Source organism: Lolium perenne, chromosome 3, assembly GCF_019359855.2.
Source record: "Lolium perenne isolate Kyuss_39 chromosome 3, Kyuss_2.0, whole genome shotgun sequence".
In the NCBI taxonomy this organism is placed as follows: domain Eukaryota; kingdom Viridiplantae; phylum Streptophyta; class Magnoliopsida; order Poales; family Poaceae; genus Lolium; species Lolium perenne.
In genome coordinates this window covers 115,627,742-115,699,830 of record NC_067246.2, presented here as the reverse complement: position 1 = coordinate 115,699,830, position 72,089 = coordinate 115,627,742, and the positions used below count along the sequence as shown (strand labels likewise).

General features: G+C 45.3%; 2 protein-coding genes and 1 long non-coding RNA gene across 3 annotated transcripts; 1 reads left to right on the top strand and 2 right to left on the bottom strand.

Moving 5' to 3' along the window:
* Positions 1-36,674: 36,674 nt before the first annotated feature.
* LOC127342217 (uncharacterized) lies at positions 36,675-41,977 on the bottom strand. The gene is made up of 2 exons (XR_007876351.2): positions 41,462-41,977; positions 36,675-37,068 (listed from the first exon to the last, which is right to left on the bottom strand). It is a non-coding gene; the product is annotated as an uncharacterized lncRNA (long non-coding RNA).
* A 23-nt stretch (positions 41,978-42,000) lies between these two features.
* On the top strand, positions 42,001-47,558 carry LOC127342214 (isocitrate dehydrogenase [NADP]). The gene is made up of 16 exons (XM_051368174.2): positions 42,001-42,234; positions 43,072-43,115; positions 43,285-43,394; positions 44,271-44,308; positions 44,421-44,498; positions 44,645-44,698; positions 44,778-44,879; positions 45,294-45,379; positions 45,464-45,567; positions 45,683-45,751; positions 45,836-45,951; positions 46,054-46,088; positions 46,252-46,394; positions 46,705-46,827; positions 46,938-47,033; positions 47,141-47,558. The coding sequence occupies exons 1-15, from the start codon at positions 42,186-42,188 to the stop codon at positions 47,029-47,031; spliced, it is 1,245 nt and encodes a 414-aa protein (XP_051224134.1). The 5' UTR covers positions 42,001-42,185; the 3' UTR covers positions 47,032-47,033; positions 47,141-47,558.
* On the bottom strand, positions 47,168-48,667 carry LOC127342216 (pathogen-related protein). The gene is made up of 4 exons (XM_051368175.2): positions 48,478-48,667; positions 48,234-48,366; positions 47,851-48,152; positions 47,168-47,718 (listed from the first exon to the last, which is right to left on the bottom strand). The coding sequence occupies exons 1-4, from the start codon at positions 48,613-48,615 to the stop codon at positions 47,587-47,589; spliced, it is 705 nt and encodes a 234-aa protein (XP_051224135.1). The 5' UTR covers positions 48,616-48,667; the 3' UTR covers positions 47,168-47,586.
* Positions 48,668-72,089: the final 23,422 nt, after the last annotated feature.

The window sequence follows — 72,089 nt, the reverse complement described above, 5'->3', positions numbered from 1 at the left end:
TGGTTTTGTGGTTTGAGGTGACCTTGACAGCAAGTCATTGCTGTTAGGTAGCTCCCACCCTTGTTGGCTTGCTGTGGCTTAGTGAATGCATCACTGGGCAATTCCTTGTTGGATTTCCAGTGATCTTTGCTATTGACAAACAATAATAGGCAGAAGTTGCCTATCTATCTGATGGTGTAACTAGCTGTAGGTGCTAGGTGAGTTTGGCTAGGCTAGTTGATACGTCCAATTTGCATCACTATTTTATATCATAATTTGCTGTTATTCATTGATATATTTCATATTGGGACACAATACTTATGTTATTTCATCTATTTTGCATGTTTCATCATTATTGGAGGATCAAGCACCGGAGCCAGGATTCTGCTGGAAAAAGCACCGTCAGAACGCAATATTTCGGAAGATCAACTGTGGGAGGAAATTATACCAAAAATCCTATTTTTCAAGATGACGAAGGAAGCCAGAAGGAGGGGCCAGGAGGACCCAGGGTGGGCCCACACCCTAGGGCGGCGCGGCCCATGCCCTGGCCGCGCCGCCATGTGGTTTGGGGGGCCCACGACCCCTTTCGCCTCCTTTTCTTCGCGAAATCCTTCGTCCCGAAAACCTAAGCCACAGAGGGTACCTCGCGAAGAGTTACAGCCGCCTCTGCAGGGCGGAGAACACCGAGAGAGAAAGAGCTCTCCGGCGGGCAGGAATCCGCCGGGGAAATTCCCTCCGGGAGGGGGAAATCGACGCCATCGTCACCGTCATCGAGCTGGACATCATCGCCATCACCATCATCATCATCATCTCCACCATCATCACCGCCATCATCACCGCTGGACACCGTCACCGCCGTAGCAATTTGGGTTTGATCTTGATTGTTTGATAGGGGAAACTCTCCCGGTATCGATCTCTACTTGTTGTTGATGCTATTGAGTGAAACCATTGAACCAAGTTTATGTTCAGATTGTTATTCATCATCATATCACCTCTGATCATGTTCCATATGATGTCTCGTGAGTAGTTCGTTTAGTTCTTGAGGACATGGGTGAAGTCTAAATGTTAGTAGTGAACTATGGTTGAGTAATATTCAATGGTGTGATATTTAAGTTGTGGTGTTATTCTTCTAGTGGTGTCATGTGAACGTCGACTACATGACACTTCACCATTTATGGGCCTAGGGGAATGCATCTTGTATTCGTTTGCTAATTGCGGGGTTGCCGGAGTGACAGAAACCTAAACCCCCGTTGGTATATCGATGCAGGAGGGATCGCAGGATCTCAGAGTTTAAGGCTGTGGTTAGATTTATTCTTAATTATTTTCTTGTAGTTGCGGATGCTTGCAAGGGGTATAATCACAAGTATGTATTAGTCCTAGGAAGGGCGGTACATTAGCATAGGTTCACCCACACAACACTTATCATAACAATGAAGATTATTTAGCCGTATGTAGCGAAAGCACTAGACTAAAATCCCGTGTGTCCTCGAGAACGTTTGGTCATTATAAGTAAACAAACCGGCTTGTCCTTTGTGCTAAAAAGGATTGGGCCACTCGCTGCAATTATTACTCTCGCACTTTACTTACTCGTACTTTATTCAACTGTTACATCAAAACCCCCTGAATACTTGTCTGTGAGCATTTACAGTGAATCCTTCATCGAAACTGCTTGTCAACACCTTCTGCTCCTCGTTGGGATCGACATTCTTACTTATCGAAGATACTACGATACACCCCCTATACTTGTGGGTCATCAAGACTATTTTAAGGCGCCGTTGCCGGGGTGAAGCGCTATTGGTAAGTGGAATTGGTAAGGAAAACCTTTACTTTGTTGTGCTGATTTTATTTCTTTGCTGCTATAAGTCATTATGGAGAGATCTTCTCTTCAATTTTTATTTGGGAAATCTACTACTACTGCAACGGTAGTGGATGAGGCGCCAGGTGAGGAAGTAATACCATATAAAATACCTATGAAAATTATTGAACGTGTTATGGATAACCGCTATGAAGGGGATGGAACTGTCCACCCCGGTGATCATTTACTATTTTTGCATGAATTATGCGGGTTATTCAAATGTGCAGGTATTGCTATGGATGAAGTGAGGAAGAAACTATTCTCTTTATCGCTGGCCGGTAAGGCGGCGCATTGGTATAAATTACTGGATAATGGGGATTCTCTTGAATGGAATGATATTGTGCCCCGGTTTTATTCTAAGTTCTATCCTCCAAGTGAAATTCATAAGGATCGGAATCGCATATATAATTTTTGGCCTCATGATGGAGAGAGTATTGCCCAAGCTTGGGGGAGATTGAAGTCTTTAATGCTCAAATGCCCCATTCATGAGCTTCCTGGTAATGTTATTATTGATAATTTCTATGCAAGACTTTCTTTTCAAGACAAGACCTTGCTGGATACTTCTTGTTCTGGATCATTTACATGCAACAAAGAAGAGTTTAAAAGGGACCTTCTTGATCGGATCCAAGAAAATACTGAAGGTTGGGAGAATGACAAGGATAGAGAATCAGGTATAATTTATGATTATAAATGCATTGAAGCTTTTATGGATACTGATAAATTTCGTAATATGAGTGCTACATATGGTCTTGATTCTCAAGTTGCTGTAAATCTTTATAAAGCTTTTGCCTCTCATTATGAATTGCCTAAGAAGAATTTTGATAAGTATCATGAACCGTATAAAGATAAAATTGATTCATCTATTAATAAATGCGTTGTAGTTGAAACTGCTGATCATGTTATTCCTGAAGTTTACATTGAAAAAACTCCTTTCCCTGCTAAAATGAAGGAGTACTCTGTTATAAATAGTGCGGTTCATAAAAGTGAAAAGAAACCTGTAGAACCTGAAGAACAAATAAAAGTTGAACCTCTTTGTTGCAATAATTAAAGATCTTGTGACTGAAAATGTGGAGGATGGTCATATTATTTTCTGTGAAGATGCTTCTAATATTGTTTCACATCCTAATAAACCCAAACAAGCTAGTGTTCCTATGCTATCTGTTAGAATTGGTGATCATTGCTATTATGGATTATGTGATATTGGTGCAAGTGTTAGTGCTATTCCGTATGAGCTTTACACGGAGATTATGCACGAAATTGATTCTTGTGAACTTGAAGATATTGATGTGGTTATTCAGCTGGCTAATAGAGAAACTATTTCTCCAATTGGTATTGTTCGAGATGTGGAAGTTTTATGCGGTAAGATTAAATATCCTGCTGACTTTTTGGTACTTGGTTCTGCTGCTAGTGATTATTGTCCTATTATTTTTGGTAGACCTTTTCTAAATACTTGTGGAGCTATTATAGATTGCAAGAAAGAGAAAATTTTAACTAAATTTGCTGGTGAATCTTATGAGTTTAACTTCTCTAAATTTACTAAAACTCCTTATAAAGCTGATTTGCCTAGTAATGATTTTAAAATGGAGCAATGTGCATCTATCGTTCTTGTTCCTAACAATCCTTTGCAGCAACATTTGGAGGATAGCGAGAGTGAAATTTTTAGGAAAGAAAGAGATGAGCTTGAGGAAATTTTTCTTCGCCAACCTATTCTCAAGCATGATTTACCGGTGGAAGATTTGGGTACAACACCGCCACCAAAGGAAGATCCTATTTTTGATTTAAAGCCTTTGCCTGATAATCTTAAATATGCTCATATTGATGATAAGAAAATATATCCTGTTATTATTAGTTCTAAGCTTTCAGGGATTGAGGAAGAAAGGTTATTGGAAATATTGAAGAAGCACCGAGGAGCCATTGGCTATACTCTTGATGATTTGAAAGGGATTTCTCCTTCTATTTGCCAACATGCTATTAATATGGAAGATGATGCAAAGCCTGTTGTTGAACATCAGCGTCGTCTAATTCCGAAGATGAAGGAAGTGGTAAGGAATGAGGTATTACGACTTCTTGAAGCTGGTATTATATATCCTATTGCTGATAGTAGATGGGTTAGTCCTGTGCATTGCGTTCCCAAGAAAGGAGGAATGACTGTTGTGCCTAATGATAATGATGAGCTCATCCCTCAAAGAGTAGTTGTAGGGTATAGAATGTGCATTGATTTTCGAAAAGTTAACAAAGTTACTAAGAAAGATCATTACCCTTTACCATTTATTGATCAAATGCTAGAAAGATTGTCTAAAAATACTCATTTTTGTTTTCTTGATGGTTATTTTGGGTTTTCACAAATTGCTGTTAAAGCTAGAGATCAAGAGAAAACCACTTTTACTTGTCCCTATGGAACTTATGCTTATAGACGCATGCCTTTTGGTTTATGTAATGCTCCTGCTACTTTTCAAAGATGCATGTCTGCTATTTTTCATGGTTTTTGTGAAAGTATTGTAGAGGTATTCATGGATGATTTTTCCGTCTATGGGAATTCTTTTGATAGTTGCTTGCGAAACCTTGATAAAGTTTTGCAGAGATGTGAAGAAACTAACCTTGTTCTTAATTGGGAGAAATGCCACTTTATGGTTAATGAAGGAATTGTATTGGGACATAAAATTTCTGAGAGAGGTATTGAAGTTGATAGAGCTAAAGTTGAAGCAATTGAGAAGATGCCCTATCCAAGGGACGTTAAAGGTATTCGTAGTGTTCTTGGTCATGCTGGGTTTTATAGGAGATTTATTAAAGATTTCTCCAAGATTTCAAAGCCTCTTACTAATCTTCTTCAAAAAGATGTACCATTTGTTTTTGATGATGATTGTAAGGAAGCTTTTGAAACTCTTAAGAAAGCCTTAACAACTGCTCCTATAGTTGAACCTCCTGATTGGAACTTACCATTTGAGATTATGTGTGATGCTAGTGATTTTCTTTGTAGGCTTGTTCTTGGACAGCGAGTAGATAAAAAACTGAATGTTATTCATTATGCTAGTAAAACTCTTGATGCTGCTCAAAGAAATTATGCTACAACTGAAAAAGAATTATTAGCTGTAGTCTTTGCTTGTGATAAATTTAGATCTTATATTGTTGATTCAAAAGTTACTATTCATACTGATCATGCTGCAATTAGATACCTAATGACAAAGAAAGATGCTAAGCCGAGGCTTATTAGATGGGTACTTCTTTTGCAAGAATTTGATTTACATATTGTAGATAGGAAAGGTGCTGATAATCCTGTTCTTTGATAATTTGTCTAGATTGGAAAATATTGCTTATGATCCTGTTCCTGTTAATGATAGTTTTCCAAATGAACAATTGGCTGTAATAAAGGTGAACTCGCGAGACAGTCCTTGGTATGCTGATTATGCTAACTTTATTGTTTCCAAGTACTTGCCTCCAACCTTTTCAGCTCAGCAAAGGAGGAAATTCTTTTATGATTTGAGGCATTATTTCTGGGATGACCCACACTTATATAAAGAAGGAGTGGATGGTATTATGCGGAGATGTGTTCCCGAATATGAACAACAGGAGATATTGAGTAAATGTCATGGTAGTGCGTATGGAGGACATCACGCCGGAGAAAGAACCGCGCAAAAGGTTCTACAATCAGGTTTTTATTGGCCAACTCTCTTCAAGGATGCGAGAAAGTTTATTTTATCTTGTGATGAATGCCAAAGGGTTGGTAATATCTCCAGACGTAATGAAATGCCAATGAATTATACTCTTGTTATTGAACCGTTTGATTGTTGGGGATTTGACTTCATGGGACCTTTTCCGTCTTGAAGGTAACACTCACATACTTGTTGCTGTTGATTATGTTACTAAATGGGTGGAAGCTATACCTACAAAAAAGTGCTGATGGTGAGACCTCTTTAAGAATGCTTTTAGATATTATTTTTCCTAGATTTGGAGTACCTAGATATATTATGGTGATGGAGGTTCTCATTTTATTCATGGAGGTTTTAGAAAAACTCTTGCTAAGTATGGTATTAATCATAGAATTGCTTCCGCTTATCATCCTCAAACTAGTGGTCAAGTAGAACTATCAAATAGAGAGATTAAATCTATTTTGGGAAAGACTGTTAATAAAACTAGAAAGAATTGGGCTAGTAAATTGAAGGATGCACTTTGGGCTTATAGAACTGCTTATAAAAATCCCATGGGAATGTCACCTTATAAAATGGTTTATGGGAAAGCTTGTCATTTACCTTTAGAACTAGAGCACAAAGCTTATTGGGCTGTTAGAGAATTAAATAAAGATCCTAAACTTGCCGGTGATAAGAGGTTGTTGCAATTGAGTTCTCTAGATGAATGGAGAAGTGAAGCTTATGAAAATGCTAAACTCTTTAAAGAGAAAGTTAAAAAATGGCATGATAGGAGGATTATCAAAAGAGAATTTAATATTGGGGATAAAGTCCTATTGTATCGGTCTCGTCTCAGATTCTTTGCAGGGAAATTACTCTCAAAATGGGAAGGACCATATGTTATCGAGGAGGTGTATCGTTCAGGAGCAATTAAAATTATCTCTCTCCAAGGCAATGCTACGCAAGTGGTGAATGGACAAAGACTCAAGCATTATATCTCAGGTGATTCCTATAATGTTGATGTTGATATTATTCAAGTGGAAACACCGGAAGCTTTCATCAAAGGGCAAATTGACAGTCCGCCAGAACTCGACTTTGAATAGGTAATATGATCTGTAACGAAAAGTACGCAATTTACTTTCCGAACAATATTTTCGCTGTTTTTGGAAAATATGAAAAATTACGAGTTCGAAACGGAGTGGAAAGGACGCACGAGGGCGTGGCACCATAGGCCGGCGCGGCCTGACCAGGGCCCGCGCTGCCCTATGGTTTGGCCGCCCCGTCGCCCCTTTCCGACTCTGGTTCGATCTGGTGCTTTCCTTTTGTCGAGAAAATTTTTGCTATATAATCCCCCGGACCTCTGGAGGTCCGTATATCGTGTTCTCGACGTGTTTTGTTTCGAGCTGTTTCTGCGAGGATCTGTTTTCAGTTTAGAAGCACCATGGTCTCCAAGAACAAGGGCAAGGAGTTTCCGGATGAAGAAGATCGAGATCTTGGGTGGAAAGAGGAAGACAAGGACGTCAAGGAAGAGGATGAAGAAGAGGTGGAAGAAGATTCGCGCACACACCCGCGTGCTACTATCGCAAGCATCAAGGTGGTGGACAACCCTTTTAGTGCAAACAAGAGCGCAAGAATTCGCACTGGAGGAGGGGTTCCACGTCATTATCTAGCTCCGAAAACATCTCCATCAGGCACTCATCACCCCTTCCATAATCTAATTTTCAATAATCAAATTGAAGGGACTCCCAAGGCAGCATTGCCTAGCCAGTGGGATATAGATCGCTCTAACACTGCAGGAGAGAAGGAGCCTGAGGCTGAAGAGTGGGGAAATAACTCCAAGAGCTGGGACTCGCCGTCGGACAGACTCCTTAACCGCGTCGAGCACAATTCAGAGATGATTCGCAATCTCATATACATGATTGACGAGCTTCAGGAGCTTATTGAGAAGCTTGTCAGGAATTCATCACCACCATCACCAAAGGAGTAATTCATCATCGGTATTGGCATCCCCTTGGTTTGTTCCAAGCTTGGGGGAGTGCCGCGGTATCACATTATCACTACCTTTTACTTTTATTGTCAAGTAGTGTCATATCATGAGTAGGGAAGTTATCATATAAGATGGGTTGCAGTTGGAAGTATCTCTCTTTAGTTGGTTATCAATGTATCCCTTGGTGTGAGTTATCGTTATGGAATATTAATGAGAAGTCTTATCATTTACATATTGCACATCTTATTCTAGTTTGCAATCTCTATTATATGATTCACCTTGTTGTTAGTATTGGTATCACTTTGGGAGCATTGAATAAATCTATTTGGTTTTGGCAAACTTAGCATTGGTCAATAGCAACAACACTTTGAGGTTTAAATAGAAAAGAGAAATACATGTAGTTGTTTCATTGTCTTTCTTGTTAGCTCATAGCTTATTATTCTGAAGTTAAAATTGTTTGTGCTTACAAGGAAGATGCATGATTGTTTCTATCATATGTATATTTGTTTGTTTCCCTCGACTCTTATGCTTGCTAATTAACCTTGCTAGCCAAAGACCTGTACTGAGAGGGAATACTTCTCGTGCATCCAAACCTTAACCCAAACCTATGCCATTTGTGTCCACCATACCTACCTACTACATGGTATTTTCTGCCATTCCAAGTAAATACTTCATGTGCTACCTTTAAACAATTCAAAACTTAGTATCTCTTATTTGTGTCAATGTTTCATAGCTCATGAGGAAGTATGTGGTGTTTTATCTTTCAATCTTGTTGGGCAACTTCCACCAATGGACTAGTGGCTTCATCCGCTTATCCAATAATTTTGCAAAAAGAGCTGGCAATGGGATTCCCAGTCCCAAATTAATTAAACTAAATAGACACTCCTCCATGGTATGTGATTGATGGACGGCACCCGAAGGATTCGGTTAGCCATGGCTTGTGTAAGCAAAGGTTGGGGGGAGTGTCATCATCATAATAAAACTAAAATAAAAAGGCACTCCTTCATGGTATGAGATTGTTGGCAGGCACCGAGGATTCGGTTAGCCATGGTTTGTGAAAGAAAGGTTGGAAGGAGTGCCACACAAAATGAAAATAATATGGGAGCCGCTCTTAGGAGGTTGTCTGGCAAGGGGGTTAGAGTACCCGCTACCAGTCGTTGACAACAACAAACACCTCTCAAAATGTTACTTTTATTATCTCTATATGATTTCAAAATTGAAAAAGCTCTAGCACATGATTTAATCCCTGCTTCCCTCTGCGAAGGGCCTGTCTTTTACTTTATGTTGAGTCAGTAAACCTATTTCCCTCCATCTTAAGCAAGCATTTGAGTAGTTGTGATCAAACCATTATACTGTGATTTGTTTCATCATGTCTTTTATTCTTCCTTGTTTAGTACAAGTTTTATCTGAATGAATATAGCTTTGCAAGTTATCAATGATCATGAGAAGACCATTATGATTGAGTATGCAAGTTGTGCCTTATAAACTTTAACATGAGAGCGCTGCTCAATGAGATAAATATAATCTGTTAATTGTTCTCGACCAAGAGCAGAAGTTTGCCATCACCAATTATGATTTCTTATGCACCTTTACTTGTGATTACCTTATACTTGTTTCAAGATGAGTTATAAGAGGTTGTTTACTATAATATCTTGTGTGAATGAATATGATGCTTCTTGTCCATATTTTATTTATCGACTCTTCACTCCATAAACATGTGGTCCTGTCTATCGAGCTCAGTTTCGCTTGGGGACAAGCGAAGTCTAAGCAGGGGAGTTGATACGTCAATTTGCATCACTATTTTATATCATAATTTGTTGTTATTCATTGATATATTTCATATTGGGACACAATACTTATGTTATTTCATCTATTTTGCATGTTTCATCATTATTGGAGGATCAAGCACCGGAGCCAGGATTCTGCTGGAAAAAGCACCGTCAGAACGCAATATTTCAGAAGATCAACTGTGGGAGGAAATTATACCAAAAATCCTATTTTTCAAGATGACGAAGGAAGCCAGAAGGAGGGGCCAGGAGGACCCAGGGTGGGCCCACACCCTAGGGTGGCGCGGCCCATGCCCTGGCCGCGCCGCCATGTGGTTTGGGGGGCCCACGACCCCTTTCGCCTCCTTTTCTTCGCGAAATCCTTCGTCCCGAAAACCTAAGCCACAGAGGGTACCTCGCGAAGAGTTACAGCCGCCTCTGCGGGGCGGAGAACACCAGAGAGAAAAGAGCTCTCCGGCGGGCAGGAATCCGCCGGGGAAATTCCCTCCGGGAGGGGGAAATCGACGCCATCGTCACCGTCATCGAGCTGGACATCATCGCCATCACCATCATCATCATCTCCACCATCATCACCGCCGTCATCACCGCTGGACACCGTCACCGCCGTAGCAATTTGGGTTTGATCTTGATTGTTTGATAGGGGAAACTCTCCCGGTATCGATCTCTACTTGTTGTTGATGCTATTGAGTGAAACCATTGAACCAAGTTTATGTTCAGATTGTTATTCATCATCATATCACCTCTGATCATGTTCCATATGATGTCTCGTGAGTAGTTCGTTTAGTTCTTGAGGACATGGGTGAAGTCTAAATGTTAGTAGTGAACTATGGTTGAGTAATATTCAATGGTGTGATATTTAAGTTGTGGTGTTATTCTTCTAGTGGTGTCATGTGAACGTCGACTACATGACACTTCACCATTTATGGGCCTAGGGGAATGCATCTTGTATTCGTTTGCTAATTGCGGGGTTGCCGGAGTGACAGAAACCTAAACCCCCGTTGGTATATCGATGCAGGAGGGATCGCAGGATCTCAGAGTTTAAGGCTGTGGTTAGATTTATTCTTAATTATTTTCTTGTAGTTGCGGATGCTTGCAAGGGGTATAATCACAAGTATGTATTAGTCCTAGGAAGGGCGGTACATTAGCATAGGTTCACCCACACAACACTTATCATAACAATGAAGATTATTTAGCCGTATGTAGCGAAAGCACTAGACTAAAATTCCTTGTGTCCTCGAGAACATTTGGTCATTATAAGTAAACAAACCGGCTTGTCCTTTGTGCTAAAAAGGATTGGGCCACTCGCTGCAATTATTACTCTCGCACTTTACTTACTCGTACTTTATTCAACTGTTACATCAAAACCCCCTGAATACTTGTCTATGAGCATTTACAGTGAATCCTTCATCGAAACTGCTTGTCAACACCTTCTGCTCCTCGTTGGGATCGACATTCTTACTTATCGAAGATACTACGATACACCCCCTATACTTGTGGGTCATCAGCTAGCTGTGTATCAATCCCTTGCTGGATTTCCTTAGTTGTGCCACTAATTTGACATAACTAGTGTTCCCTTGGATGATCTCCTATTGGCCTTTCCCATATTTGCTTACACCAAATGGCTAGTAGCCAAGTGATGATACAAATAGGGTATTCTACCCCTTTTTGCTTCTGTGACATATGCACATGCTTATTTATGAGCAAAACGATGGCTTGCTCATGTTATTCTGTGTATACCTCACTCCAGCTCCTAGAAAATGGTGTTGGTGTAGAGGTTTTGCTTCTGTGATGTGCTTGTGCTTGTCCTGCTCCTCCTTGCAAGCTTGTGCTACTTGGTTTATCTCTGTGGCTATTGGGATAGGTTGAACAACAGTGGCTGTTCTTCCTGTTCTTGTGTTCTTGTGTTCTTACCCAGAAGCTCCTTGTCGATCAAATGACTAGGGTTTGCAGTGAAAAGCTTTTATGTGCCCTGCCCTTGCTTCCCTGGTCGACAACAATGCCTGGCACTTATTGGTGACTCTCCCTGGCTTGTGTGTGCTGTGTGACATGCACATAGGCTTGTGAGCTGCCTATGTGTGTGCTGGTTGGTACTTGGTCCAGTGGATTGATCAGCTCGGCCGATCATGGTCATATCCCCTCCATTTACACTTTCTTTTGCTAACCTGCCAAGTGGCTTTGCCACTTGGCATAACCTTTGTTTTGTTCTTTGTTTGTGTGCAGGGAACATTGAGATGATCAAGATGAAGTGCAAGATTATCTTGATCAAGGATTTCATGAAGATCAACATGTAGTTTAGGACATTTCATTAACTTGTAATTTTCCTTTTTCTTTTTTATTTTATTCAATTCCTGTAATGTGTTGTAACATTTCATATTTCAATTCTGAATATTGTAATGACAATGTATCATGTGTGATTATCAATAAAGCTCCAATTTTCTCTAATGAGCTTTGTATAATAGTTGTACTATTTATATTCTTGATTATTTATAATTTGTTTAATGAATTACCTCAAATTTGAAATATGAGATATTCATATGATGTTTTAAATTTGAAATTCAAACACAACTTGTGTTTGAATTCAATCATGCAACTTAAGTTGTAATGCACTAACTCTCCTCTCTTCTCAGAACCCTAAATTAGCTAAGTGAGATGCAAGTTTATCGCACTCTCAAAACCCTAACCCTGTAAGGTGTCGAGAGAGAAACTTGTCCCCCTTCGATGCAGTTTTCTTTTAAAAGCGTGAAATTTCCCCAGAATTTACGATGCAATGCACATCCCTTTCTAAAATCTACCCCTCGATCGTCTCTAAACCTGGGACATTAGAGCCTTTCCCCCTTAAAGAAAACTTCATCCCGAAGTTGTGGTTGTAATACCTGAACAGTTCTGGGTACAATTTTCTCAGGTCTTCTTCCTTTTCCCAGGTGGCTTCCCTCTCGGGGTGATGTTTCCATTGAATCTTGCAGTACTTAATGGCTCTATTCCTGAGTTGTTTCCAATTCTACTCGAGAATCTTAGCTGGCTTCTCAATATAGGTCAAGTCTGGTTGTAACTCGAGCTCATCATGTGATACTGGCTCGTCTGGGGTCTTTAAACACTTCCCTGAGTTGAGACACATGGAATACATTGTGAACTTGAGCTAACCTTCCCGGTAGATCCAATTCAAAGGCTAACCCTCGGTTCTGACTCAGTATCTTGAAAGGTCCGATGTATCTAGGGCTCAACTTTCCCTTTACTCCGAATCTCTGAAGACCTTTCATCGGACTTACCTTAAGGTATACCATGTGTCCAACTTGTGGCTCCCATGTCCTTCTCTTTTGATCTGCAGAGCTCTTCTGTCGACTTTGAGCTATCTTCAGTCTATCTCTTATGATGTCAATGATCTGTTGCTTTTCTTTGACATAATCAGGATTGAACTCCTTGCTTGATCCTACCTCATACCAACATATAGTTGATCTACACTTCCTTCCATACATAGCTTCAAATGGTGCCATCTTGATGCTGCTTTGATAGCTATTGTTGTATGAAAACTCTGCTAGTGGTAAGTGCTCCTCCCATGATCCTCCGAAGTCTAGGGCACAAGCCCTAAGCATATCTTCCAATATCTGGTTTGTTCTCTCTGTTTGTCCACCTGTCTGAGGATGATAGGCGGTGCTATAGTCTAACTTGGATCCTAAAGCTTCATGTAGTTGTTTCCAAAATGCTGATATGAACACGGATCCTCGATCTGACACAATCTTCTTGGGTACTCCATGTTTACTCCCAATCTCTTTGATGTAAAGATCGATGAGTTTTTCTCCTTTGTCCTGCTGGTTTACTGCTAAGAAGTGTGCACTTTTCGTCAACCGGTCCACGATTACCCATATCATGTCCTTCTTTTTATTAGTCATGGGTAGTCCGGTGATGAAATCCATTCCTATCTCCTCCCATTTCCATTCTGGGATTGGTAAAGGTTGCAATTTTCCTGCCAAACTTTGATGTTCAGCCTTCACTCTTTGGCAGGTATGGCATTCCGCCACATATTGTGCTATTTCTCTCTTCATGTTATTCCACCAGAACAATTCCTTGAGATCCATGTACATCTTTGTACTTCTCGGATGTATAGAGTATGGTGTTTGATGTGCTTCCCAGAGTATAACTTCCTTGATCTCATCAATATCCGGAGCGCAAATCCTTTTCTGGAACCATAATGATCCAGACTCTCCTCGGTGAAATTCTGATGGTCTTCCCTCATCAATCCTTCTCATCTCCTCCACGATGAATGGATCGTCCAATTACCCATGATTATTTCATTCTTCAGATTAACATTTAGTTCATCGGCTACTTGTAAAGCCGATAGTCCTTCATTAGCTTCTTTCTCCCAAAGTTGTATCTGGGCTTGGCTTATTTCCTTCCTCAACTCCGGTGATATTTCTTGTTCCACTCCTCCAGTGCTCTTTCTACTCAAGGCATCTGCTACTACATTAGCCTTTCCTGGAGTATAATTGATGGTCAAATCATAGTCCTTGATCAATTCAAGCCATCTTTTCTGTCTCATATTGAGTTCCTTCTGAGTGAAGAAGTACTTGAGACTCTTATGATCCGTATAGAGCTCACACTTGGCTCCATAGAGAAAATGTCTCCAAGTTTTAAGTGCAAATACTACTACTGCTAACTCTAAATCATGTGTTGGATAGTTCACTTCATGAGGTCTGAGTTACCTCGATCCATAGGATATTACTTTCCGATCTTGCATGAGTACGCAACCCAATCCATGTTTGGATGCGTCACAGTACACGGTGTAATCCTTACCAACTTCCGGGACTGCTAACACCGGTGCTGTGGTGAGTTTCTCCTTCAGAGTTTGAAAACTTTTCTCACACTCATCAGACCACACAAATGGTGTGTTCTTCCTTAATAGCTTAGTCATTGGTCCTGCTATCTTAGAGAATCCTTCGATGAATCTCCGATAGTATCCTGCCATTCCTATGAATCCTCGGATTTCTTTGACAGTCTTTGGTTGTTCCCAGTCTAAAACTGCTGCTACCTTGCTTGGGTTAACAGCTATCACATCCTTGCTAATAACATGACCAAGATATTCTACTTGATCTAGCCAAAACTCACACTTGCTGAATTTGGCATAGAGTTGATGTTCTCTTAGTGTTTGCAAAACTATCCTCAGATGTTTAGCATGTTTAGTTTTATCTTTGGAATATATCAAGATATCATCGATGAATACGATGACAAACTTGTCTAGACATGGCATGAAGATCTTATTCATAAGATTCATGAAGATTGCTGGGGCATTGGTTAATCCAAAAGGTACTACTAGGTATTCATGATGTCCGTACCTTGAGACAAAGGCTGTTTTCGGAACGTCTTCCTTCTTGATCTTTATCTGATGATAACCGGATCTTAGATCAATCTTGGAAAAGACTCCAACGCCTCTAACTTGATCAAATAGATCTTGTATTATAGGAAGTGGGTACTTGTTCTTGATAGTAACATTATTCAGATTCCCGTAGTCTCCGCACATCATTCGGCGTCCATCTCTTTTGTCCACGAATATCACAGGTGATCCCCATGGTGATATACTCTCCTGAATAAATCCTTTCTGTTCCAAGTCATCCAATTGCTCCTTGAGTTCTTTCAATTCCTTAGGCCCCATCTTGTATGGTGCTTTAGCAATCGGAGCTGTTCCTGGAATTAGGTCGATAGTAAACTCTATCTCCCTATCTGGTGGCATTCCAGGTAATTCCTTAGGAAAAACATTCTGGAATTCATTTACTACCGGTATATCCTCCAGCTTTACTTCCTTCATGCTATTCAACTGTAGCTCTACTTCAATCTGTGTATGCTTATCTCCTTGGTAGATCATTCTACTTCCATCGGGGCTTTTCAAAGACACTGTCTTGTTCACACAGTCTAGCAAGGCTCCATTTGCCTCTAACCAATTCATACCCAGAATGACATCAATGTCCTTCATCGGTAAAATGAAAAGGTCTGCGTCAAACGCGCATTTATTGATCATAATGACTTGTCCTTGTTTGGTATGGGTTACTACTATCGTCCCCCCCGGGAAAGTATGGTTATAGGTGTATCTAACTTAGTGCAACTAATCCCATGTTTGATGATGAATTGCTCAGAAATGAATGACGTAGTTGCACCAGTATCAAAAAGTACTTTGCCAGGATGAGTAAGTATCTGAAGCGTACCTATCACTGCCTGATCGGAGTTCACCACCTCCTCCAAGCTGGTGCAGTTCAACTTGCCGAAGGGTTTCTTGTTCTTCCAATTCCCTCCGTTGTTCCCGCCTCGGTTTCCTCCTCCTCCTGACTGACCTCCTCCATTATTTTTATTAGGGCAATCCTTCATCATGTGCCCTTCCTGACGACACCCCAAAAAATGATTCTGGGTTTACGACAATCCTTCGAGGCATGTCCTTTAAATCCGCAGATGCGGCAAATGACCTGGTTTGTGGCTTGGAATCCTTGATTCCTCCTGTTGTTGTTGTTGTTGTACCTTGGCTTGAAACTCAAGCCAGTGTTAGGCTTGTTGCTAACAAATCTCTTGGGCTCAAATTTGGCATTCTTTCTCTTCTCCTCCTGCAGCTGCTTGAAATCATCTTCAAGAGTGATGGCTGCATCCACCAACTCCTGGAATTCAGTAGCCCTCATCATTCTAAGCTGTACTTTGAACTGGGGACTTAATCCCCGCAAGAACCTCTTCTTCTTGTCCTCGGTGTTGACCTCCTCAACTGCATACCGGGATAGTTTTGAAAACTCCCTGACATACGTCAGGATGGCCTTATCTTTCTGCTCGAGACTTTCAAATTCTCGACGCTTCAGTTCCACTATGCTTTCAGGGACATTGGATTCCCTGAACTTCCTCTTGAACTCTTCCCATGTAAACACCTTTTCAGCCGGATAAACGGCTACTATGTTATCCCACCATGATGCGGCGGGTCCACACAACAAGTGTGTTGCGTATCAGACCTTCTCCAGGTCGTTGCATCCTACAGTATTGAGCTTTCACTCAGTGTCCATCAACCAATCCTCCGCGTCCATTGGTTCGGGCGCGTATGCGAAGGATATTGGCTTAGTATTCTGGAAGTCTGACAGAGTGAGTCCCTGATTGTCTGGCCTCTCCACCCTGTTCTGCTGAAGCAACTCCTGGAAGAACTTGTTTTGCTGCTCCATAGTCATACGTTGTCTTTCCTCCAACATTTGCATGTATTGGAGGAAATTCTGCTGCGTCATAGGTGGTGGTGGTGGTGGAAACTGGTTTCTGGCTGCTTCATCAGCCTCTTCCTTCTGCTTGGCCTCGCGCTCGATGCGCTGTACTTCACTCTCCTCACCCGTCGCTCCCGACATATCCCCTAGTTCTGCGACACAAAGTGGTACTCATAGTTACTCCATGCGCAAGTTTTCTGAGCTCAACATTGTGCACAGAACTAGTCACGCAATGGAAATCAAGAAGCAAATCCAAATCATACAAAACATATACCATGTATATACATACTTAAGTGGTTTTATTACAATACTCAGTGACGATGTGAGTATGCAAACTCATTTATTGAAGTATATGTACAAATTTCTACAAATATTACATACTACAATACATGTGGTACAACTGTATTGTAGTCTCGCCTCCCATGGTGGTCTCTAGTCGTGCTTTACTCCTGGTACATCCCAGGCTTCCATCCGGTCAAACGTGTAGTCCTCCTGACAGAATCTGGAACATAGGGTCTTCCCGTCGGCTTGTAGTCGGAATCAGAGGATGATCCCAGGGAGAAATCTGTGTTCATGAACTGATTATTCAAAACATCATAATCCACCCATCGGGTGTACTCCCCTGTGACTCCGCCATAGGTATTTCCACCATCAGTATCAGACTCAATCAGTATAGGATACTCCTCATAGTCTCCCCTATTATACTGATTGTTCTGGAACTGGGTTGTGGCGTCTTCCTCCATCTCAGAATTACCTCTGACTGGATCGCCATAGGTTCCTGTCTCTGATCCCCAACGCCAACCTGTTGAGTTCTCTATTGGAGTCTCGGAACGCTGATGGTTTCCGGATTCCTCTCCACCCTCATATCCTCCGTGGGAACTACTAGGAAAGTACCTAGGTGTAATGGGTGTGGTTTGTTGTTCGGGATGGTCAATAATAATAAAATCACCAGCTGAATAAACTGGTGTGTGAACCTCACCCTCCATTGGTTCTTTTCCCTTCGCCTCCTCCTTGGGCTCAGTGAACTCTTCTAACATTGTATCAATTGCCCCCGACAGATGTCGGTTCAACTGAAAGAACAATGACAGTAAGTTGCGGCTGTTATCCATGTACTTAGCGGCTTCTGCTGGTTTGCGTTTTGCAAGCCTGAAGTGGTTAAGCATAGGATCATCTTCCTCCTGCATATGAGGAATGTGTGCGAATTCGGAACCCATAAGCTCTTTCGTCTTATGTTCCCAAATATCAGTGATGGCTCTCATTATGGATATGTGGTAGGCTGTTCGGATAGTTCTAGCCTCACCTGCTGGCATCACTATACTCATTCCTAGGGATTCTGGAAGTCTTAGTCCTACCCTACACTTTGCCAATACTGTACCGTCATAGTACATGTATTTCATTACTTGGATCTGGGGATCGCACCCAAATTCAAGTAACATGGCTCGAAGAATATCCGCGAGTCCTCCGTCATAGTCACTCAATGTTGACTCCATCACTTTCACGTTACGTCCCGAACGTGAACTTGCCATAGTTGGATGTAGAATAGAAAGAATATAATATTAGTAATGATGCATCATAATAGAGATAATAAAGAATTATCGCACTAAAAGATATGATTGTTTTATTCTCAAGTGAATATACACCATATTTTAAGAGAATTCTTTACTAATCCTATTTGACTCCTAACGTTCTGTCCCATTTACTAGGTTCCAACCTAAGGTCAAAGCTTTTGCTCTGATACCAACTGTGGTGACCCTGCATACCACTGCATGTTGCAGTATGCCAGTCGTTGATATAACATTCACGAAGTACCAATCCGCAAATATTACATCCATCAAATTAGTACAACAGAACATAGCAGGTCCATAACTCATTCATTTATTATTACAAGCAACATTTACATATCATCTCAGAGCTCCTCTTGGGTCCTAAGAGGGATACTCCTGGGTTCGAGGCGAACCCGACTTAACTTACAATATAAGAGTCTTACTAAGTTGTACATTTTATTCTCCTCGAGTAGTTAAGTACTAAGAGTTCGTACTGCTCGGTTACTACTGCTACTCGGTCGGTCTAAGCTTGCTCTCCTCCGGAACCCTCCTCGGTTCCGTAGACTATGAGGTAGTCTACACCTTCAACACCTCCAGAGAGGTCTGGTTCTTCATAGCCGATGACTTCGGCTCCTTCAGGGTCATCGTTGTCCTCCTCCAGTCTTTTCAGACAATCTAAGTAGGGGATTTAAGAGTGGTATGAGTACGAGCGTACTCAACAAGTTCATTATAGAAAAGAGGTGTTTAATGCACTAGATACGATATCAGACTAGAAAGTCTAATACCAATGCAGGTTTTGATAAACATTTCTTCAAGAGGTTGTTTTTATTCCAAAGAACTATATCCGTCAGCCTTCACCGGTTTACTGGAACTTCATTGAGCTCCTTTCCGGCAGCGTTCGCAGTTCCAAATCCCGGAACTGGGAGTGACAGGTCACGATTCTTTACACTCTGCAGAGGTGTGTTGCTTTACCCATAAGAGATCTTATCCTTGGTGCCAACCGGGCAGCTTCCCGTCCACACTTCCTTCGGTGTGAGGCCCGGTATAAGGTCATAGCCAATCATATTCCTCCGCTACCTCGCACACCCACCCTTTGTTGCAAACCCCGACCCTGGGTCCTCGCCGGTCCTCTTACACCAATTAAGGATGGACCCCGACCACGACGACAGTCTGGGATCAAACCAAACTCCTTCGCTGGTAGCTGCAACCCATCATAGACCACATTACCGTGGGGACTTAGAGTGGGATCCCCACCCTCAAGTTGTTCCGCTAGCCGCAACTGCTACGGTATGCACAACATAACCGTGGGGAATTAGAGTGGGATCCCCACCCTCAAGTTGCTCCGCGAGATACAACCGCTACGGTAAGCGCATCCGTTGATGTACAAGAGGTGGAAATAAGATTGACTAGTCCGTCCCATTTCAGATCTTATGGTTAACACGAGTTTTACAGCACAAGAATCACTGGACGACATTTGTTGTTTAATCCTAGGTGGATATAAACCCTTGCAATGGAACCTCCACCATATCAACACAATCCATGGTTCCATTGCCCACCACTTAGTCATATTCATAGTTATGAAAATAGTGGTTTTGCTTTTTATGCAATAGTGATAAACATAGTACTTTGCAAGTAATTTGGTAAAAATACTCAAATGACATGAGCAAGTGATGAACTTGCCTGAACACTGCAAAGTGTTGCAGTTGGATGGTGTGGACTGACCCTTGTCCTCTGTTGCTGAAAAATAGCATCATTGTCCGATAAGGGCAATGGTTAAAGAAGCATTTATGCATGATTCCATTTTTAGGGTTTGTTCCCCCCTTCCGATGTCTTATCATTTCATGTGAGAGGTTAATACTAAGAATGATTTAGAGATACTCTGTTTAGGGTAAAATACAACCTTGAAATGTTGTCAAGGTGTTTTTAAAGTCCAAAAGCATTTATGGACTTATTTTCATTTTAGAAAATATAAGGTGTGATTTAAATGATTATTTTAATCATCAAATTTGGACTTAATCTTGTTTGACTTCAAAAATTCCATTTCATATTTTATTATGATAGAGAATTTTATCCTGAGTAGTTTTCATATTTTTAATTATTTTTTTAGAGCTATTTATCATTTTCTATCTATTTTCAAAGTTTCAGGATTAAATGGGATTGTGAAATGTCTAATATGCCCCTGGGCCCATTTGTCAGGGTGGCCCAGCGGGTTAACCTTAACCCGAGCCGCATGTCCATCTCGGTCTGACGCACCCGTCCCCTTCCCCTTCTCTCTCGCGAACCCTAGCCCTCCTCGCTCTCGCGACGCCGTGGTCGCCTGCGCCGTCGCCGAATTTCTCCGGCCGCCACCGGCCATCCCCACCGGCGAGATCGGTCGCAATCGAATGGCCGCATGACGGTGCACCGATCGGTCCGCGCCGATCTGTGTTTCCTCGCCGCCACCGCTCGCCCCCATCGCCTCTGCGACGCGGCCTTGGTGATTCGCGGCGATCTCGTCGCCGCCGACGTTCCTGGTGCCGTGTCGCGGCCGTGTGCCACGCCGTGGTTGCGCTGGAGCTCCGGCGCTTCGGCGACCGCCTGGCTTGGCCGTGGCTTGGCGCTGCCGTGGCCAGGCTGTGCCGCCGTGCCGCCACGGTGACGCCGTGGTGCTGCTCCAGGTTAGTTCGCCTCCGTCTTCTCCTTTCTCTCCTCCTCCTCTTCGTCTAGCTCGGGCTACTGGCCTGCTTCTCCTCATGGAGATGCGGCCATGCTATGATGCTGCTGCGACGCCTATGTGTGCTTTCCGCTATGCTTGCTCTGGTGCTGTGCTAGCTGCTGCTACCTACATGTGCCATGACCTCTAGCTGTTGTGCTTGCTCTACTGTGATGCATATGCTGCTGCCATGGTTCCTAGCTACTGTGCTGTGCTGTTCTTCCCTATAACTTGCTGTTGCAACTCATGAGCTCTTGCTCATGAGCATACTGTGATGCTTTGCTTAATGTATTGGCTCCTGCTGTTGCCGTGTATACCATGCCTCTCCTGTGTATGCAACTACTTGCCCCTGGCTTGATCATGATGCATGATCCTTGCCTTTGGCAAGTGCCAGTGCTCCTGATGTGCTATTATTTGTGCTCTAATTCATGGACATGCACAATTGACCCTGGCTGTTGAATTAACAGCTACATCCCTTGATGGAGTGCTTCTGGATACAATTATAATGCTTTATTCACTTACCTGTGATGCAATTGTTCAGTTATATGGTTGATTCAATTATCTGGTCCATGTATTGATGCTAGAATTAATTCTAGCAGGCTTTAGCATGCTTCAGCAAGCTCTGGTGATCAAGTGATCATCAGCTGCTTGTTTATTGCTTGCTTAACTTACTGCATGTGACTGTATGGTGTTTGTCCTGGTGATTGTGTATCACCATGCCTTGTGCTGGTGCAGGCTTTGCCTGATCAAGTGTCTGATGTTGCTTGCAGTGATCCTCTGGGTCATTGGCAAGTGTCTATACCACTGGTTGCTTGTGTATTTCAATTATCTATCTAGTTTGGCTTGATCACATGGATAATTGATGTGAACTGCCCTGCAGTAATGATCATTTTACTTGAATTTGGCAGGGCTAGATGGATGCCAACACTTGGTTGTGTACCCTAGCCCTCCTTTTGAACCCATATGGGTAATGATAACTGTGCATGGTTTATTTGTTTGGCTGGTTTTGTGGTTTGAGGTGACCTTGACAGCAAGTCATTGCTGTTAGGTAGCTCCCACCCTTGTTGGCTTGTTGTGGCTTAGTGAATGCATCACTGGGCAATTCCTTGTTGGATTTCCAGTGATCTTTGCTATTGACAAACAATAATAGGCACAAGTTGCCTATCTGTCTAATGGTGTAACTAGCTGTAGGTGCTAGGTGAGTTGGGCTAGGCTAGCTGTGAATCATTCCCTTGCTGGATTTCCTTAGTTGTGCCACTAATTTGACATAACTAGTGTTCCCTTGGATGATCTCCTATTGGCCTTTCCCATATTTGCTTACACCAAATGGCTAGTAGCCAAGTGATGATACAAATAGGGTATTCTACCCCTTTTTGCTTCTGTGACATATACACATGCTTATTTATGAGCAAAACCATGACTTGCTCATGTTCATCTGTGTATACCTCACTCCAGCTCCTAGAAAATGGTGTTGGTGTAGAGGTTTTGCTTCTGTGATGTGCTTGTGCTTGCCCTGCTCCTCCTTGCAAGCTTGTGCTACTTGGTTTATCTCTGTGGCTGTTGGCATAGGTTGAACAACAGTGGCTGTTCTTTCTGTTCTTGTGTTCTTGTGTTCTTGTGTTCTTACCCAGAAGCTCCTTGTCGATGCAAATGACTAGGGTTTGCTGTGAAAAGCTTTTATGTGCCCTGCCCTTGCTTCCCTGGTCGACAGCAATGTCTGGCACTTGTTGGTGACTCTCCCTGGCTTGTGTGTGCTGTGTGACATGCACACAGGCTTGTGAGCTGCCTATGTGTGTGCTGGTTGGTACTTGGTCCAATGGATGGATCAGCTCGGCTGATCATGGTCATATCCCCTCCATTTACACTTTCTTTTGCTAACCTGCCTTGGCATAACCTTTGTTTTGTTCTTTGTTTGTGTGCAGGGAACATTGAGATGATCAAGATGAAGTGCAAGATCATCTTGATCAAGGATTTCATGAAGATCAACATGTAGTTTAGGACATTTCATTAACTTGTAATTTTCCTTTTCCTTTTTCCTTTTATTCAATTCCTGTAATGTGTTGTAACATTTCATATTTCAATTCTGAATATTGTATTGACAATGTATCATGTGTGATTATCAATAAAGCTCCAATTTTCTCTAATGAGCTTTGTATAATAGTTGTACTATTTATATTCTTGATTATTTATAATTTGTTTAATGAATTACCTCAAATTTGAATTATGAGATATTCATATGATGTTTTAAATTTGAAATTCAAACACATCTTGTGTTTGAATTCAATCATGCAACTTAAGTTGTAATGCACTAACTCTCCTCTCTTCTCAAAACCCTAAATTAGCTAAGTGAGATGCAAGTTTGTCGCACTCTCGAAACCCTAACCCTGTAAGGTGTCGAGAGAGAAACTTGTCCCCCTCCGATGCAGTTTTCTTTTAAAAGCACGAAATTTCCCCAGAATTTACGATGCAATGAACATCCCTTTCTAAAATCTACCCCTCGATCGTCTCTAAACCTGGGACATTACAGCGCCTCCACCGCCGCAACAGCTACAGCACTGGCCGCCTCCACCTTTGCCACATCCACAGCCCTGGTCGGCTCCACCTCCAGCACCACCGGCGCGCCCGGCGTACGTTCCGCCGGTTTCCAACTGGCCGTGGGCGGTACCGGAGCTCATCGTGCTCGACAGCGACGAGGAGAAGCAGTAGGCGCAGGCGTTTAGGGTTTATTTTCATGTGTTAAACTATGTAAATTATGTTTTCATGTTATAAAAAAAATGATTCTCGCAAAAAATGCGTCGTGCCGCTGGAGCCACCCATGACACAAACGAACGCGTCGTCGATTTCGACCATTTCGGCCAAAGCAACGAACGCGCGCGGACATTTTCGGACGCTGAAATGCGTCGCCCCGCTGGAGATGCCCTGATATCACGGATGAGATAGACGCAGAAATCCAGAGAACGGCCACCGCCGATTTTTCTCCCACGTGAGAGATCAGCTGCGCGGCAGGTGCGGTAGACCGGTAGTGTGGACCGACGGGATGGTGCCGATATTTTCTCGGGGCGAGCTAGAGCTATGCGACGGGTTTGAGATGGCATTTCTATGTAATTATTTCAAGTGTGATACCAGGCATACGCAGGTTTTAGTTTAATAGTAAAGATAGATCGGTAGGACTAGGCGGCAGCGCCGCACGCGAAGTCGCTCCGTGCAGCGGCTTGCCAGCTTGGCATTTTCGCGCATGTGAACGCACCGTACACGTTCTGCTGGGTCCGGGTACGCCAGCAGCGGGACATACTGTACACGCGCATGCACCTTTTCACTATTCGTGTCAGCTTTCAATTCGACATGTCCCGTTGGCCCGAGTGAGCATGCATGTGAGAAAAAGTAACCACCCGTGCATGTAGCAGAAAAAGTGTTATATTATTAACACATTGTTGATTTTACCTAATTGACCAGTCCACGGTAAGCAAGTTAAATACATTTAGCCACCCCAAATTAGTGCTTAACTGCCTGGTTAATTTCACTTAGTTGCCAGATTTGCAGTGCAACCACACTACTATCACTACAACGTTAAAAAACCCATTTCCTAAAATTTTAAGTGCAACCAGATTATTTTACTCCCTCAGATTCATATTAATTGACTTCAATATGGATGTATCTAGAACTAAAATGTGTCTAGATACATCCATATTAGAGTCAATTAATATGAACCGGAGGAATACAACAGTTAACAGTTTATTTGAAAATAGCTACAAGTTTTTCCTAAAAACAAATGTTAGGTCCTAAAAAATACAGCCACCAGATTAATTTGTAATAGCTATCAGGTTATTTAGCAACAACAACCTAGTTATTTTACCTAGTTATTTAGCAACATCTATTACCCCGAAATTGTGAGTGCCTAGCTGCCAAGTTCTTGCACCTAAACTGCGCAAATTCCAATTGCATGCTAAAATGCCAGCTACTAGTTTTTAGGAGACTTGATAGCAAAATTATAGCACCTAGCTTCCAAAATACGAATGCATAGCTGCCATATTCCTAATGCGTAGCTGCCAAAAAAACTATTATGGTTGTTAAATTCGTTGACAAATTCTAGCACACATACTCTAGTTTCCAAATTCACAGCGCGTAGCTGCCAGAATCCTCATTCATAAGGGCATCTCCAGCGGCGCGACGCAAACGGACGCTGAGCGATCGTTTGTGTCCGCCGTGACCGGAAATGCGTCTGGCATCATCTCCAGCGGGGCGACGCAAAGTGACCGGGTCGTCCGCGGAGACGCAAACCTGGCCCAATGCGCCAGGTTTGCGTCTCGGCGGACGCTGCGCGGACACGCAAAGTGTCCGCTCGGTCCGGGCCCGCCTGGCAGTGGTACAACTGGTTCGTTTTCCGCGGTATTACTTCTAGGCGGCGCGCTGCAGCCTTTGCAGGGGCCACGTTAATGGCGTGCCTCGACTTCCGCGAGCGTGCGCAGCTAGTAGGCGTTGCACTGGCAGGCCATTAAAGGCGAGATGGTGTCAGAGCCTCTTAAAGGGACGCTGCCGGCGCCCAACCAAAACCATTGCCAAAATCTCACAGTAGCCACCACACCGACGCCATGGGGAAGAAATTCTAGCCGTTCCGGAAGACGAAGAACGACCAGGAGGCTAGCGGCTCGCGTTCCGGCAAAAAGGCACGGGTCGGCCGGTACGTCCGCGTTAACCTCGCGCGGCAGCTATGGGAGGAAAACTGGCCGGTACCATGGCCGGACGTGAACTTGCCGGGAGGGGGCTGGTACCTGAACTCGCGGCGCGTGCCGGTCCCCCGTGCCGCGCGAGGGCCGAGAGCGGCGGGACGAGGTGCGCCGCCGCCGCGTGGTCTTGCCGCCGGATGTGCGGGAAGATCCGGCGTACGCGCTAAACTCCTACAACTGGATTTCCTTCGGGACATGGGAGTTCGACGCGCGGCGCCGCGCTGCCTACCTCGCCGACGTAGACTACTTCGAGCGCGAGATCGCCCCCGAAGAAGAAGAGAACGACCACGAGGACGCGGACGAGGACGGCGACGTGACCATGCCGCAGTACGACCACGACGACGGCGGACCGGCGTGGGATCCGGAGACCCAGTCGCCGGACATTTCAGAGGAGGGGGCCATTGCCATGGCACTGGCCAACAGCGAGCAGGACGAGCTCAACGAGCTCGCTTTGTGGGACGGGCTCGCAATCCAGCTCCGCGAGTCAGCGCTCGCGCAGGGGAGGCCGGTGACTCCTCCGGCCACGCCGACGCATTCCAACGTCCGCGCTCCGCCTGCTGCTCTAGCGTGGGATCCCTGGCCACAGCCTCCTGCCCGTGCGGCGGTACCTCCTCCCCCGCCGGCGTACGAGCTTCCATGGCCGACGCCGCAACTGATTGACCTCGTCAGCGACGACGACCCAGTAGACAACGCGTATTTTAGCACGCTTATATCCTTTTTATCTCATGTAAAATTATGGCGTATGAATGAAAAAAAATTATGTGTCGTGCCGCTGGAGCCATCCCCCGACGCAAACGGACACCCGGACGGTTTCGACCATTTGGCTTGACGAAAACGGACACGACGCGTCCGTTTCGACGTCCGAAATACGTCGCGCCGCTGGAGATGCCCTGGCTGTCATATTCATAATGCAAAAAATAGGAGGACGAGCCCTGTTGCCTTGCAGCTTTCAACTCGCTTGACAGAGGCATCCTCGTGAAGCACTTGCTGCTATGCGCCTCCTCCTCCCTTCTCCGCGGCGGCCTGGTGGAGCTCTTGCTGGGCCGCATGTCCTCCTCCTCTCCCCTCGCCGTTCGCGGCCTGGTTGATCCCTCGTTAGGCCACGCCTCTTTCTCACTTGACGGCGGCGGCGGAGCTGTCCGTCCGCCGCGCCTCCTCCTCCTCCTTGGTCGTCGGTGATGACTTGAGGATGGCGACCCAACGAGCTGTCCGTCCGCCGCGCCTCCTCCTCCTCCTTGGTTGTCGGTGACGGCTTGAGACGGTGACCCGACGAGCTGTCCGTCCGCCGCGCATCCTCCTCCTCCTCCTCCCTCTCTATCGGCGGCGACTTGAGGATATCGACCTAGCGAGGCCGTCCGTGTGCCGCCTCCTCCTCCTCCTTGCTAGTCGATGGCGGCTCGAGGACGGCGACTAGGTGGAGCCATCCGTCCGCCGTGCTTCCTCCTCCTACCTCGCCGTCGGCGGCCTCCCCGCGGCGGGGCACAACGGAGGCCTCCCGGCGGCGTTCCTCCACCTCACCAGGCGAGGCGCCACACCAGGCGGTTCTCGCGGTAGCCATCCACGGGGATGCTCGGCGGCGGCCTCCCCGCGGCCTCCCGGCGCTGGCCCTCCCCATGCCGGTCATGAGATAAGGTAGGGGTGGTGTGTTCAGGGAAGCTTTGAGGTGGGGAAAGAGGAGTATGGTGCGGTGTGGACCTGTTTCCGTTTCTATAGAGACGCATGCGCTTTTTTTGTTTTAGGGAAACGTTGCACGGGAGCACGTTGTATGAGCATCTCCACTCGTCCCCCCGAACAGGCCCCCGGCGAGCCATTTTTACATCCGGACGCCGCGTAAATCGGCCCAGTCGTGCCCCCGGTTCCTCGTTTTCGTCCGGATTTGGCCCTTCATCCATCCGGCGAGCCCACGCCATCCCCGGTCCCCCGGGGCGTGCTCGGGGACTCCGGACGAAAGATTTTGGCGCGAAACGTCGTGTCGACCCGCGTAGTCGGCGACAGGAAAACTAAATCCTGTCGATTTTCCCTCCAATTTGCTTGCATATCCCCATTCCCTCCAATTTGCTTGCATATCCCCATTCCCTCCAATTTGCTTGCATATCCCCATTCTCTCCCGCCGAATTTGTCCATTCTCCTCGTCTTCTAGTTCCAGTTCCCGGCGGCGTCTTCTCGTCCACCACCACTCTCCTCCTCGTCTTCTCGTCCACCACAATGCCGCCAAAGGCGCCGACGAGGAAGCCGCGGGCGAAGAAGGAGCGGCCGCCGGGCATGACTGATACGCGTACAGCACGCGTCCGTTGGGAACCCCAAGAGGAAGGTGTGATGCGTACATCGGCAAGTTTTCCCTCAGTATGAAACCAAGGTTTATCAAACCAGTAGGAGCCAAGAAGCACGTTGAAGGTTGATGGCGGCGAGATGTAGTGCGGCGCAACACCAGGGATTTCGGCGCCAACGTGGAACCTGCACAACACAAACCAAGTACTTTGCCCCAACGAAACAGCGAGGTTGTCAATCTCACCGGCTTGCTGTAACAAAGGATTAGATGTATAGTGTGGATGATGATTGTTTGCAGTAAAACAGTAGAACAGTATTACGATGATTGTATTTCAAGATAGAGAATTGGACCGGGGTCCACAGTTCACTAGAGGTGTCTCTCCCATAAGATAAACAGCATGTTGGGTGAACAAATTACAGTTGGGCAATTGACAAATAAAGAGGGCATGACCATGCACATACATATTATGATGAGTATTGTGAGATTTAATTGGGCATTACGACAAAGTACATAGACCGCTATCCAGCATGCATCTATGCCTAAAAAGTCCACCTTCAGGTTATCATCCGAACCCCCTCCAGTATTAAGTTGCTAACAACAGACAATTGCATTAAGTATTGCGCGTAATGTAATCAGTAACTACATCCTCGAACATAGCACCAATGTTTTATCCCTAGTGGCAACAGCACATCCATAATCTTAGAGGTTTCTGTCACTCCCCCAGATTCACGGAGATATGAACCCACTATCGAGCATAAATACTCCCTCTTGGAGTTACTAGCATCAACTTGGCCAGAGCATCTACTAATAACGGAGAGCATGCAAGATCATAAACAACACATAGACATGAATTGATAATCAACATAACATGGTATTCTCTATTCATCGGATCCCAACAAACACAACATATAGAATTACAGATAGATGATCTTGATCATGTTCGGCAGCTCACAAGACCCGACAATTAAGCACAATGAGGAGAAGACAACCATCTAGCTACTGCTATGGACCCATAGTCCAGGGGTAGACTACTCACACATCACTCCGGAGGCGACCATGGCAGCGTAGAGTCCTCCGGGAGATGATTCCCCTCTCCGGCAGGGTGCCGGAGGCGATCTCCTGAATCCCCCGAGATGGGATTGGCGGCAGCGGCGTCTCTGGAAGGTTTTCCGTATCGTGGCTCTCGGTACTGGGGGTTTCGCGACGAAGGCTATTTGTAGGCGGAAGGGCAGGTCAAGGGGCGTCACGAGGGGCCCACACTACAGGTCGGCGCGGCCAGGGCTTGGGCCGCGCCGCCCTATAGTCTGGCCACCTCGTGGCCCCACTCCGTCTCCTCTTCGGTCTTCTGGAAGCTTCGTGGCAAAATAGGACCCTGGGCGTTGATTTCGTCCAATTCCGAGAATATTTCCTTACTAGGATTTCTGAAACCAAAAACAGCAGAAAAACAAGAATCGGCACTTCGGCATCTTGTTAATAGGTTAGTTCCAGAAAATGCACGAATATGACATAAAGTGTGCATAAAACATGTAGATATCATCAATAATGTGGCATGGAACATAAGAAATTATCGATACGTCAGAGACGTATCAGCATCCCCAAGCTTAGTTTCTGCTCGTCCCGAGCAGGTAAACGATAAACAAAGATAATTTCTGGAGTGACATGCCATCATAACCTTGATCATACTATTTGTAAAGCATATGTAGTGAATGCAGCGATCAAAACAATGTAAATGACATGAGTAAACAAGTGAATCATATAGCAAAGACTTTTCATGAATAGTACTTCAAGACAGGCATCAATAAGTCTTGCATAAGAGTTAACTCATAAAGCAATAATTCATAGTAGAAGCATTGAAGCAACACAAAGGAAGATGAAGTTTCAGCGGTTGCTTTCAACTTGTAACATGTATATCTCATGGATATTGTCAACATAGAGTAATATAATAAGTGCAATATGCAAATATGTAGGAATCAATGCAAAGTTCACACAAGTGTTTGCTTCTTGAGATGGAGAGAGATAGGTGAACTGACTCAACATAAAAGTAAAAGAATGGTTCTTCAAAGAGGAAAGCATCGATTGCTATATTTGTGCTAGAGCTTTGATTTTGAAAACAAGAAACAATTTTGTCAACGGTAGTAATAAAGAATATGTATCATGTAAATTATATCTTACAAGTTGCAAGCCTCATGCATAGTATACTAATAGTGCCCGCACCTTGTCCTAATTAGCTTGGACTACCGGGATCATCGCAATGCACATGTTTTAACCAAGTGTCACAAAGGGGTACCTCTATGCCGCCTGTACAAAGGTCTAAGGAGAAAGCTCGCATCGGATTTCTCGCTATTGATTATTCTCAACTTAGACATCCATACCGGGACAACATAGACAACAGATAATGGACTCCTCTTTTATGCATAAGCATGTAGCAACAATTAATTTTCACATATGAGATTGAGGATATATGTCCAAAACTGAAACTTCCACCATGGATCATGGCTTTAGTTAGCGGCCCAATGTTCTTCTCTAACAATATGCATGCTCTAACCATAAGGTGGTAGACCGCTCTTACTTCAGACAAGACGAACATGCATAGCAACTCACATGAAATTCAACAAAGAGTAGTTGATAGCGTCCCCAGTGAACATGGTTATCGCACAACGAGCAACTTAATAAGAGATAAAGTGCATAAGTACATATTCAATACCATAATAGTTTTTAAGCTATTTGTCCCATGAGCTATATATTGTAAAGGTAGAGAATGGAAATTTAAAGGTAGCACTCAAGAAATTTACTTTGGAATGGCGGAGAAATACCATGTAGTAGGTAGGTATGGTGGACACAAATGGCATAGTGGTTGGCTCAAGTATTTGGGATGCATGAGAAATATTCCTTCTCGATACAAGGTTTAGGCTAGCAAGGCTATTTGAAACAAACACAAGGATGAACCGGTGCAGCAAAACTCACATAAAAGACATATTGAAAACATTATAAGACTCTACACCGTCTTCCTTGTTGTTCAAACTCAATACTAGAAATTATCTAGACTTTAGAGAGACTAAATATGCAAACCAAATTTTAGCATGCTCTATGTATTTCTTCATTAATGGGTGCAAAGTATATGATGCAAGAGCTTAAACATGAGCACAACAATTGCCAAGTATCACATTATCCAAGACATTTTAGCAATTACTACATGTATCATTTTCCAATTCCAACCATATAACAATTTAACGAAGAAAAAACTTCGCCATGAATATTATGAGTAAAGCCTAAGGACATATTTGTCCATATGCAACAGCGGAGCGTGTCTCTCTCCCACACAATGAATGCTAGGATCCATTTTATTCAAACAAAACAAAAACAAAAACAAACCGACGCTCCAAGAAAAGCACATAAGATGTGATGGAATAAAAATATAGTTTCAGGGGAGGAACCTGATAATGTTGTCGATGAAGAAGGGGATGCCTTGGGCATCCCCAAGCTTAGACGCTTGAGTCTTCTTGATATATGCAGGGGTGAACCACTGGGGCATCCCCAAGCTTAGAGCTTTCACTCTCCTTGATCATGTTGTATCATCTCCCTCTCTTGATCCTTGAAAACTTCCTCCACACCAAACTTAGAACAACTCATTAGAGGGTTAGTGCACAATCAAAATATACATGTTCAGAGGTGACATAATCATTCTTAACACTTCTGGACATTGCACAAAGCTACTGAAAGTCAATGGAATCGAAATATCCATCGAACATAATAAAACAGGCAATGCGAAATAAAAGGCAGAATCTGTCAAAAACAGAACAGTTCGTATTGACGAATTTTATCGAGGCACCAGACTTGCTCAAATGAAAATGCTCAAATTGAATGAAAGTTGCGTACATATCTGAGGATCACTCACGTAAATTGGCATAATTTTCTGAGTTACCTGCAGAGAAAACAGCCCAGATTCGTGACAGCAAAGAAATCTGTTTCTGCGCAGTAATCCAAATCTAGTATGAACTTTACTATCAATGACTTTACTTGGCACAACGAAACACTAAACTAAGATAAGGAGAGGTTGCTACAGTAGTAAACAACTTCCAAGACATAAAATAAAAACAAAGTACTGTAGTAAAAACATGGGTTATCTCCCATAAGCGCTTTTCTTTAACACCTTTCAGCTAGGCGCAGAAAGTGTGTATCAAGTATTATCAAGAGATGGTGCATCGTTATCACAAACTCCCCCATCTGTGGTGATACTAAGGGCTTTGTCAATTTTAGGCCTATAATAATATTTCTTTGGTTTAGGCACTTTAGAGACATACATAAACTTTTGCTCCTTACCCACATAAGCTTTCTCCTTATATTTAAGAGAAGAAAACGTTGAACCCAAGGTTCCCATAGCTTTTTCAAGTTCGTCAATCCTATTGATTTGATCATCATGGACAACACAAGCTCCTAGGACACTAATTCTTTCATCAATTCCTCCTAAGGATTTATCGAGTTCATCAGTTTTATCAAGTAACATTTCCAATTTAGTTTCAACACTTGGAAATTTTTTCTCTATGGTTTCCAATTTTTTCATAACATCTTCGAGAGAGATTTCAGTTTTAACTTCATCAACAGGGGGTATTCCAAATAGACTCTCAATACTGCAGCTAGCTTCTAATGCAGGAGTACTTAGGAAGTTACCTTTCGCGAGACTATCAAGAACATACCTATTCCAGCTAGAGACACCAACATAAAAATTCCTGAGTAGGATAGTGGTGGAGTGTTTCTTAGTGCACCTATTATGGGCATCACTAATTCTATACCAAGCATCTCTTAAACATTCTCCCCCTCGTTGCTTAAACGTACGAACTTCAACTTCAGGATTACTCATTTTAGCAGTAGTAAATAAAACAAACTAGATAAAGTAAATGCAAGTAACTAATTTTTTTTGTGTTTTTGATATAGCAAACAAGATAGCAAATAAAGTAAAACTAGCAACTAATTTTTTTTGTATTTTGATTTAGTGCAGCAAACAAAGTAGTAAATAAAACTAAGCAAGACAAAAACAAAGTAAAAGAGATTGGGATGTGGAGACTCCCCTTGCAGCGTGTCTTGATCTCCCCGGCAACGGCGCCAGAAAAAGTGCTTGATACGCGTATAGCACGCGTCCGTTGGGAACCCCAAGAGGAAGGTGTGATTCGTACAGCGGCAAGTTTTCCCTCAGTATGAAACCAAGGTTTATCGAACCAGTAGGAGCCAAGAAGCACGTTGAAGGTTGATGGCGGCGAGATGTAGTGCGGCGCAACACCAGGGATTCCGGCGCCAACGTGGAACCTGCACAACACAAACCAAGTACTTTGCCCCAACGAAACAGCGAGGTTGTCAATCTCACCGGCTTGCTGTAACAAAGGATTAGATCTATAGTGTGGATGATGATTGTTTGCAGTAAAACAGTAGAACAATATTGCAGTAGATTGTATTTCAGTATAGAGAATTGGACCGGGGTCCATAGTTCACTAGAGGTGTCTCTCCCATAAGATAAACAGCATGTTGGGTGAACAAATTACAGTTGGGCAATTGACAAATAAAGAGGGCATGACCATGCACATACATATTATGATGAGTATTGTGAGATTTAATTGGGCATTACGACAAAGTACATAGACCGCTATCCAGCATGCATCTATGCCTAAAAAGTCCACCTTCAGGTTATCATCCGAACCCCCTCCAGTATTAAGTTGCTAACAACAGACAATTGCATTAAGTATTGCGCGTAATGTAATCAGTAACTACATCCTCGAACATAGCACCAATGTTTTATCCCTAGTGGCAACAGCACATCCATAATCTTAGAGGTTTCTGTCACTCCCCCAGATTCACGGAGACATGAACCCACTATCGAGCATAAATACTCCCTCTTGGAGTTACTAGCATCAACTTGGCCAGAGCATCTACTAATAACGGAGAGCATGCAAGATCATAAACAACACATAGCCATGAATTGATAATCAACATAACATGGTATTCTCTATTCATCGGATCCCAACAAACACAACATATAGAATTACAGATAGATGATCTTGATCATGTTCGGCAGCTCACAAGACCCGACAATTAAGCACAATGAGGAGAAGACAACCATCTAGCTACTGCTATGGACCCATAGTCCAGGGGTAGACTACTCACACATCACTCCGGAGGCGACCATGGCGGCGTAGAGTCCTCCGGGAGATGATTCCCCTCTCCGGCAGGGTGCCGGAGGCGATCTCCTGAATCCCCCGAGATGGGATTGGCGGCGGCGGCGTCTCTGGAAGGTTTTCCGTATCGTGGCTCTCGGTACTGGGGGTTTCGCGACGAAGGCTATTTGTAGGCAGAAGGGCAGGTCAAGGGGCGTCACGAGGGGCCCACACTACAGGTCGGCGCGGCCAGGGCTTGGGCCACGCCGCCCTATAGTCTGGCCACCTCGTGGCCCCACTTCGTCTCCTCTTCGGTCTTCTGGAAGCTTCGTGGCAAAATAGGACCCTGGGCGTTGATTTCGTCCAATTTTGAGAATATTTCCTTACTAGGATTTCTGAAACCAAAAACAGCAGAAAACAACAACTGGCACTTTGGCATCTTGTTAATAGGTTAGTTCCAGAAAATGCACGAATATGACATAAAGTGTGCATAAAACATGTAGATATCATCAATAATGTGGCATGGAACATAAGAAATTATCGATACGTCGGAGACGTATCAATGACGAACGCCGAGTGGGCGGTGGACGAGAAACGGCGCGAGGTGGAAACAAGCGGCAGGGCGGAGAGGGTGAAAAGAGCCGCCGCCAAGAGGGCGGCGGCGACCCAGGACGAACAAGCGAGGAAGATCAGCATGGCCATGAGTGGCGGCGGCATGTTTCCCGTCCAATGGCCGACGCAAGGTACATCCAGTTCCCCATCGTCCTTCTCCCCTTCGATGTACTCGCTGTCGCCGCCTGCCGTGTTCCAAGAGGGCGCCTACGTCCAACCGTCCAGGTCCACGCCGTCGCCGCCCGAGCTTGACGTCGGCAGCGGCGGCCAGTTCGAGGGCACCTCGCCGGCCCTGCGACGAGGGCCGCTCCCGTTCGGTGCGATGGCGGCGCCGAACGAAGAGGAGATCCACGAGATGATCACCTCCGGCTCCATGGCCGCCGCTGCGAGCCCGGGGTTCTTCATGGCCGCCGCCGCTGCGAGCCCGGGGTTCTTCACGCAAGAGGAGGTGAGGGTGACGGCAGCTGTGGCGGCGCGCAACGAGCATCGGGAGGATGTTGCCGACGGAAGCCAAGCCGTCGAAGAAGAAGACGAGGAAGAAGAAGAGCCAACTCAAGCCGCCACCAACCTGTCGAAGGGGAAGAAGAAGAGGAAGAAGGACTCGCCGCCTGCCGAACCACGTATCAAATGGACGCCGAAGGAAGAGGAGTGCCTCGCCGAAGCTTGGATGACCGTGTCCACGAACGGCATAATCGGGGCCAATCAGTCGTTCGACACATATTGGCTTCGAGTGAGGCAGGCGTACGAGGAACGCAAACTCGTCGATCCCTACTTCAACAAGACGAACATGAACGTGTACCGGGGAGACAAGGCAATGGCCACCCATTGGGGGATCATGCAGACGACGTGCAACAAATGGCACGGCATACAGGAGGAGGTCGAAAAAAGGCCGATCAGCGGCCACGACTTGGAGCAAAAGGTATGCTCCGTCGACCCTGCATCACCGAGGTACATCGTCGTGAGCTGACCCGTATCGCCGTGCTCTTTTTTCCCCAGCTGCGCCGTGCTTTGGACATGTACACGGACGACACCGGCCTGCAGTTCAAGTTCCTGAACGTCTACGCCCGCCTCGAGAACTGCGAGAAGTGGAAGGAAACCCGCACGACCCTCTCGAAGAGCAAGACCGAGCAGTACAACCCCGACGCTCCGGCGGTTTGCGCGGCGGAAGGGCGCCCTGAACTCGGCCAGAAGAAGCTCAAAGAGCTCAAAAGGACGAACAATCCCACCGACAGGATGCAGGCGTCGATCGACAAGTGCTGGGCCGACTTGAGGTCGCACGCCGACGGGAGGAACGACAAGTTCGACGGTAGGTGGCGGGAGATGCTCGCCAACCAAGGCGTCCGGATCGCCCTGCTGAAGACGACGGCGGCGGCGAAGAAGAGGAACACAGACTTGGCGTTCCTGATGGGCGGCGGCAACATGGAACTGATGGACGAGGAGACGAGGAATTGGTACCAGGGCCACCGCAGCGACATCCTCCGAGCCACTTCGGCCAGTCCTTCGTCGTCTCCGCTGGCTCCTACCTCGGCTTCCTCACCATCTACCTCGTCGACTACGGCTGCTTCGACGTCCATTGCCGCTGCTTCCTCGTCGGCTGCCGCAGCCGCTTCGGCCACGGCGTGTGAGGAAACTGGTCCGTCGGACACCGCCGTGCCGGCCGGGACTGCCGATGAGCCCGTTTCCGTGTAATTTCCCTCCGATCGCCGATCTGTGGCTGATCCTTTTGCTCCTTTTGCCGATCAACTGGCCGTACTTGTAGCGCGGGACGGCGCTTTGTTTTAATTTGAACTATGTCCGCCGAACTCCGGGTGGACGACTAGAAATACGGTACTCCCCACGACTTAATTTCGTCCAATCCAGCGGTTGTTTCGTCTGGATTTGGGCGTGGAGAGCGCCAACGAGTGGGGATGCTCTATGCGGCGCTTGCTGTTAGCTTTTTCCAAGATAGATATAGATATAGATTTAGGACAGGTCTAGGGAGCAAACGGTGGCTCGTTTGTCTAACCTGGCCCTCATCCGAAAAAGGAAAGTTCTGGTTGTGACTTAGCTATTTACGGAAAGTATCTATTTTCTACACACCATGACCATGCACCAGTCCCCAATCACTCGCACCAAACAATAACGGGTCCCCTCCTGGCCTCTTCGTTGCCAGGGCTTCCAGAAATTTCACGCAATACCGCACTTTTTTCACACGTGTGTTCACGTGGTCTATATTGTGCATTTCCGGCAAAAAACAAGCAGCTCACAAGAAGGACAAGAATGGTACATATTGCTCAAAATTGGCTAAAATACACGGCATCAGTTCGTATCTTGCGATGTATCCATGTTGAAATATCAACTAACACAGGAAATCTCCGATATCTTAACACTCGACATAGCTATAGAAACCTAGACATTTTATATTACTTTGTTGACATAACAACGATAGTTGGAAAAAGGCCAAGAATGAAGAAAACAAAGCTCGACTAGTTAACATCTTCCAAAAACTGGTTGTTGGTTGATTCAAGCAGATCAAGCACCCACCTTGCTCCTATCCAGATTCTTGCCAAACCAAAAAGCAACGAGTAAGAGTTATGTTGCATTGTCATCTAGGGAGCTAATGTACTTCTGTTATTCTCCATTTTTCGTTGAAATGATCCAGGAATCTAGCCAGGAAAAAACAGAGAACCATTAATGTATACCAAGACAATTAAAAGTTGATGATGTTGTCCAAGCAAAAATGTAGCTAGGAGGCAACTTATCACTGCAAGTTATAAGATTGTTGGACAACTTTCATACCTTCACGTGCACTATTTCTAGACACACACGAAACACCCTCTACGATCACAACGAATCAACATGTACATCTAGTTGCATAACAAACATGTAATAAAGCAACTTTTGCACAAGCGTGAACCAACAATGTATGCTCTTGGGTGCATCAATATTTAAACAACTTATCACAAGTCTGAACAAACAAAATACTCTATGCTACAACTTAGACGAAAGAGAACATTTAGATGAAGCGATAATAAAGCAACTTAGCACAAGCGTGAACCAACAAAGTACATCATTCCGCAACCTAGAAGAAAGAGAACACATGGATGAACCGATAATAAAGCAACTTAGCACACGTGTGAACCAACAAAGTATTGAATGCCCCAACTTAGAAGAAAAGAACAAATGGATGAACCAATAATAAAGCAACTTATCATATGTGTGAATCAACAAGCTATTGTATGCCACAACTTAGAAGGAAAAGAACACTCGGATGAACTGATAATAAAGCAACTTAGTACATGTGCGAACCAACAAACTATTCTATGCCACAACTTAGATGGAAGAGAACACTCGGATGAACCGATAATAAAAAAACTTAGTAACTTAATAAGGGAATAAGAAATTCCTATTCACGGAGGAATAAACACAAAACCCTAGACACCCATCCAACCCGACGATTGCATGGTCAGATACTTAACAGCTAAAAAACCTTGGATCCCCTATATGTACAAAAAATTAACGGAGACAGTGAATAACTTGATGGGCTAAGCAACTTAATCGAAGGATGACTGCCTAGTTAGACAACAAAAACCAATTCTATGCATATGCAAAAAAACAACATAATAGATGGACAATAAGCAACTTAATTAATGGTCTAAGCAACTTATCATTTTGATCATCGTCTAGTCAGACAAACAAAACCTATTCATCCAATGAAACACTAATTAACATAATAAGGAACACTAATTAACTTAATTAAGAAGGTTAAAAAACTCATCCAATGAAAAGAATGGATACCGTGCTTCCGCATATGAATATCAACTTGGGGGGGCCTAAAAAACCTAGCTATACAACTTAATGATGAGTAAGTAAATTAATTAAATTTGATAAGCAACTTAAAAGCCCTAAATTAATGAAATGTGCCTGAGCAGAGGACAAAACCATGTACTTCTATTTGTAGGATCACGCTAGGTGATGGGATGACTGCAACTTTGTGAAACCAGCAAACAATAAAGTGGAACCAAGATTGCAACTTAAGTACCCCGGAAAGCAACTAAGCCACGTTTGGTTCTGCGCCAGGGCCAGCCTTACCAAAATATTGTCACAGCCATGAGGCTTTGGTGCTGCTTGATTGGGTGCAAAATAATTGGTGAGCCTAGGCCCATCCCATGCCTGCCAATGGATTATTACACAATACCGTGCGCGAGCGGAGGGCAAAAAATTGGCTGCCAAAATTTGGCAGGGCATGCCGGGGCTCAGTCCAAACAGTCCCTACAACTTAGTTATACCAGAAAAAACACAGTGAAAACGAGACTGCAACTAACCTACACCCGAAAAGCAATTAGGTAATGGGTTAAATATAGTGGAACCAAGGCTGCAACTTACCTACACCCGAAAACAACTAGGTGATGGGATAACTACAACTTAGTTATACAAGAAACAACACAGTCGAACCAAGAATGCAACTTACCTACACCCGAGAAGCAACTATGTAATCTGATAACCACAACTTAGTTACACCCACAAACTCAAGAACCTTCAAACTCTTGGATGACTCAACAAAAAAGCAGGGTGATCTTAAAACCTGCACCGGTTTTCAGCAATAACACAATCTGTTGTGTAATCAACTTAATTAAATGTTGTATGTTACTTTACCATGTAGGAAATTCAACTTAATATCATGGTGAAGGCAACTTAACTTTATTGACATTGGATCATTTCTATCCAACTTATGCTAATCTAGCTATCAAACTTAGTACTATGCTAGAAACAACTTATCTATGTTGCAAAAGCAACTTCAAACTATCGTACAATAAACTGAATTAACTTCCGAAACAATAAAGTTAAAAGCATGGGAGAGCAACTTAATCATGATGTCAGAAACAACTTATCTATTTTCCAAAAGCAACTTCAGTCTTAATCAACTAGTGCAAAACAAAGTTAATAGCGAAGGGAAGAAACTTAACTATCTTCCCAGAAACAACTTATCTATTTTGCAAAAGCAACTTCAATCTACAAAAAATAAACTTAATTAACTACCGCAAAACTAAAGTTAATAGCATGGGAAATCAACTTAACTATGTTGCTAGAAACAACTAATCAATATTTTGGAAGCAACTTAAATCTATGAGGGAGTAAATCACCTAAAACTAGCTCCCCATCCACCCCTACAAAAAATGATCTAAACCATGTAACCAGCTAAGTTAGTGTGGTTGTTGCAATTTACCTATGCTGGTAAAGACAACTTAGTCTATACAGGGGAGCAATTACGTTTAGCTAGACAAAACACAGCTGGTCAATGATCCAAACAGCAATCTAATTAACTGGACACATCAACTTACCAATGATGATCACCTTAGTTAAGACCACAGTCCTTATATATTGTGCGCCGAGCTATCTCATGTTCTCTAGCGATGTACTAGCAAGACAAATCAACCTGCATACCATATAGCCATATGTTGTACTAGTTAATTATCCAAGTGCCTTTTTCCGCTTGCCCGATTGGTTATTGGTTATTGGGATGATAATATCAGCAAAAGCTTTAATTCCCCGATAATAAATTGAAAGCTCAAAAATTCCTGGAAGATCATCCTGTTGCTATACTAGACTGTGTGGTCCAACGAGAAGTGACCAAACTCATAGGCTGGAACCTCACAGTTTTGTGGTCCAAGAGCATCTCTAGCAGATCCCCCATATTGGCCCGCATATCCCTATTGGCAGCCAAGATGGACATAACGAAGAGCAGCGACTTCAGTATGTTGAAAAGCAACTTAGCACATGTTTATAACAACAAAGACAATGTCTAGAAAGCAACTTAGCACAACATATTTTGTTCGAATAGACATTATCCGTAAGCTACTTAACACACATGTGACGCAACAAAGCACTATATTCAGAAGCAACTTAGAAGGCATGTCTCCAGGGCACCTCATTACTGACACACATCCACAAACTCCGTTGATGCTAATAAATTACCAAATCCCTGCTATGAACCGATCAATTGGTCAAGTGGCCAATTTCTAATCCAGCACAAAACACATGAGAATTTGGTGTGTAAATCAAAATAGCACCGAATAGTCACTTACATAACCCAAAAAGTCCACCATTTCATGCTTTGTGAATTAACATTGCGCGGACTATTCACATTCCAGCTGCAAAAAATGGCTCGAGTTTTTGGGAATATACCTTCAATTTTGGGGTGAAAAAATGTCTTTGGAATTCCAAGGCATCCCCCATCATTCCCATGCTTCTCCAGATTCTCGGTCTCGCACTCGTGGACTTTATATCATCACAACCGATCAATTGGTTTTCACTCTTATTAAGAAAGTAGAATTTTAGGCAATTTGGCAAGAATCGGTAGTCAACTTAATTTGAGCGGTGCAGTTAACACCATCTAGCTACTTTGGATTGTTGTAAGAAAACTCAATTTTAGCTAGTAGGCAACTTAATATTAATAGTTACACAACACTTAGAATTAGTTTCAGGTTGAGTACACCTATTTCGACAAGCAACCCATATGATCTCTCACCAGGTCAATACACTCGGTAGAATAACAACTAGTCTACCTATAAATGCAGAGTTGAAGCAAGCATTGATCCTAAGCTAGCAAGAGAAATAATTCATGTACCAAACACAACCTTCAACTTCAGAGTTGGTGACCAAAGGGCTTAGCAACGGGGGCAATAATCCTTCATGATGTACTACTACTACTAGCTGGTACACTAGTCTATCGAGTATGATCGATCTGGCACTCCATCCTATGCATGATTTACTACTAGCTGTATGTACGAGCAAACGACGACCGCGCACGACAGGCACATATTTCTCCATATCGATCAGCTCAGCTATACTGCAGTAGTAGAGTAGTATTAGGATGCAATATCGCTACAGTAGCACGACTAGCTCGTTCTCTATCTCTTCCTATTGCTATACCAAATTACCAACACATGAAGCGAACCAACAGCTAACTACGGAGCTTTGAACAATCAATATTAATACCAAAATCATGGCTCTAGCTAGCCTGACAGCTGCAGCGAGCATACCCGGATGAACTGATACCTGGAGGTGGTGGTGCCTGGGCAGCACGCTGTAGTGGTCATACTGGCTGGGGTCGCCGATGCAAGGAGGGTAGGAGGCATGAGCTGGTGGAGGTAAGGAAGGGCTGGCGGAGGAGAGGAGGGGCCATCGGATAGGAGTGGGGCCGGTGGAGGAGGGGGGGGGGGCTGCCTCCGGCATAACGGCTGGCCGGCGAGGCAGCGTGACGGAGGAGATTGAGGGGAAGAGAAAGTGAATCGGTTGCGGGTGGCTGGGAGGCGTCAGGGAGAGGGGCACACAAGTGTGGGGGTGTAGCGGGGGAGGAGGGCCTGAAGTGGAGGAGGGGCGCGCCGGAGTTGGGGGAGACTGGCCGGCGGCGGCGGAGGGGTTTGAGTTGGGAGAGAGGCCGCGAGAGAAGAAGGGGAAAGCGGTTGCGACCATAGCTGTATTGTATTTGTCGTGATCGGAATGATCGTCGCGCGCGGCTCCATCGGACGGACCAGAATCGAAGGCTCTGAAGAGCAAACGAGCCCTCGTGCACTTATTAGCATTTGGGTAGATTTAAGTCATTTAAAAAGGAATCGGAGGGAGTAAAAAAAAGTCCACGGCGCACGGCGAGCTCCGCCGTGTCGCCTAGTCAAACCACTTCGCTCTCTCCGCGCTCCGGTCTCCAGAAGAGCTCGAATCGCCTCTGGCCTCGCCTCGTCCCGGAGCAGGCCAGCTGCCCAGCGAGCCGAGCGCGGCGCCCATGGAGTTCCAGAAGATCGTGGTCGCCAATCCCATCGTCGAGATGGACGGTGAGAAACCCCGATCCCCGCTTCCAATCCGATGTTTGTACCACGCCGCGCTTGATTTGTCTAGTGTCTCTCTGCGATCCACGAGAGAATGTACAGATCAATGGCTGGGCTTTGCTCAGCTTGGGAATTGTTTCGCCGTACTGTGGTCGATCGGTGAATTAGGCTGCTTTACTTTGGTTTGGATCATGTGCATCTGAACTGGGACTCAATATTTTCCCTTACATTTTCATGTTCTTGGCCCCCTTGGCCTAATTTACTTGTGCTGGGCAATGTGATTTTTGGGTGAAGTTGTTCGGTGCTCGAATGTAGAGATCGTTTCATGCTAGTATGGCGATTAATGTTCGTCAATTTAATTAGTTTACTTGATGATTTGATATCTATGCACCGGTGAGTCTTAGAGGCGTATTGAAGAGCAGAGGTAGGAAGCACGCTGAATTAGCTAGATGTCTCTCTGTTGAGTGACATGAAAGATCGAGTAAGCACACGTGTATACAGCGATAAAAGGACAATAACATTGCAAATCCTGTTCCATGGCACGCAGTATACAATATATCCAGACACCAAGTTCAGAACTTATCTGCAAAAATATCTCAAAATAGAACTTAAATAGGCCCTTTTTGATTGGGCCTTGTTGTATACCAAATGTCAGGACAATATCTTCTTCAATCAAAAACTTCAGTAGTTAGTATTTGCTGAAAAAGTTCCATGGATAAACTTTATGTTAGCATATACAAAAAAAAAAGTATGTTTTCCCGGTGTGTGTCATTCTTTTTCACATTGGGAGAGAGTGCTTCTGCAGACTAACTGACCCGTAAAGTTTATATTCATTTTGTGCAGGTGACGAGATGACTAGAATTATATGGAAATGGATCAAAGATAAGGTTAGTTATTGTCATTTCTGTTTGTTCTTGATTTTGATAGAATACTTAACCAAGGGCCGTGTTCAGAATCTCTGATTATCTTATATCATTTTGTTCAATTTTTGGTGCTTTAGTGTTTCTTATTGTCCGCGTCTTCATTTGATAGACATTTTGAAATATTTTATTGCAGCTTATATTCCCTTTCCTGGATTTGGACATAAAATACTATGACTTAGGTCTACCTAACCGTGACGCTACTGGGGACAAAGTAACAATAGAAAGTGCAGAAGCTACCCTAAAGTAAGCCTCACTTTTTCTGCTTCATGGTTCTGGGTCATTCTATGTTTTCTTGTCTCTCTTTTGAGTTATGCCTTTCTTTCATGACAACAGTATTTTCTACTGGAATGGCTATTATTAGTGCTTTTTGCTGAACCTCTTGGTCCTAGTCCCAACTAGCAATTATTGTTAAATGAAGGAATTTGCATGTGTGCCAGTGGTTTCTTTTTCGAGAATACACCCTGGGAGGTGTATTGATCACATAGAAGAAAAGCCAGAAGGCTCACACCACAACGTTCGTGCTGTCAACAGGGGTGACAGCTCCCCGAGCAAAGCCTAATCTCCGTCCCTCCACGAGAAAGGAAAGGGGTCAGGAAAGCCGAAAGACTCGGAGCGGAACAACCTAGCTAGACGCCAACTGAGGGACTCCTCCTTGATCCTACCCCTAATCGCTCGAGCCTCCGGTGCCGCACCGTTGAACACCACCTCATTCCGGTGCCTCCAGATGCACCAGAAGACAAGGATAACCGCCGTCCAAAGGTCCCGTCTCAGCCCCGAGGGGCAGATCAAGGAGGACCACCACTGAACAAGGTCTGTGTCCACGGAGGGGAGCCACTCCATCATCCCCCACCGAGCTAAGACCCAAGCCCAGATCTCGCGCGTGACCACACAACCTAGCAGAAGGTGCTGAATGGACTCCGGCTCTTGGTCGCACAGAGGGCAAGCAGCAGGGTGTGGAAGGCCGCGCCGCTGCAGCCTATCCGCCGTCCAGCACCTGTTCCGGGAGGCAAGCCAGGCGAAGAACTTACATAACGCTGATACATAATGGATGTATATTGTTTGTGCCTTTGTGGTCCCTATATTTGTAGCCTATTGAGTTATGCTGTAATTTTGTTCCAGGTATAATGTGGCCATCAAGTGCGCAACTGTCACCCCAGGTGATGCTCAGAAGAATTTGATTTCATTAACCTATGAGCATTATGTATCGACAGAAGCTTTGGACACATATGTTAATTTTGATTTGGTGGCACGCTACTTTTGAGCTTACAGACGAAGGACGTGTAAAAGAGTTTAATTTAAAAGCTATGTGGAGGAGTCCAAATGGGACAATAAGGAACATCTTGAATGGTAAACCACTCACTAGTGATCAGTTTATTTCACATATGTTCATTGAGCTTCGTGAGTCCTGTATTTATTCTATGCTTAACTTTCATTGATGCACCTGTTGTGGTTTCTTTTTTACTTACATCATAGGAACTCATTGACTTCTGCAGGAACTGTTTTCCGGGAACCAATCATCTGCAAGAATGTTCCTCGGCTTGTACCTGGTACGGTGGTTTTATTGCACTTTCACACACCAATGCTTGGAGCTCGTTGATATTTATGCTACATATTTTACTCTGCCAGGATGGACAAAACCCATATGTATTGGAAGGCATGCTTTTGGTGATCAATACCGAGCAACAGATGTAATCATTAGAGGGCCAGGGAAGCTCAAATTGGTATTTGGTATGTAACTCAAGAAAACTAGTTATTCAGCTACTCTTGTGATTGGTCTTACAAGACAGAATTTGTAGAACTTAGCACTCATTATTTTGTAGCTTGATCTCTTTATGATAAAAAAATGTTAATGCTTCTCAAAATAGAGACATGGTTGTTGGCATCGACATTACATGTGACCATCTTGGCACATAAGCTTGGCTACCACTATAATCAGGAGCACTACTTCAGGACCTATTAATGATTTATATGCGTATACACTGAGTAGAATCAGTTTCTCTTACTAAGTACTCCGTACTTTGTATTTGTGAGCGCACCTTACTAATATAGTTAAGTACCAATGATATTTTTCTGCAGTGACTTATGAGTTATTCGTTGTGCTAATTTCATGCTTACACTCTTATCTTCTGAAAACTGCCACAGATGGCGTAGAGGAGCAAATAGAGTTGGATGTGTTCAACTTTAATGGTGCTGGTGGGGTAGCATTGTCTATGTATAATACCGATGAGGTTTGTTTAGCTAGCTTGGATGCTCTGTATCTTCAAAATTGGTCTTTAAACCTGACATACTTTATCTTATTGCATTGGAAATAGTCTATTCGGGCATTTGCTGAATCTTCAATGAACGTGGCTTACCAGAAAAGATGGCCACTTTATCTTAGTACCAAGAACACGATCCTCAAAAAATATGATGGAAGGTCAATATTCAATTATCATACATTATCTAGTTTTTTTTGGAGATAGTCTTGAATCCATGTATGGCTTACACTGAAATATCACTCTCCTTACTTGCCGGTTTATCTCATATATCAGGTTTAAAGACATTTTCCAAGAAAACTATGAAAAAAATTGGAGAGGCAAGTTTGAGAAGGCAGGAATATGGTATGTCTATTTGCTCTATTGAACAGATAAGTATATAACATGCTTTGTTTTCCTTCTGTTCCAGACTAATTGTTGCTGTGGCAGGTACGAACATCGGCTGATCGATGATATGGTGGCCTATGCCCTTAAGAGTGAAGGTGGTTATGTTTGGGCTTGCAAGAATTATGATGGAGATGTGCAGAGTGATCTGATTGCTCAAGGTTTGTGCTCATCGTATATGGATGTTATTCCTTGCAACCTTTTATCTTGAGAAGGATTTCAGTTCATTTGCTAAGAGAAGTATGGTTTTACTTCTGCTGCAGGTTTTGGATCCCTAGGTCTCATGACATCAGTTCTGGTAAGTGTATGCCCTGATGGATGCTTCGTGCTACTCTCTGTATTTCAAAGTTATTATCACCATTTGTTTTATTATTGAGAATACATCTAGATTGCACTGTCCTGCACCTGATATGTGCTTCTCTGTGCTCATCTTAACAGTTATAATTTTTTTATTGCTTTAGGTGTGCCCTGATGGTAGAACAGTTGAAGCTGAAGCTGCACATGGTACAGTCACAAGACATTACAGAGTCCACCAAAAAGGAGGCGAAACAAGCACAAATAGCATCGCGTCAATCTTTGCATGGTCGACTGGACTAGCACATAGGTACCAAGGGTGAATTAAATTATAGAAATAGATGATATTGATTTTACTCATGTTAAACCTGGATTCTCTTTTTGTGCTCTGTTGACCCTAAACTTCTTATACACAATCTTCATTTTCGTTAAACCAGAGATTTGAGAAAATTATGTTCTGAACTTCAGTTGGAATTTTCACTTTAGGGAGGTTGTTCTAGCTTTATACATTCTTATTTGCTACTTCTGTAAACACCAAGTAGGCCACAGTAATTTTATTTGCTACTTTTGTAAAGATCTATAGCTGAAGCATTACGCGTTAACCTTGAACACTTGTACAGGGCAAAGCTGGATGACAACAAAAGACTGTTAGATTTCACACAAAAACTGGAAGCTGCTTGTGTGGGAACAGTGGAATCTGGAAAGATGACAAAGGATCTAGCTCTTCTCATACATGGGCCAACGTAATTCTTGCATCTCGTTTTGTATTCTGTAGCGACAATACAAAACTTAGTTCTAATCACCATTCTATCTATTAATTTTAATTTATACTGATTATCTTGACATCCTACAGTGTTAGCCGAGATAAGTATCTGAACACAGTGGAGTTTATCGATGCGGTTGCTGATGAGTTGAAAACAAGTTTGTCAGTAAAATCGAAGTTATGAAGGTACTTCAACTAAGATCCTTTCCCTGTATTTCAGCTTAAGTGGCTTGTAATGCTTCTGTGAGGCTCATGTTTTCTTATCTAAGCATAATCTGCTATTCTCAACACAGGAGCGAACAGGGCAAGAGACTTGTTAAGATCTCCCATAATATACGATTTTATACCTTTGTACTATGAATAAGAAGGTGGGCAACGTTCCTTACAATACTCACAATCTCACATAAAGCCTCTGGTGACAATCTGAATGCACCTTGGAACAATGAAGAAAGTCTATGAATTTAGCTCGAAACTAAGACAACTAGGCCTATAGTTCACTAAATTCTGATTCATGAACAAGTCATTGTCTAGTAGCTCTTCCGAAAGTTCTGTCCAAACCAAGTGTGGTTTTGTCACCCCCTACATACATACAAGTGGTGTTTGCAACAAATAAGCTTTTATTTTATTTTATTAAAAACACTGTCATGTCCCAGACATGGAATCAAAGGCAACTCAAAATATGGAGGTGATCGTCCTTTTACATTGATGCAAGTTACATGTTTCAATAATCCTTACAGCTTCAGTTTGCTTTCATCATTGGGCAACCTGAAGCCGATGCTGCAGAAGCAGCAGGCGGGCTCAAGAAGCTGGCGAGGAAGTTGCCCCGCTCGTAGTAATACTCTGCCTTCTCCACCTTCATCTCCTCATCAACCTGTATCACATTATTGCAGCGGACCATATATCAGTGTTTCCTCTGTTAGTGTAGATTCCCAGGTCTGAACAAAAGTTAACTGCATGGACAGCACGGAGATCTTATATATACCAAGGTGCCAAACAAACTTACATGGAAGATGCAGACGCCAAAGAACTCCACACGCTGGCCATGAGGCGGGTGCCCCTTGAACGGCCCCTCCATGTACCCCCAATGTCGGAACTTGAAGGCGACCTTCGGTGGGTCGCTGTTGTAGACGTCAAGCACCTCAATGGCAAAACCCCGTGGAAATGCTGTGAGGAATGTTGACATGCCGGAGTCGACAGTTTCTTTGTCCGGGTCATAGATGCGGTGCTCTGGCGGCAAAGTGGTCGCCAGGAACGCGTTGTAGCCTCCCATGGCCGACCATTCCTTCCGTGTCAGAGCCTTCATCCCTGCAAGCTTTTCATGTCGTTACACGGCGCGCTAATCTGGCAAGGTGTGGAAGTGTGTTGTGTGCAGCCATGAAGCCTCACCGTTGGTGCTCGCCGTGAATCCCTGGGAGTGAACGCACTTCTGATCCTCGGGGCGCACCTTGTGGAACATCTCCATCTCCCAGGTCTTGAGCAAGCGCTGCACCTTCTCTTCCACAGACCCCTCCGGCCATTCCTGTTGCAGTATGGATCATATGAACATAGTTTTGAATAACAACAATCTGTGTAGACACAAGGATTTTGCTCCGTAGAGAGTGAAGCGATTCACAGAGAGGCTAATATGTACATTGGTCCTCTCTTCCTCGAAGAGCTTGTTGACCACGTCGAAGTTGGGAGGGGCTCCGAGCCTCCACACCGTGTTCTTTTCGCCCTCGCCGTGGATGAACGACCGGTACTTGTCGCCTCCTGTTTCTGCAGACGCCATAGCTAATTGCTTTCCTCTCAAAATGGACAGGTTGATTGTGGTATTTGGAAGCGGCGAGTCAACTAAATAGAGAGGAACTGCATCATTGCAAACGTCACTGCGTTGGAAATTAAGAATAGTATACGCTATCCACCAACCCAATTCTCAAGCCGTCCCTGTCTCACTGAGTTCCTCCAATCCTTTTGGCTGTAACTCGTCGTGTCCACTGGAAAATGTTTAGACTTCTTTTTTTGACCATAGGAAAAAGGATTTTGCTTGTGATGACAGCTTGTCTCTTTCTTCTGCATGTTTTAATTATTTCCCCCCCTTGTCTAAGAAAACATAAAACCTCATGCGCGCCTGTTTATAGCCAACGTTAATTGGCCGTTTGTATTACTGCTCTTGAGGATCTAGCTTACCGGAGAGTTGTTGTTCTCAGTACAATTAGCACAAGCACACGTCTTCAACAACATCATACCTTGTCTTTGGCGCTTTTTGCTAACATAAAAAATGAGGTGGAACTGTGGATGTTCATGGGAGCGAATCGTTTGAAAGATACAATGTCGAGATAGTAGCATCATATCTAATTTTCGCTTTTATTTTTGTCAAATCTTTTGCTTAATTAATAGATTGGGCCAAATCAATTGCCCCCAGGGTATCAGCCTCAGCCCTTGGTCAAAATCAAATGCAAAAATCATGAAATAAGTGGACCCAAAGGTGGCGTTTGTACCAGAACAATAAAAACCTTTTTTTAAGGAACCGTGAGCTTATTAATTAGGCAATAATATCCTTACAATTATTTGAGACGACCTCCAACACATGTTGGGACTGATCCACTAAGTAAACCATTTGCGCTATTGTTGCCTGATTGCGCTAACACGATCCACCTTGGTAATGCTACTATCTTGGCAAACCTTGTTGAATAATCTAGTAGCTTGGGTACTGTTTAGGGGTAGAAAGTTTGGATAATTGCACATTTGATCCCATGTGCATATGCTCCTGCCATTGTAAAAAATATTTTAAAGTGTCAAGAAAATTCCAAACAAAAATTCGGATACTGTTTCAGTTAATTTTCAATTAACACTTTTCCGATGTAAAAGTAGTTAGAGCTCCACGTGTTTTGTGTGTTCAGGAGCAGGTCAATAGGATCGAGCATATCGATCACTTACATAAGGCCTAAGCCCAGCTTTAAATTAATAAAGCTACAAAGGTAGAGTACAAAGATGCTGAGAACAGCTTACGACGCAACACAATTACAAGCAAACACCAGAAATCATGAAGAACAGCTTGCAACAACATGGTCCTTTTTAGCTATTTGCAACCCGGTGCCGAAGAAATCAAGAGGGAGCCGGCCTGTGTGGCTTGACAAGGGAGAAACACCAGGTAGTTGCACAACAGCCACATCCAGTCCATCGTTGAAGAAGGCTCCCTGCCTCCTCGCCCTAGCTTGAAGGGCGCCGCACCATCGACCGATGGAAACGCTCCCCTGAACCTGAATGCGGACTGCTGGCGAGGATCGAAGTAGACCAAACCAAGCAAGCAACGCCAGGCCAAGCACATCGAGAAGCACCTCAGCGGACCGAAGATCGAACACGTCAGAGACAAAGCTACTGGGAACGCTGGAGAAGACACCGGCACACCTCCAACCACACACCAAATGCCCACACCCACCCTCAAGCACCCCAAGGCCGCGCCTTCAGCAAGGGGAGCAACGCCAAGCGCCACCGCAACCCAATCCAACATTAGGTTTTCACCTGGGGTCATAGGAGTAGGGGGAAGGATAGTACCCCGACGACGCCCCCAACAAGGAAGGCGACGCCCATGGATGTCGTCGCCGTCGTGACCGGCACCACCTGTTAGGGAATTCTCCCGGTCGGAGAGTCCCGCCAACCTCTAAGACGTTTCAAAACCAGCCAGACCGGGCGCATCCGAGGAGAGGAGGGGCTGGTGGCTTCCTATCTGACGCCGGCGACCATCGAAGGAGCCCCCAGGCCACGACCAGCACCCTCCGGTTCCACGCCGTCCACACGGCCGCAGAGGCCAGCAAGCATCGGCAGACACCGCTCGCCGCCAAGCCAGTGCTGCCCCACCACCAGAACAGGGCCGCCACCCTGGGATCCGAGCTCCCACCGAGGCCGCCCTTACCTGAGGCCGAGCCAAGGGCCAAGCCATCGGAGCAGGGGCACCACAGAGCAGCCGCATCGGCCATGGCGAGCCTGGCGTGGCGTTTCTCCTTCTACCCACCACGCGGAGAGCCAAGAGCCTAGATCCCCGCCGCCCCCTTCACCGGGGTGTCGGGCTTAGCCCGGCGGCGCCTCCGGGAGCGACGAGGAGGAGAAGAACGGAGGAGGGGGGCATCAGTGGCCTAGGGTTTCGCCCCCTCGGTCGCTAGGAGGGGCGACGTGAGGGGAGCGGAGCCATCGATCACTTCTCAGCCGTGGGATGGCATGATCTGGTAGGAGAGGTGGCGATAGTTGCGGCATGTTTTATTTTTCTGAATAAGAAGCAAAACCCGAAAAGAAGCAATCGATGTACGATTGGACGCTGCACAAAACTAGTGAGTTCATCGTCTCTCTCCCTATCTCTCTCGATTTCGATCTAAAAGGAAACAAGAGGTATCAGGGCCACATCGAGGGAGATGTCGAAGACTCCAACAGCGTAAGAGAAGAACAACGGAGTGCATGTGGAGGCCGGCGCGTTAGGCAGGTCCAAGCCGCCGACGCCTTGGCGCATATCTGTGTCCCCAACTCGACGCCGTGGTTGTAGTATGTTGAGGTGCGACGAAGGAGAGATGGTGATCCGCGAGCGTGTCGTGCGGGAGAGCACCGGCTCGGTGAACTACCCCACCCTCACGCGATTCAACTACGTGGAGTGGGGGCCCAACATGATGAGGACATCCCTACCTCACTACTACCTCCGTCATTGCAAGTTGAAGATGATCCTGCTGTGAAGCTCAAGTCCAATGAAGTTAGGATTGGACCAATGACACGAGCTCGTGCGAAGCTACTTAAACAACAGGTGAACTTGTTCCTAAACTATACTGTGATTGATGAGAACTTTTGTTGCGGTCAGAAACCCACCGGCGAGCAGCGACGGGCAACACAGGAGAGTCGGGAGCAACTTAGGGCTGCGGCTGGCCCTGGTCCCTCCGAGCGACGGCCCGCAAAGACTCCGGCACGCACGTCCGATGCTGGTGCAAGGGCGTGCCACCTGACCTATACCTGGTCAGGAAGGTGATGAAGATGCCTCGCTTAGTTTCCTGCATGGCATACACATAAACATTAAATACGAGCCTCGATCGGCTCTCAGGTTATCCTGTGAATTGGCTCAAAGAGCCGATCCACCCATGATTCACACGAGGTGTACGAATATATGGTGGTCCTGCTTGATCAAGATAATTAAAGCTAAAACGATCTACGACGATTTAGGGTTTTCACCGCATAATCGGAACGTCCTACTCACGATTGGGCCTCGCGGCCGTGCACGGTGATCGTAAGCCGATCCTAGACAGGGCCTAAAAACCAACACGAGGTTGATCCCCGGAACATCTTGTCTAGGGCTAGCAAACTACACCCTACGCGCCGCTGGATCCTCCAACCCTTTGTAAGGCCTAACTATACAGATATTTAAACTAATCCTTGAAGAACAAGGAGCAACCATAACGGATCGGATCTACTAAATAATGATCAAGCGGGGTGCCGCCCCTACACCTAAGATAGGTGTAAGGGCGGCTAGATGTCTAAGGGTTGCACTACGACAGCATATGATACGAAGAACAATGCTAACCCTAACACATCTAAGATAACTACGTTGCTCGCCATCAAAAAGGCTTCAGTACGAGCAACGCATGAACAACGAATAAACTTGTACTGCCTAGATCGCAAGATGCGATCTAGGCAGCATGATGCTTACCCGGAAGAAACCCTCGAGACAAGGGAGTTGGCGATGCGCCTAGATTGATTTGTGGTGAACGTGATTGTTGTTTATTTCATAAACCCTAGATACATATTTATAGTCCGTAGACTTTCTAACGTGGGAATAATCCCCACCGTGCACGATACAAACTCTAACTAACCGACACGTATCCTACTATATTACAGATACACGGGCAAACTAGCCCAAAACTTTGCATAACAGGCCGATTCACGTATTTCTTCCATGTATATTCTTCAAGTCCATCTTGATCGCGGCCCACCTCTGACTCGGTCAAATTCTGGTGATAACACATGCCCCCTGGTTTTGGAATTGATAATTCCAAAATCACTCTGCTTTTCTTCGTCGGGTCATGTCGTGGCAGAACCGTCGCAGTATCCTTCATCATGATGCCTTGCCTCCTCAACTTCTCCGCGTGACCTGGCAGTTTTTTTTTAGGCACCACTTCCTCGGAAACTGCTGTGGCATTGAATTTCCACTATATCCCCTTTTATTTAACCGCTCCAAACAGTTTACTTCCGCATCCCCTTCGCATTAGCACTCCAAAAGCCCTCCTGCGCCACCATGTCTTCTTCCTCCTCTGCCTCATCGGATCTTTCCACCCAGTCCTCCTCTTCCCGCGAGCCGACGCCGGAGCAGAACCCGGAGGAGGTCCATGCGGCCAACACCCGCCGCGCCATCGAGGCCGGGGAGGAGTCCAGCCATGACTTCTCCGTCTGGTCTGAGGACGACAAGTCCTTGACCGACGGGGAAAGTGACCTCCGCTTCCTCGCCGACGGGGAAACGGAGGAGGAGAGCGATGACGATCGCTTCTCCTGCGACGACTTCACCTCTCCCGAGGAGGAGGAGGAGGAGAAGGAGGAGGAGGAGGAGGAGGAGGACGACACCTCCTCCGACGAGCCGCCGGCCAAACGCTTCTGTCCCTGGCCGGGGAACCTCAGTGACTTCGACAGCAACAACGACGACGCTGACGAGGAGGATGAGGACAATGAGGGCCCGGCCGGCGGCCGCTGGAGCAGCGACGACGAGCCCGCCGGGAGTAGCGCCGACAGCGGCGACGACGGCGACGACGAGGGCAGCGACGGCCCATAGATAGGACCATTAGCATAGGATCAGTAGTAGTAGACAGGGCAATGTATCCCCTAGTACTTCCTTTTGGGAGCAATCAGCTCTTTATGTAAGAAATCTTGCTTATCAATGAAGAATTTCCCCAATTTGATTTTGCCGATTTCCCTTGAGCCAATTTAGCCGATATCCCCTCATACTGATTTTGCCGATTTGTCCCCTTAGCCAATGCTTAATGAGCCGATAGCAACGCATCGGTCCTTTACAATCCATCCTTCAATTCTTCAACTGATGACCTTGAGATCTGGTGGATAATGCGGAGTCTTCAAGAGAGCCTTTAAATTCTTCCCACCAGGCCCAATGATCTTCTTTTGTAAGAACTCACCATTTTTGAAGAAGGTTGCAATGAAGGATCAGCCGATGACACCTCAATCGGCTTCTAAAACAGAGCATCTACCGGGCCAGCTGCCCCCCGAGCCCCAGCCAAGGCGAGAATACTGGTGAGGATGCACAGATCAGACAAAAGGCTTTGAACTCACGTAATTCTGAGACAGCCACCCTGCCGATTCAGCCGCTCTTGACCCCATCGATTGCCTCCTCCTCCGTTGAAAGCCGATATTGCAGACGAAACACCAACGGCTTAACGAGCAAAAGGCCGCCTTGTACGCCAAAACGGACTTCTGACAGTCCTGCTGCAATCGGCTCATTGCAGCTGAGGAAGCTCTCACTGTTTGCCCCCTCGAGGAAGTAGAGGGCCTCACAGATGAACTGGACTTGGTGAAAATCTGCGTCTTGAACACGCAGCCGGTAGATCTTGTGTAAATGTACTAGAGTCGATGGCTGTGCATCGACTTTGTTTCTTAGTTCTAAAGTCGATGTCCTTGCATCGGCTGTATATCATGAATTTTTTTTTTACTGGCCGATTTTTCCTATCGGCCCCCAATATTTCACTGCACACATGTTCATCTGCACATGTTCATCTGATTAGGTGCCCCCCGAGCCGAATCTGTCAGGTAACTGCAGATATCGGCTCTGTAGTTAGTCAAGGCACTGTATTTGCACGTCGGCTCCGGTAGGACCAATGTTGATTTTTCCTAACTCATCAGCCGACGTAAAACCGCTGCCCAGTAGATCGACGTTGAACACAAGCAGAACATGTGGTGAGGATAATTTTGGCCGATTGCTGGAATCGGCCTCCATATTGATTGAAGCGCTCAATGAAGGTTTTGTAATATTCCTTCATGGATCTTTGGGGCCGATCCCAAGGATCGGCCTCGCCACGTTTGCTCATCGGTTTGTTCTTGCTACACGGTCAGGCCAGTGGATAAGACCAGCCTAACCCTGCCCTTCGTCACGTCGATGCGCTCGCAGTCGTCCAAATTGATACCTGAGAGTCGCTCTTGGCCTGCTGTTTCCCAAGCGTTCATGCCAGCCGTTGAAATCTCGGCTGAGTCATCGGCCTGGACGACCTCTACCTCATCTCCATCCCACTGTATTACGCATTGGTGCATCGTGGAGGGAATGCAACAGTTGGCGTGGATCCAATCTCTTCCTAGCAGAACAGCATAGGTGCTCTTGCTATCGACGATGAAGAACGTCGTAGGGATGGTTTTCCTTCCTACGGTCAGATCCACGTTCAGAACACCTTGGGCGTCAGACGCTTGGCCATTGAAATCGCTCAATGTCATGTTGGTCTTGATCAGATCCGAGCTAGAGCGTCCCAACCGACGTAGCATAGAGTATGGCATAATGTTGACTGCCGCTCCGGTGTCCACCAGCATCTTATTGACAGGCCTCCCATCGATATAACCTCGCAAGTACAGGGCCTTCAGATGTCTGTAGCTTCTTTCTCGTGGCTTCTCAAAGATAACCGGCCGTGGGCACGCGATCAAGTTGTGCCACAGGTGCCTCGTCTAATCCTGGAGCACTGAACTCCGTAGGAAGGATGAACACCATGTTTGTGCCAGCCGATGTTTCATCATCGGCTTTCCTTTGCTTGGGGCGCCACTCCATTTTTTGTGGTCGACCCTCTTCATCCAGGGTTCGCTGAATTTTAGCGGCCAGATCAGGCCGCGCCTTCCTTAGCGTGTGCAGGTATAACCTTTCGGCTTCCTCCAAGCTGCGCAATCGCTGAACCCTACGCTTTTGGGAACGGCTGAGTCCATCAGGGCACCACCTTGGCCGGTGGTACCTGTCTTCTTCTTCTTCTTCATCATCGTCTTCCAAATCCTCGAGATCTTCCACCCGAGGGGACTCAGCGTGTTTGCTTCGAGGTGGGAGAGGCCCTAGACGTTTGAACACGGACACGTTAGCTGCATCCTTCCTCTTCTGTCTACATTCTCGCGCTGCCGATTGTAGGCAATCGGCTCATTCCTGAATCCCAGCAGTGTCTGAAGAAGGGGCAGTCCCAGTGCCTATCCTCGTCGTCTTGCTTCCTCGATTCTTCCTTGGCACGACGCTCGTACTCCTCCTCATCGCGATCATGCCGACGATGTCCCCGGGCGTCCCTAGCCAGACGGTCTCTATCATCATCGTCGCTGGATCGTCGGCGTTGGCTATATTGACTCACGTACTTGTTGAGGAGGTGATCGGAGAGAGGTCGCTGATATCTTACATTCCTCACTTCTCCCTCTGTGATGTAGCGCTTGCCATCGTGCCGGAGCCGATCGCGTGGAGCGGCCTCCTCTGTGTCCTTGCTACGAGAGCAGCTGCCCTCGTCTCCATCCTTGCCAGAGTGGTGTCCAGGTCCTACCATGTTGATGTTGAACGAGAATCCTGGCTGGCAACCTTCAGGGTAAGTGCATTCCACCATGTTAACGGCGGGGAAGGGGTGGGTGTCGACCTTCATGGCGTACTGGTTAAAAATCATACGTCCTTGTTCTATCGCCATTTGGATCTGCTGACGCCACACCCTGCAGTCGTTGGTGGCATGGGAGAACGAGTTATGCCATTTGCAGTATGGCTTTCCGTTCAGCTCCTGTATCGTGGAGATTTTGAGGCCTTCGGGTAACTTCAACTGCTTCTCCTTGAGTAGGAGGTCGAAGATTTGCTCAGTTTTAGTCACGTCAAAATCAAACCCTCTGGGCGGACCTGGTAGCTTAACCCATTTGCAGGACACGGGGGTTGCCCCCCGAGTCCATTCAGCCACTGCTACCTCTTGATCTCCCGCAGAACCTTCGTCTTCATCTGCCTCAACCAGGACTACCGCACGCTTGAATTTGTCCTGGTACAAGTCCGGGTGGCGCTGTTCATATGCTGACAGTTTCTGAACCATGTGCGCCAGTGAAGGTTAGTCTGCTTGGGAGGCCATGTCCTTGATTGGTGATGCAAGGCCCACCACTGCCAACTCGACTGCTTCCTTTTTAGACACACGAGCCGAATAACATCGGTTCCTTAGATTTCTGAAGCGCTGGACGTATTCTGCCACGGTTTCTCCACGCTTCTGACGTATTTGAGCTAGATCGGCAATGCCGGCCTCGGAAGCCTCTGAGTGAAACTGCATGTGGAACTGTTCCTCCAACTGCTTCCAAGTCCGGATCGAGTCCAGTGGCAACGAAGTATACCACCCGAAAGCCGATCCCGTGAGGGACTGTGTGAAGAACCTCACGCGTAGTGGATCCGATGCTGAGGCCGTTCCTAGCTGTGCCAAATATCGGCTCACATGCTCGATGGAGCTGGAACCATCTGATCCATTAAATTTGGAGAAATCAGGGAGCCGATATTTGGGTGGTAGCGGGACCAATTCGTACTTGTCGGGGTACGGCTTGGAATAGCCGATTGTCCTCCTTTTCGGCACCATGCCGAACTGGTCTCTCAGGATCGTACTGATTTGATCCGCGGTGCTGGCTGCAGGAGTCGAACTCTGAAGATTCGCCGGAGTGGTATACTTAGCCAGCCATGCTTGCTTTTCCAGCTCTGAGCCAACTGCAGGAGCTGAGCTCTGGAGGTTTGTCGGAGTGGCATATTTAGCTAGCCACGTCTGCTTCTCAAGATCTGTCGCTGACGTTCCTCCTGCTTGTCCAGAAGTCCCTGCTGTTGCGGCCTGGTTTGTGAGCGCCCAGTTACCGCAGTCTGGCACGTATGTGCACGTGTATCCGTGAGGGATCTCCTTAGGCGCCTCGTGCAAGAACTGGTAGTCACTAGGGTCACCACCGATCTTGTAGACGACGAATGCCTGTGAATTCGGCACTTCTGGTGCTGCCAACGCGAATGGCAGCGGTGGACGGGACTGGAGTGGCATCTCTCCTTGGTATGTCCCGAGAGCTGGTCCTGACGGAGAGTACTGGTGCCTCATGATCTCCTGGATCACCCGAAGAGCGACACGCTCCAAAGTGTTCACCAGGTTCTCAGAGTGGCGGTGCAGCGAGTGAGCCACCATGTAGTTAATCTCCTGACGCAGGGACCTGGTGCGTTCTTCTGACGGGGCGGATAGGTCTATTCCATCGAGCGCACCTTCAGGCGAGAACCCTTTCCACCTGATGCCATGTGAACGGGTTCTGTGAAAAGAGCCGATGAGGTCGGCTTCGAGGATCGCTTTGACCTCTTCATCGTTCTTCGTGAGCTCCTCGGTCAGATCCTCGTACGTGACTGGGGTGCCGTCCGCCATCTCAGATGTAGATGGCGATGTGGTTGATGTCGAAGATTGTCCCACCGGGCGTGCCAGAATGTGTTGCGGTCAGAAACCCACCGGCGAGCAGCGACGGGCAACACAGGAGAGCCGGGAGCAACTTAGGGCTGCGGCTGGCCCTGGTCCCTCCGAGCGACGGCCCGCAAAGACTCCGGCACGCACGTCCGATGCTGGTGCAAGGGCGTGCCACCTGACCTATACCTGGTCAGGAAGGTGATGAAGATGCCTCGCTTAGTTTCCTGCATGGCATACACGTAAACATTAAATACGAGCCTCGATCGGCTCTCAGGTTATCCTGTGAATCGGCTCAAAGAGCCGATCCACCCATGATTCGCACGAGGTGTACGAATATATGGTGGTCCTGCTTGATCAAGATAAAGCTAAAATGATCTACGACGATTTAGGGTTTTCACCGCATAATCGGAACGTCCTACTCACGATTGGGCCTCGCGGCCGCGCACAGTGATCGTAAGCCGATCCTAGACAGGGCCTAAAAACCAACACGAGGTTGATCCCCGGAACATCCTGTCTAGGGCTAGCAAACTACACCCTACGCGCCGCTGGATCCTCCAACCCTTTGTAAGGCCTAACTATACAGATATTAAACTAATCCTTGAAGAACAAGGAGCAACCATAACGGATCGGATCTACTAAATAATGATCAAGCGGGGTGCCGCCCCTACACCTAAGATAGGTGTAAGGGGCGGCTAGATGTCTAAGGGTTGCACTACGACAGCATATGATACAAAGAACAATGCTAACCCTAACACATCTAAGATAACTACGTTGCTCGCCATAAAAAAGGCTTCAGTACGAGCAACGCATGAACAACGAATAAACTTGTACTGCCTAGATCGCAAGATGCGATCTAGGCAGCATGATGCTTACCCGGAAGAAACCCTCGAGACAAGGGAGTTGGCGATGCGCCTAGATTGATTTGTGGTGAACGTGATTGTTGTTTATTTCATAAACCCTAGATACATATTTATAGTCCGTAGACTTTCTAACGTGGGAATAATCCCCACCGTGCACGAGACAAACTCTAACTAACCGACACGTATCCTACTATATTACAGATACACGGGCAAACTAGCCCAAAACTTTGCATAACAGGCCGATTCACGTATTTCTTCCATGTATATTGATGGCGTGTAACTCACACGTTCGTTGGGAACCCCAAGAGGAAGGTATGATGCGCACAGCAGCAAGTTTTCCCTCAGAAAGAAACCAAGGTTTATCGAACCAGGAGGAGCCAAGAAGCACGTTGAAGGTTGATGGCGGCGGGATGTAGTGCGGCGCAACACCAGGGATTCCGGCGCCAACGTGGAACCTGCACAACACAACCAAAGTACTTTGCCCCAACGAAACAATGAGGTTGTCAATCTCACCGGCTTGCTGTAACAAAGGATTAACCGTATTGTGTGGAAGATGATTGTTTGCAGAAAATAGTAGAACAAGTATTGCAGTAGATTGTATTTCAGTAAAGAGAATTGGACCGGGGTCCACAGTTCACTAGAGGTGTCTCTCCCATAAGATAAACAGCATGTTGGGTGAACAAATTACAGTTGGGCAATTGACAAATAAAGAGGGCATGACCATGCACATACATATCATGATGAGTATAGTGAGATTTAATTGGGCATTACGACAAAGTACATAGACCGCCATCCAGCATGCATCTATGCCTAAAAAGTCCACCTTCAGGTTATCATCCGAACCCCCTCCAGTATTAAGTTGCAAAGCAACAGACAATTTCATTAAGTATGGTGCTTAATGTTATGAAGAACTACATAATTATACATATCATGAATGTTTTTTCACTAGTGGCAACAAGCACAACACAACCTTAGAACTTTCTCATCCTTTGTCCCGGTGTCAATGCAGGCATGAACCCACTATCGAGCATAAATACTCCCTCTTGGAGTTACAAGCATCTACTTGGCCAGAGCATCTACTAGTAACGGAGAGCATGCAAGATCATAAACAACACATAGATATAACTTTGATAATCAACATAACAAGTATTCTCTATTCATCGGATCCCAACAAACGCAACATATAGAATTACAGATAGATGATCTTGATCATGTTAGGAAGCTCACAAGATCCGACAATGATAGCACAATGGTGAGAAGACAACCATCTAGCTACTGCTATGGACCCATAGTCCAGGGGTAGACTACTCACACATCACTCCGGAGGCGACCATGGCGGCGTAGAGTCCTCCGAGAGATGATTCCCCTCTCCGGAAGGGTGCCGGAGGCGATCTCCTGGATCCCCCGAGATGGGATCGGCGGCGGCGGCGTCTCTGGAAGGTTTTCCGTATCGTGGCTCTCGGTACTGGGGGTTTCGTCACGGAGGCTTTAAGTAGGCGGAAGGGCAAGTCAGGAGGGGGCACGAGGGCCCCTCACCACAGGCCGGCGCGGCCAAGGGGGGGCCGCGCCGCCCTAGGGTTTGGGCACCCCGTGACCCCACTTCGTTTCGTCTTCGGACTTCTGGAAGCTTCGTGGCAAAATAGGACCCTGGGCGTTGATTTCGTCCAATTCCGAGAATATTTCGTTACTAGGATTTCTGAAACCAAAAACAGCAGAAAACAGCAACTGGCACTTCGGCATCTTGTTAATAGGTTAGTTCCAGAAAATGCACGAATATGACATAAAGTGTGCATAAAACATGTAGATAATATCAATAATGTGGCATGGAACATAAGAAATTATCGATACGTCGGAGACGTATCAGCATCCCCAAGCTTAGTTCTGCTCGTCCCGAGCAGGTAAAACGATAACACAGATAATTTCTGGAGTGACATGCCATCATAACCTTGATCATACTATTTGTAAAGCATATGTAGTGAATGCAGCGATCAAAACAATGTATATGACATGAGTAAACAAGCGAATCATAAAGCAAAGACTTTTCATGAATAGCACTTCAAGACAAGCATTAATAAGTCTTGCATAAGAGTTAACTCATAAAGCAATAATTCAAAGTAAAGGTACTAAAGCAACACAAAAGAAGATTAAGTTTCAGCGGTTGCTTTCAACTTGTAACATGTATATCTCATGGATATTGTCAACATAGAGTAATATAACAAGTGCAATAAGCAAATATGTAGGAATCAATGCACAGTTCACACAAGTGTTTGCTTCTTGAGGTGGAGAGAAATAGGTGAACTGACTCAACATTGAAAGTAAAAGAATTGTCCTCCATAGAGGAAAAGCATCGATTGCTATATTTGTGCTAGAGCTTTGATTTTGAAAACATGAAACAATTTTGTCAACGGTAGTAATAAAGCATATGTATCATCTAAATTATATCTTATAAGTTGCAAGCCTCATGCATAGTGTACTAATAGTGCCCGCACCTTGTCCTAATTAGCTTGGACTACCGGATCATCACAATGCACATGTTTTAACCAAGTGTCACAAAGGGGTACCTCTATGCCGCCTGTACAAAGGTCTAAGGAGAAAGCTCGCATTGGATTTCTCGCTATTGATTATTCTTCAACTTAGACATCCATACCGGGACAACATAGACAACAGATAATGGACTCCTCTTTTATGCATAAGCATGTAATAACAATTAATAATTTTCTCATTTGAGATTGAGGATATATGTCCAAAACTGAAACTTCCACCATGGATCATGGCTTTAGTTAGCGGCCCAATGTTCTTCTCTAACAATATGCATGCTTAACCATAAGGTGGTAGATCGCTCTTACTTCAGACAAGACGAACATGCATAGCAACTCACATGAAATTCAACAAAGAGTAGTTGATGGCGTCCCCAGTGAACATGGTTATCGCGCAACAAGCAACTTAATAAGAGATAAAGTGCATAATTACATATTCAATACCACAATAGTTTTTGAGCTATTTGTCCCATGAGCTATATATTGTAAAGGTGAATGATGGGATTTTAAAGGTAGCACTCAAGCAATTTACTTTGGAATGGCGGAAAATACCATGTAGTAGGTAGGTATGGTGGACACAAATGGCATAGTGGTTGGCTCAAGTATTTTGGATGCATGAGAAGTATTCCCTCTCGATACAAGGTTTAGGCTAGCAAGGCTTATTTGAAACAAACACAAGGATGAACCGGTGCAGCAAAAGTCACATAAAAGACATATTGAAAACATTATAAGACTCTACACCGTCTTCCTTGTTGTTCAAACTCAATACTAGAAATTATCTAGACCTTAGAGAAACCAAATATGCAAACCAAATTTTAGCATGCTCTATGTATTTCTTCATTAATGGGTGCAAAGCATATGATGCAAGAGCTTAATCATGAGCACAACAATTGCCAAGTATCACATTACCCAAGACATTTATAGCAATTACTACATGTATCATTTTCCAATTCCAACCATATAACAATTTAACGAAGAAGAAACTTCGCCATGAATACTATGAGTAGAAACCAAGGACATACTTGTCCATATGCTACAGCGGAGCGTGTCTCTCTCCCATAAGGTGAATGCTAGGATCCATTTTATTCAAACAAAACAAAAAAACAAAAACAAACCGACGCTCCAAGAAAAGCACATAAGATGTGATGGAATAAAAATATAGTTTCAGGGGAGGAACCTGATAATGTTGTCGATGAAGAAGGGGATGCCTTGGGCATCCCCAAGCTTAGACGCTTGAGTCTTCTTGACTTATGCAGGGGTGAACCACCGGGGCATCCCCAAGCTTAGAGCTTTCACTCTCCTTGATCATGTTGCATCATACTCCTCTCTTGATCCTTGAAAACTTCCTCCACACCAAACTTAGAACAACTCATTAGAGGGTTAGTGCACAATAAAAATTAACATATTCAGAGGTGACACAATCATTCTTAAGACTTCTGGACATTGCATAAAGCTACTGGACATTAATGGATCAAAGAAATTCATCCAACATAGCAAAAGAGGCAATGCGAAATAAAAGGCAGAATCTGTCAAAACAGAACAGTTCGTATTGACGAATTTTAAAATGGCACCAGACTTGCTCAAATGAAAATGCTCAAATTGAATGAAAGTTGCGCACATATCTGAGGATCACTCACGTAAACTGGCATAATTTTCTGAGTTACCTACAGGGGAAAACAGCCCAGATTCGTGACAGCAAAGAAATCTGTTTCTATGCAGTAATCCAAATCTAGTATGAACTTTTCTATCAACGGCTTAACTTGGCACAACAAAACACAAAACTAAGATAAGGAGAGGTTGCTACAGTAGTAAACAACTTCCAAGACACAAAATAAAAACAAAGTACTATAGTAAAATAACACATGGGTTATCTCCCAAGAAGTTCTTTATTTATAGCCATTAAGATGGGCTCAGCAGTTTTGATGATGCACTCGCAAGAAATAGTATTTGAAGCAAAAGAGAGCTTCAAGAGGCAAATTCAAAACACATTTAAGTCTAACATGCTTCCTATGAAGAGGAATCTTGTAAATAAACAAGTTCAAGAAGCATAATGCAATAAGCGTAGAAAGATAAAACAAGTGTAGCTTCAAAAATTTCAGCACATAGAGAGGTGTTTTAGTAACATGAAAATTTCTACAACCATATTTTCCTCTCTCATAATAACTTTCAGTAGCATCATGAGCAAACTCAACAATATAACTATCACATAAAGCATTCTTATCATGAGTCTCATGCATAAAATTATTACTCTCCACATAAGCATAATCAATTTTATTAGTTGTAGTGGGAGCAAATTCAACAAAGTGGCTATCATCATATATAGGAGGCATATTGTAATCATAAAAGAAAATTTTCTCCTCAATGCTTGGGGGACTAAAAAGATCATGCTCATCAGAGCCAGCTTCCCCAAGCTTAGAATTTTCCATAGCATTAGCAACAATGGTGTTCAAAGCATCCATAGTAATAACATTCCTATTAGCATGCATATAAAGTTCCATGGGTTTTTTAATTCTCTCTTCAAACACATCATGTCCTAATTCAAGATAAAGTTCATAAAGATCTCTCATATTTTTGTTGTTTTCCATTATGCTTAACTAGTGAAATAAAAACATGCATGATATTAAGTAAAGTAAAACAAGTAACTAATTTTTTTTGTATTTTGATTTAGTGCAGCAAACAAAGTAGTAAATAAAACTAAGCAAGACAAAAACAAAGTAAAGAGATTGAGAAGTGGAGACTCCCCTTGCAGCGTGTCTTGATCTCCCCAGCAACGGCGCCAGAAAAAGAGCTTGATGGCGTGTAACTCACACGTTCGTTGGGAACCCCAAGAGGAAGGTATGATGCGCACAGCAGCAAGTTTTCCCTCAGAAAGAAACCAAGGTTTATCGAACCAGGAGGAGCCAAGAAGCACGTTGAAGGTTGATGGCGGCGGGATGTAGTGCGGCGCAACACCAGGGATTCCGGCGCCAACGTGGAACCTGCACAACACAACCAAAGTACTTTGCCCCAACGAAACAGTGAGGTTGTCAATCTCACCAGCTTGCTGTAACAAAGGATTAACCGTATTGTGTGGAAGATGATTGTTTGCAGAAAACAGTAGAACAAGTATTGCAGTAGATTGTATTTCAGTAAAGAGAATTGGACCGGGGTCCACAGTTCACTAGAGGTGTCTCTCCCATAAGATAAACAGCATGTTGGGTGAACAAATTACAGTTGGGCAATTGACAAATAAAGAGGGCATGACCATGCACATACATATCATGATGAGTATAGTGAGATTTAATTGGGCATTACGACAAAGTACATAGACCGCCATCCAGCATGCATCTATGCCTAAAAAGTCCACCTTCAGGTTATCATCCGAACCCCCTCCAGTATTAAGTTGCAAAGCAACAGACAATTGCATTAAGTATGGTGCGTAATGTAATCAACAACTACATCCTTAGACATAGCATCAATGTTTTATCCCTAGTGGCAACAGCACAACACAACCTTAGAACTTTCTCACACTGTCCTGTGTCAATGCAGGCATGAACCCACTATCGAGCATAAATACTCCCTCTTGGAGTTACAAGCATCTACTTGGCCAGAGCATCTACTAGTAACGGAGAGCATGCAAGATCATAAACAACACATAGATATAACTTTGATAATCAACATAACAAGTATTCTCTATTCATCGGATCCCAACAAACGCAACATATAGAATTACAGATAGATGATCTTGATCATGTTAGGCAGCTCACAAGATCCGACAATGATAGCACAATGGGGAGAAGACAACCATCTAGCTACTGCTATGGACCCATAGTCCAGGGGTAGACTACTCACACATCACTCCGGAGGCGACCATGGCGGCGTAGAGTCCTCCGGGAGATGATTCCCCTCTCCGGCAGGGTGCCGGAGGCGATCTCCTGGATCCCCCGAGATGGGATCGGCGGCGGCATCTCTGGAAGGTTTTCCGTATCGTGGCCCTCGGTACTGGGGGTTTCGTCACGGAGGCTTTAAGTAGGCTGAAGGGCAAGTTAGGAGGGGGCACGAGGGCCCCTCACCACAGGACGGCGCGGCCAAGGGGGGGGGCCACGCCGCCCTAGGGTTTGGGCACCCCGTGGCCCCACTTCGTTTCGTCTTCGGACTTCTGGAAGCTTCGTGGCAAAATAGGACCCTGGGCGTTGATTTCGTCCAATTCCGAGAATATTTCGTTACTAGGATTTCTGAAACCAAAAACAGCAGAAAACAGCAACTGGCACTTCGGCATCTTGTTAATAGGTTAGTTCCAGAAAATGCACGAATATGACATAAAGTGTGCATAAAACATGTAGATAATATCAATAATGTGGCATGGAACATAAGAAATTATCGATACGTCGGAGACGTATCATATATTCTTCAAGTCCATCTTGATCGCGGCCCACCTCTGACTCGGTCAAATTCTGGTGATAACAACTTTATACTGCCTAAGTGCTAGTATTATTTATGTATGATCAGGTACGAGGAGGGAGCAAGCATCGCACGAGGAGGAGAGGAGCAGCTAGACCAGAAGATGAACGTGAAGCTGGACATGGAACTGGACGTGAAGACATCCCATGGACGCGCGAGGAAGGAGCGGGAGGCATGCACGAGAGGGGAAGCTGAAGATCAGGCCGGTGCCAGATCCGGCCGACCGGCCGTGCCGCCGGACCATCCGGTCCCAGGCCCAGTCCGACCGGATCCTGAGCCGGGTCAGCCCGGTTTCCAACCGGGCGCAGCGCTTGTGCCATCCGGGCACTATCCAGTATGCCCGGAAGCATTGCCCGGTCACCACCCGGTGCCAGGTCCGGTTTGAACCGGACCGGCCGGTCCCAGACCCGGTCGACCGGCCGCCAGACCGGCCGACTCCGAGTCTGTCTCGACCAGATCTGTTCTGGGTCGGTTATTTTCGTACTTTTTTGACCTGAGGTCGTCCTGTACGCCTATATAAGTCCATAGGACGCCCCCAAAGTTGCTTGAGACCACGTTTAAGATAAACCCTAGTTCTTAGTTGTTTGCTCTGCAAAACTATTGAATTCTCTACACCATATTGCTTGATATTGTGTAGATCCCGATAAAGTCTTGTGTGATCTGCTGTTCCATTGGGAATTAGACGGTTGCAACTGACCATTTCGTGTTCGGCGGCTGCGTGCGCAAGTGTGTGGAGTTGCGAATATCTTGCAGGGTTGAGAGCTGTTGCATTGGCGACAGGGACCAATCGAGAGATCTCGTTGCGTCATACAAGTTATCATCCACTACATCGTCGTGTTCCTCCACTGCTATCACCCCGTGATCATCATCACCACCGTTGCTTACTGAGTTCAGACCACCCCTTATCATCTTGGTATCACAACATGTGACTGAGTCGGCGCGGATGACCACGACGATGACCACGCGATGCTCGCGGCTCTGCTTCACACCATTTCACCGGAGTTGGTGCTCATGCTTGCCGTCAAGGACCGCACCATGATGGCGTGCGAGACCAGCGAGACGATGCGGCTCGACTGCGAGCGCATCAGAGAAGCCAAGGCGCAGACGCGCTGTCGCTAGTGGGAGGAGCTACGGTTCAAGGCCAGCTAGTCGATCGAAGACTTAGCCATTCGCTTGACGGCCATCGTCAACGGCATTGAGCTACCGGGCGATCCCGTCGAAGAGTACAAGGTGGTGCTAAAATACCTGTGTGTGGGGCCGCGAAAGTGTCGCAGGATGGCCATGGCGATCAAATAGACCGTAAACCCGCGGGAGCTCACGATCGAGGAGTTGACTGGCCGTTTCATCACGGCCGAGGAAGGTTACGAGCTGCATGATGCCTCTGATTGCGTTGGAGAACTTCTTCTAACACATGAGGATGGCGGGGATTATGGCTCCAGCGAGAAGGGCTCTGGCTCCGGCAAGCATCGAAAGGGAAATTGCCTGTACCGTGGCAAGGCTGGACATTGGGCGAAGGAGTGCCAAATAGCCAAGCACGATCGTGGGCGATGCGTCAAAGCGGCGAACCTTGTGCAAGCAGAACAGGAAGTAGGGGACACAGATCATCGGTGTTCCACGTCGACGATGCCGTGGCAGTCACTACGGGAGAGCTGATTTTCAGGGGCACTTTAAAGTGCACCTAAAAGTAGCAAAAATTGCCTCTAATTATGTTTAAAGGCACTTAAAAAATGCTCAATTAAAACATATTGATAAAAAATATTGCCGCACTTTGGAAAAATACCTCTAAAAATAGTATTTTTAGGGGCACTTTTCTAGTTGCTCCTATATATTTTAGACACTTCTTTAAATGCCCCTATATATTTTTAGAGGCACTTGTATAAATGTGTAACATCCCAAGTTTCAATAAAATGAACAAAAGAGAGAATTCAAGAATCCAAAATTTGGAGCCAACAAAAACTTTTTCTCATCATATAGGACTATGCATATTAGCTCACCTTATTAATTTATTTGAGTGTGCTTTTGCCATGATGCTTGTTTATATGTTACTCTCATTCTAAAACCCTAGCAATGATCACTTGATCACCCAAAGTCAAATAAAAATAAAATAGAAAAGGATTTCCAAAAATCCACTTCACCCTCACATAAGGCCTATGCCATTTTTACAAATCTTTGATCTAGGCCAATTTGGTTTGCACCATTACTTGTAAATGGTTACTAAACACTTATTAACACCTTTGAAATCAAGCCAACTCAATTCAAATCAAAATTGAATCCAAATGGAGCTCACATGTGATTATGGTCACATGTGCCATTTTTACCCTGATGCCCACTTTGAGCCCCTGGATTTTCACTTTTCACTTCTACACTTTGCCAACTCTTTGCACCTCATCCAAGACAATATCAAGCACTTCAACTTTGCCCAAAACCACCACCCCAAAATCATAACCATTTTCAAATGAGAGGCAAGCAAAGTTGGAACTTTTTCACATATGTAAGATCTTATGCAAAATGTGATTTTGCATCTCAATTCCATTTTGACCACCACCACCACCAAAATGCTCCATTTAATATATGATTGCAACCCACCAAAAAGATTTGCAAAATTCAAAAATTATTTTCTTTCGGGCATTTGATCGAACACTTGGCAGGCAGGGTATCAAATGAGGCCCATGCTGGAAATTGGAGAGGACTTGGTCCAACCTGAGCCACCACAGCAACCCCTGGACCCTCCTCTCACTTCACAACATCAGTGTCACCATTTACATTAACCTTTGTTTGATCAAATCATCAAGAACTTGCCATGCCGTGGCATGGCATGAGCTCACCATGCCCCTCCTCTCTCTGGTCACCTCACCACTGCACCACCATGTCTTCTAGCTCCCTCTCACTCTCCTGATCAAGCCAGACACCAGACTCGACGAAATCGTGCACCGCATCGACCGAAACGAGACGCGCCCAGACGTGCCAGTGACGCGCACGCGCGCGCCAGAGCGCGCACGGCGAACGCCACGGGCACGCCAGGACTGACGTCGCCCCGACGCACAACGCCACCACTTACCTCCGCCGCTCGTCGGGCCGCTGCGCGTAACACCAGGAGACACCCAGACACGACCGTTGGACCGCGGGAGAGCTGTGGCCGTCGTCACCATCGACGCGACCCGCCACGGGCTGAGCACTCCCGTCAAGCGCCCCATCTCTACAGAGCCCCTGCCGCGCCACGATCACGCTCGTCACCCTCGCCAGGACACCAGCCACCGTACGCGCCCATCACTTGCCCCTTGGCGCCCTTGGAACGACGACGCCGTCGACGACTGCCGCTCCGCCCCACTGCCACCTCTCGCCGCTATAAAAGGGGAGCCCCTCCCACTGAACTGAGCACGCCATCCTCCTCCACTCATCCTCACAGCACTCCTCGCCACCTCAATTGAGCACCACCTCGCCGGAGCTGCTCGAATCGCAAGCTCAAGTCCGCCGGAGCCCGCGGAAGCTCTGCTTCGATTGGCGCCTCCCCGAGCACCGCCACTGCTCCCAGGGCTTCCTCATCTACTACATCTTCTCCGCGCCTACTGCCAGACCCCTGCAACGGCCTGGTACTCCCTCCCATCCCCTAGGCTCGCCGCCAGGGAGCTCGCCGCTCGCCGGAGACGACGACGTCTGTCGTTCGTCTGATCCGAGTCTAATCCTATGGTCCACCTCCCTCGTACCGATTCGGTGTTTTAAAACACACTGACGTGTGGTCCCTGCACTGTCAGGCGGCCCGCTGCGCTGGACGCAGTACTGGGCCGGCCCAAGTTCTTTCCCGCGCGAGCCCACTGTTTGAATTCAAATTTGGAAATTAGAAAAAATACTCTAATCTGATGCAAACTTTGAATTTCAATAGTGACAAATCTACTGGGCCAAATTTTACAAACTTTATATTGTTGGAAAGCTTAGCATTTTATCTACCCAATGCCACTGGATTTAACCTTAGATATATTGTATATTTAAAATGACAAAATAAACAGGGCAGGGACTTTTCTGCCTTATAATAATTCTTAAAAATCAACCCTAAATGCTTTTCAGTTAATTCCACCTCCAATAATTCACTTTTCACTTATACTAATTGTTTCTACAAAAATATGCCCTGCCTACCTTGAATGATCATGGCTTAGTTGCTTTAAATGCCTTTATGGCTATTTCTAGTCAAAGGTATTGTCCAAAACTATTAAGAAATCTTATGAGGGAGTTTTCTCTCATTTAAATCTTGTCACCACCAATTCCAAATGAAGTGGAGACTCTGGTTATTCAGGTCCCATAGGAATTGTTGGTGATATTAAATCTTTGATAGGCTAGAATTAAATGGTATGAGGTGCTCACCTCATTTAAATCATTTTCTCCAAATGATAAGTGTGAAGAGGTTGACTTGGGTCAACCTAGGTCACATATTATGCATAAGAGAAATTAAATCTTAAAAAGATAATGAGAGGAAATTATTTTTCTTAAATAATAAGAAAAACACATCCACCAACTTAATAGTAATATGTGATGCTAGTTAAGTGTGTGAACCATGTTTGTGCCTAGTTTAGAAATTAGTTTGGTGTGATGATTGTGTACTCCGTATTCGTATTTTAGACGCTAGTACCGAGGAGTACCAGGAGGAGGAGGAGGTCTACTTCCAAGAAGAAGAAGACCACTTTGACCAGTTTCCCAACCAAGGCAAGATAATACTCTTGCAAAGTGCAAAGCTCACCATGAGCAAGGCATTACCCCCTTTACTTTATGTTTATGATCCTATTTCCCAGTTTTATTTTACCAGCTTTACTTACCTTTGTTTTATCAAAGTACTCTTAAGTTATGAGTTACCTGGTTAGTGTTGAGTTAGTACAAGAGTATCAAACTTAGCCTAGAAGCACAGCGAATACTTAGCACCCCTCATACCTAGTTGCTAGTGCTAAATTTAAAATGACTACTCTAGATGGGAAAATGTGTTGAAAAATGATGATGGTGAAAACCTTGGAATGATTAGTCATTTCCATTGAAAGATTTTGAAGGTGAATATGACACTGAAGTTGACTTGGTGACTTTGGCTAAAAACTGATGATTGAGTTGGATGCGATACCATTCCAATTTTTGAGTACCCCCACAATACCTGATTATGGGTAGGGTTTAGCTGGAAATTTATGTGTCTTAGTATGGGTTCCCTCTAAACAAGCGTCATCGGGGTTATGCCGAAAGCTGCCTCTACAACAAAAGAAATGATGTGAGAGGATGTGATATGAGGTGAATGTCCAGCCCAAGCCCTGTGCAGTTCCCGGGTTAACAGTTGGTTTTCACCGGGAGGCCAAGCTCATGGGGAGAGGTGCCTATACTAGGATGTGTAAGTGAAAGGTTAACGGTTGATGATCCGCATACCGAGTTACGATTATTCGGGGTTTTATCCCTGACGGATGTAATCAAATGTTGTGGCACAAGTGTGCGACCTCTGCAGAGTGTAGAACTATTCGAATAGCCGCGTCCGCGGATATGGACAATTGGAAAGGCCATTCTGTTTCCGTCATCAGAATTTATATCTTTGTGACTGGTGTTTTTGAACTTGAACTTGAACGGTGACTTTGACTTTGTATCTCAACTGAGTTGTGGGAATGACACTAATGTTCCCTCTTGAGTTAGTTAGCACATGAGGAGTTGCTCTCTACAATGTTTATCAAATAAAATTGGCTTTATGCAAATAAACTTAGAGCTTAGAACACCATTATAGCAATGCTAGTACTTACTTTAGTGTTAGATTGCGAGTACTTAAAGTACTCACGGCTTTGTCCCTGGCTATTCAAATGGCCAGAATATGAAGCCGAGCAGCAGTACGAGGAGGACGATCAGCAGGACGTCTACCACAACTAGGAGCTTCTAACGTCAAGCGTTGGCCTGTGGACTAGAGAGTCCCTGTATCTTACGCTTCCGCTATGAACTTGTGTTTGTTCGTTGATCATTAGATCAACTATTTGTGTAATATGGATCATGTGATTCCAAGTTGTAAGACAT

Bases quoted from the DNA above. Each gene is read 5' to 3' on its own strand.
- LOC127342214 (XM_051368174.2), top strand. From the start codon at position 42,186: ATGGAGTTCCAGAAGATCGTGGTCGCCAATCCCATCGTCGAGATGGAC. The intron at 43,395-44,270 runs GTAAGCCTCACT...ATTTTGTTCCAG, and splicing joins AGTGCAGAAGCTACCCTAAA to GTATAATGTGGCCATCAAGT. The intron at 45,752-45,835 runs GTATGTCTATTT...TTGCTGTGGCAG, and splicing joins TTTGAGAAGGCAGGAATATG to GTACGAACATCGGCTGATCG.
- LOC127342216 (XM_051368175.2), bottom strand. From the start codon at position 48,615: ATGGCGTCTGCAGAAACAGGAGGCGACAAGTACCGGTCGTTCATCCAC. The intron at 48,367-48,477 runs GTACATATTAGC...ATACTGCAACAG, and splicing joins TCGAGGAAGAGAGGACCAAT to GAATGGCCGGAGGGGTCTGT. The intron at 47,719-47,850 runs GTAAGTTTGTTT...AATGTGATACAG, and splicing joins TTGGCGTCTGCATCTTCCAT to GTTGATGAGGAGATGAAGGT.